This window comes from Pistacia vera, unplaced genomic scaffold (assembly GCF_008641045.1).
Source record: "Pistacia vera cultivar Batoury unplaced genomic scaffold, PisVer_v2 Contig790, whole genome shotgun sequence".
Taxonomy (NCBI): Eukaryota; Viridiplantae; Streptophyta; class Magnoliopsida; order Sapindales; family Anacardiaceae; genus Pistacia; species Pistacia vera.
The window spans coordinates 1-72,089 of NW_022196657.1; the positions used below are offsets into that span (position 1 = coordinate 1).

A 72,089-nucleotide genomic window follows, 5' to 3' on the forward strand; every position below is an offset into this window, starting at 1 on the left:
ATCAAGGATTCGTAGCATTTCCAAAATCAAGGAAAGAAGGCAAACATGCTTTAAATAATTCTCATGCATCCAAACATACAACCCAGCTAATTGTGCAACTCTAATCTTTCTCCAACCCATCATGCCTCACCGAGACTTTATACTTAACCCCTGCTTATTTCTTTAGATTGTCACATCACCTTTTTACGCCAATGCACACATTTGTGATGAATGCCCCCGATTACTCAGCAATGTCACAACACATAAAATGCTTTGCATACTCATAATTCAAACTATGGTTTGACGCAAAAGTAAACATGGGGCTCATGAATACTCCTGGTTACTAAGCAGCTTGAAACAGCGGAGTAGTTTATTCCAAAAAAAAAAAAAAAAAACAAATAAGCATAATTTATTTATTTCAAGACTGTATATATAGTTTTTTTTTTTTTTTCGTAGGGAGTGAAGACAAGGCTCAGCTAGTACACAACAGAGTTAAGTAATAAACCAGAATTTGCACAACCATCTAGAATTGCATACTCTTCAGCATTCCTAAAGATATGAGATGTTTGAATCCTTTCAATGACTTGATACTACCATTACTCCAAATGATTACAAAGTTCATCACAAAAAGCAATTTTTTTGGGGATATCACAAAGTTTCGCTTGGGATTATATCAAAAGCACAAGCATAATAACCACCATGCAACAAATACAAAATACAAACCAAAAACACACAAATAAACTAAACACTTCCTAAAAACAAACACACCAAACAAAAGAAACAGACCATTAACAATGCAACACAAACCAAACAACAATGCAACACAAATCAAATTGCCCACTCCCCCAAACTTAAAGAATGCAATGTCCTCAATGCATGAAAAACAAAAACAAAATAGAAAATATGGAAAATAAAAGATAGAAACTTCCCTGAGAAAGAAGAGATTTTTTTTTTTTTTTTTTTTCACATGGCCACGACTGTGTAAAATGACATGGGGTACCCCATGGTGAAGGCTGGACTCTGCAAGCTTTTTATCCTTTAACATGGCCACAGCTATGTAAAATGACACAAGGTAGCATGTGTTCTATTCTGCTCAAAATTGTCTTCTTCTTCTATCACTTAAGCTTCACCCAAACTTGTTCCTTGTTCCGACAATAACAAAACAAAAATTAAAACAAAATCAAACAACAGTAAAATAATTGTAGAAGAGAGAAAAGAGAAAAAAAAATTAGAGTTCTAATTTAGAGTCGTTAGCTTGACTTTCTCCGCTTTCTTTATTCAAGAAACTGGATGGACGCGGTGTTTGGATTGAACCGTCCTCCAACATAGTGCTTCAAACAGTGTCCATTAACTTTAAATGTTTCACCTGTTTTTCCATGGCGGATCTCAATTGCTCCAAAAAGTGTTACCTAAATTACCTCATATGGACCCGTCCATCTTGATTTCAGCTTTCCTGGGAAAAGACGAAGACGACTATTGTAAAGAAGAACTTGCTGTCCCGGCTTGAACTCATTTTTCACAATGTGCCTATCATGTCATCTCTCTATCTTCTCCTTGTACAAACTAGCACTCTTGTATGCCTAATGATGAAATTCATCTAGGTCACTCACCTGCAAAAGACGTTTAGCACCTGCACTTTGCACATCAAAATTCAAAAAATTAGTAGAACAATAAGCTTTGTGCTCTAATTCTACTAGCAGGTGACATGCTTTTCCAAATACTAACCTATAAGGTGACATACCTATAGGTGTTTTAAAGGCTGTCTTATATGCCCATAAAGCATCGTCTAACTTTGTTGCCCAATCTTTTCTAGAGGCACTGACGGTCTTTTCTAAAATTCGTTTTAGCTCTCTATTAGAGACCTCTACTTGACCACTGGTTTGGGCATGGTAGGGAGTGGCTACCTTGTGTGTGACTCCATATTTCTTTAAAAGTACATTAAATTGGTGATTACAAAAATGCTTCCCACCATCACTAATGATTGCCCTAGGAGTTCCATATCTAGTGAAAATATTCCGCCTAAGGAATTTGAGTATTGTTCTAGAATCATTAGTTTTGGTGGCAATTGCCTCCACCCATTTAGAAACGTAATCTACTGCCACAAGTATAAAAGTGTTTCCATACGATGATGGAAACGGTCCCATGAAATCAATACCCCAAATATCAAAAATTTCACATACCAATATATTATTTAAAGACATCTCATCTTTCTTAGAATTATTACCTGTTCTTTGGCAACGATCACAAGAGGATACATACCTTTGAGCATCTCGAAACACAGTGGGCCAATAAAAACCTGATTGCAACACCTTTGTCGTTTTGCGATTCGCTCTGAAATGCCCTCCGATTTCTCTATCATGGCAATGACTCAATTCTTCGTCATTTAGTCTTAAGATTAATTTTCCTTGTTGCATGTCTATCAGAGCATGAGCTGTCGCCAAAAATGGACGTCCCAAAATTAGAGGCACCTCTGGTCCTCCTCCATATCAAGAACTACGATGTCCACTGGAAAGATAAATTTATCGACCTTTAACAAAATGTCTTCAACAATGCCTTTAGGTCGTTTGATTGATCTATCAGCAAGCTGGAGCTACATGTTCGTCTCTTTCACTTCTCCAAGTCCTAGCTTCCTGAAAATTGATAAAGGCATTAAATTAATACTAGCACCTAAATCACACAATGCTTTATCAAAGAATGAATCTCTTAATGCACAAGGCATAGTAAAACTCCCTGGATCTCTCAGTTTAGGAGGTAATTTATTTTGCAGTATGGCACTGTATTCTTCAGTGAGCATAACTGTTCCATGCTCCTCGATCTTCCACTTGTTAGAAATGATGTCTTTTAAGAACTTTGCATAGCTAGGCATCTGCGCTAAGGCTTCAGCAAATGGAATATTTATTTGTAATTTCTTAAAGACCTCTAAAAATTTTGAAAATTGTTGATCTAGTTTATCCTTTCTAACTCTATCGGGATAAGGAAATTTAGATACATCTTTTTCAACAACAATAGAATCATAATTTGACGTACCTTTTCCTTTACCTCTTGCAATTTCCTTTATCTTAGTCTTTGTCTCTTTTTTCTGAATTCGCTTTCTTTTCTTCAATAGAGATCGGTAACTCAGCTTTACTTTCCACCTTCTTTTGTGATGCTTCTTCACCAATCACCTTTCCATTCCCTCAAGGTTATGGCCTTACATTGCTCTTTTAGGTTCTTTTATGTGTCACTCGGTAAATGCCCTTGCTGTCTACCTGAAATGATATTAGCCAACTGGCCAATTTGAGCTTCTAAATTCTTTATGGAAGCCTCTTGATTCTGAATTCTTGTCTCTGTAGTACTCAAGAACTTCGCCATCATCTCCTCTAAATTTGATTTCTTCTCTTGAGATTGAAAAGCTGGTGGTGGAGTGGAGGCTTCACTTGATTGTTGTTACTCCAAGAGAAATTTGGGTGATTCCTCCACCCTGGATTATATGTTTCACTGTATGGATTATTATTAGGCTTGGGAAAATTTGAAAGATAGTTAGCTTGATCAAGCATAGAATTAACAACAAACATGTTACCTGATTGACGCTCATGGTTAGGGTGATCTTTGCCACAAAATCACATATAGAAGCCACTATTGCAGGTTTTTGCATTTGAAGTCCATTAATCTTCTTATTTAATGCCTGCATTTATGCTGCCAAAGCTGTGATAGCATTTATGTTATGAACACCTGACGTTCTTCTTACAGGCAACCTCTCTATCGGCCATTGATAAGAGTTTGAAGCCATTTCCTCCAACAATTCATAAGCTTGTTCTGGTGTCTTCTTACCTAAATTACCACCCGCAGCAGCATTGATCATATTCTGAACTTCACCATTAAGACCATTATAGAACATCTGGACTTGCAGCCAAACTGGTAATTCATGGTGGGGACATCTGCGGAGCATGTCCTTGAACCTTTCCCATGCTTCGTACGTATAATGATTCTGTATCCACCTGCACAAACATAGTAATATCATTACATAACTGTGCAGTCTTTGCAGGAGGAAAATACCTACTCAGGAATTTTTGTGTCATCTGCTCCCAGGTTGCAATCGAGCCTGCTGGTAAGGAGGTCAACCAACTTTTAGCTTTGTCTCTTAATGAAAAAGGGAACAATCTTAGTCTTATAGCTTCATCAAAAACTCCATTGTGTTTAAAAGTATCACAAATCTCCAGGAAATTTGCAATATGTAAGTTGGGATCTTCATGTGCCAAACCACCAAACTACACTGACTGTTGAATCGTCTGGATGATTGCTGGCTTTATCTCAAAGGTGTTGGCATTGATCACTGGTCGTCAAATACTCGATGTCGCTCCATTATTTGGGTAGAGTACTTGTTTAGTGTACGAGTTGCTGGTGGTGTTCCATTATTTGGGTTATCGTGATCAGCCGTGATCTCCCTTTTGATTGCTCTCTTTCTTGCGTGAAAAGTGCGCTCTATCTTAGGATCAAATGCTAGTAAAATCTTTCCAGAAGCTCTGGTCATACACTGGCAGAAACACCTATTGGTTTCCAATAAAAAAACAAACAAAATAAAAAAAAAAATCTCAAAGTAACAGGTAATCTTAAAATAATCACAAACAATCTGATGATCCCCGGCAACGGCGCCAAAAACTTAATGCGACTAAATCAACCTTAGCAAGTGCACTAATCGTGTTCAAGTCATAAAGTGATGAGTTGAGTATCGTCCCACAAAGATCAAAGTAATTATTCGTAATTACCTAAAACGAAAGTTTAGAGTGTAAAACTAATGGATTAAAAATAACTAAATTGAACAAATAAACTATGTGAAGAACTTTGTAGTATTAATGAAGTTAGGGAACAGATTTCCCCCTAATTATGCTTGACAACTACTTTTAACACCTGTTTGTGCTATGAATTGGTAGGATTCTTCTAAGGCCAATTATCCTTATTTAGGCATAATATTCAACTTAATACAGATCCCTATTCGGTTACTCTGAAATTAAGAAGCATAAATTCATCAATCCCTTACGACTAATTCGCCCTATTAGGTTATGAATTAGATGGACCACAAATTAATCCTAGAATCTCTATTCGATTACTTCTAGTTTTAATACGCTGTGCAATGTTATTCCCATAGAACAATTATGAATATGAATTAAGCAATAAACCCTAACTTCTCTATTCGAAACATCATCAAGGTAATTGAATCAATCCAACATTCATAAAGCATTAAACCTAAACTCTTGCACAAATTCATAAACATAAATCTGGTATTAAGAATAAAAATTGTTCAAAACATAATTAGGGTTCCATCCTCCCCTAACAAAAGAGATTTACTCCATCCCAAGAACAAAGAAAGAAATAGAGAAGAAAGAAAACATAATCAGACTTAAAAATAAATAAAAAAACAAACTCTTAAATCTGATCTTCAGTCTTCAAGCCCCAAGAATGTGTCTTCTCCTCTAAAAAATATGCAAAATTCGTCCCTTGACAACTAATCTCAATTATACTTAAATACCCAAAACAATCTTAAGTGAAAAAGGAAAGAAAAACTGATAAAAAGCCCTAATAGTTTCCGTCACAACCCTGGCCGTGGCCAAATTTAAGTCACCATAGCCTAGGTCGTGGTGCTTTCTGGTCTCTTTGTTTTATCTTTGTTCCACCACCATGGCCATGATGAACTACCAAGGCATGGCCGTGGCCTTCAAGAATGTTAGGTAATCTCAACTTCTTCAAGCTTTAAGTCCCAATTTCATTCCAATACTCTAATCTACTCAATCAAAGCCTGAAAAACACAAAAGTTATCCAAATCAATAGGTAACCATTCATATCTTAAACTTAACAAAAGCAAACATCAAAACAAAGGAAACAAATGAGAAGTTAACTAAACTAACATCAAAACAACCCTAAAAGCACTCAAATTATACAACTTATCAAAACACGCTTTAAAAATGCCATTTGATGTAGATTGCAAAGAATATAGTGTTTCGAGTTTACCCCATAGTGCAAGAGGAGTCTCCAAGCCGTCCACCTTCCTTAGTACATTATCAAAGAGATTTATCACGATCAGATTGTATGCTTCCTCATCTACTTCTGCCTTTTTCTTTAATTTTTCTTCTGGTCACTTCTCTATGTTCTTTTCCAATGCAACAACTACCTTGTTGTGGGAAAGCAGTGCTTTCATCTTCTTTTTCCAGCTATTGAAGTCGATTTTCCCGTCATATTGTGTAATCTCCATCCGTATGGTAGACATTGTGTGAAGTTTGGTAAAGATATCAAGAATAAACCAAATTAACCCTAGAAATCGAAATTGATTTCTAATTTTGGAGAATTGACAACTTGGTTTGATAAGATTAAAGACTCTATAGTACAACAAGGCAATTAGACACAAAACCCCCAAATTTCAATGAACCCGAGATTTCAAGAAACCTACCCAATTGAACAATTAACACCTCAAATTTCAGATTTAAGAACTTAAACTAATCAATCGAGAAACCCCCAATTTTTTATGAACCCCAGATTTCAAGAAACCCACAGATCGAAGAAAAAACGAAGAACCTTAGAAATTCAAGCTCTGATACCACTGTTATGATCCAAGCCTAATAATCAATCTCCCAATACCAATCAATCACACAGCTAAAACAATACACACAAACACAATTAAGAACAAACACAAGGTTTTCATCATGGTTCATCTATCCAAGATTGGATAGACTACATCCACGCTGGGCTCCAGAATAATTTGGGGCTCACTACACCAGTCAATAAGAACACTAGTTTTACAAGAATCAAACAAACAAGATCTCACGGTTGCTCACAACCACAAAACCCAACCGTAACTCCTACTTGGAGAAACTCTATTCTATAATTCTTGAGAGAACAAAACCCCTCACTGAATGATTGACTACCCAGTCACTCAAATACAGAAGTTACACACTAATTTTACCTAGAAAATGAACAGAAACTAGAAATCAATATTTGCTTGATAAAGAAGAACTCTCTCTTGTGTTGAATCTGAATTTTCAACTCCTTATATATCGTTGACTTGATTTGTTAATCTCAACCATTGGATCACTCTTGACATCAAATATCATCATTCTCCCAAGTAGCTTAAAAATGGCAACACATGACTTATCCCATGCGACACCATGTCAAGGCTTCACATTTAACACTTTCTCTATAATGTTCCTAACTAAAGCAATTTGTAGCGTGTCTTTGTCTTTGAAAATGTCCATAACACACAATCCGTTAACTCCCCTAGCCGAACCATCTGTGATGACAATCGACAGATCTTTAATGAAAAGGTAAGCAATGTAATTGATCAAGAGCATTCCGAGGCAAAACTTGTTTTATTGGTTCTGGTGTGGCATTCAAAGTAGTGGGAATGGATATGGTTTGGGGTTCCTGTGTGACATTGTGAGTAGTTGAAATGGATTCATTTATGGGTTTCAGTATGACATTCAAGGGTGTGTTTGTTTTATTATTTTGGGGAGGATTTTTTGAAAAAGTTGAGTTAGGTGGTTATTACGAGATAGGATTTAAAAATTAACAAAAACGCCCCCTAGGTTTGTTAATTTACTAAACACCCGTACAATAAAACATTAAAAATTAACAAGAACACCCCCACCCACCCATTAAAAGCTGGCAGCCGGCCACCACCATCGGAGGGTGGCCGACAGTCGCCGTAATGGTGCACGACTGGCTGGATCTGGTCAGTCGTGCGCCGATATGGCCTATTTTGTTAGCAACTAATCGGATATACGCAACTGAAAAATCAGATTTTAAAACCAAACTGATTATTGGCTTAATCCCAAAATTTGGATATAGATTATAATGTTTACATGTTAATAATCAAATATGTATGAAAATCAATATAACAATAAATCCATACAGGTTCATATTTACTTATGTATGTTTGGAGGCTCCTTCAAACATCTCTGATTTGATTTCACTACTCAATTCAAAGTAGAACTGCACCAACATTGATCCACATGAAGATAATCTGGAGAACCGACAAGTGTTTTGCTAGAACAAGTGAAGGCTTCAAGAATCAAACAAAATCAAAGAATAAAAATTCTTTGATTTACTCTATGGAAACGTGAGAGGGAGAGTGAAGGTAGCTAGGGTTTTTTGTTTAATTCAATCAATGAATTAATATTATGATATGTTTTAATTAAGTTTCACTTATATAGTGTCACTTAATTAAAACCCTAATCCCAATAGGAATAGGAATAGCCATGGATTCTCAAGTTAATCCATCCTTGCAACCAAACACCCCTTTATGGTATTTTAATTTTATATAATAATAATAATTATTAAAATCAATTAATATATTAACATTTTATTAATAATAATTCATTTAAATATATACGCACATATATTTAAGTATAATCTCACTAATTTTAATTTTAATATTAAAATTAAATATAGGCAATAACCTCAGCAAATTTAATTGCAATGTGAGATTACCAAAATATCCTTTCGTCCTAAAAGACAAAAATACCCCTTTCACAAACTAATTCTTAAATTATCTTCTAAGTGTGTGGGCATGTAGGCTCCTTATCATATCGGTAGTGAGTAGTATCGCAAGTAACACCAATTAATCGTCTCACTATACATAGACCAAGATTGGCCCCTAGTGAGACATCATGGCCACTCGATAGATTCAGATTCAGCAAAACAGTTATCTATCAATGATATGGTTACCATACAATCAAATCTTTTCATCATACGTTATCTCATCGAGGCTGAGGTACAGAAATACTGTCAATCTCAGTTATTCTCGATATCTTTGTATTTAGTTACTGGACCAATGACTAGATTAATAAATTGGATTGAGCAACAAGTCAATCTCACTATGGCCACAGATTTGGTATCATTGGCATTTATTTAATTTCACAATGAGATAACTTCTCTCATACTCGAGATTGATAAATCCTTTGTCGATCCACCATAGTCTTGATACACTCCTCGATGTAGCAAATCACTATTGTATTAATAGCTGTAAATAGAACTACGTTAGGCTAGTGTCAAACTACACCAATCGGTGCACAAGACGCTCTAGTAATCTCAAGTCTAAAGATCACATGCACTGCCATTCGTTAGAGGATCTATTTCATAGACACTGGGGTTACCATCCATATGGAATCCTCTAGTGGGTCTGTCTAGTGAACTTGCCTAAAACAAGCACCCATGCGTTGTACCAGGTTGTCGACAAACAACCTTGACAAGTGAGATCAATCATTGTCTTTCGACAGAGTCATTCAACACTATGATAGTCTTACCATATTATTTGTGTCTTTGGTCAGAATAATATTGGGGCTACGGATAATTCTAGAATGGCCACCATATGTAATCACAATGTTCTCACTATCAAGATTTGAAACACTTGATATCCTCGTCACGGTGCTACCATCCTAAGGACATATATCATTACATATAACTATGATTTACACGATATAGAAAAATATGCCTTTTATTGATAAATAAACATTATTACAAGGAGTCAATTTTACAATAATTGATTGGCTCTAAGGCACCTATTCTAACATTTTTCGATCAGATCCACAGTGGATCTGGCCGAAAAAGGCCAGATCTATGGCCAAATCTGGCCACATTTGATGGTCAACGATGGCCAAAGATATGGCTGAATTTTTGTGGGCAAAAAAATCATTAAATGATAAGGCAAAACGACGTTGTTTTGGTGGGGTTTGACTAAAATTAAAGGAAATCTCCTTCTCCTCTTCCTCAGTTCTCTCTTCGATAGTCTTCATCTCTTCTTCAAATCTTCAACAATTCAACTATCAACTATCTTCATCTCTTGACTCTTTGAGTCTTGATCTCTTCTTCTCCTCTTTTTAACTCTCTTCTCCAAGCTTTAAGTCCAATACTTCAACTCTTCAACTCTTCAAGCCTCAAGCTACACACTTCTTCTCTTCTTTTTTTAACTCTCTTTGAATCTCGTATGTTGGTGATTTGCTTGTGTTTGTGTTGGTGTGTGAGTAGTAATAGTAGGGGCGGGTGGATTGATGGATTTGTTATGTTGGTGGATTGATAGATTTGTTTGAAACATCTTTGATGAAATGCTTATGAGAGTTATATTTGGTATCTGTTTTAAGATAATATTCCATTTAGTTTTGTTGTTTTGTATTGTATGGGTCAAAATGAAAAGACTAAAGATCATCTGTGAAAGCAAAAGGTAAAGGCAAAACTGCAAAAGAAAAGCATGAATTCATAAAAATAATAATGTTGGGCTTGGATTTGGAATTGCCAAATACTTAAAGAAGAAGAAAAACACAACAAACCATCAGCTTGCAACCTTTGATTAATTTATCTCTGATGGGTCCAACACCACTTGCAAATTGTAAACTCATGTGCATTCTGTCATGTTTTTAGATTTCATAACACTATTATTATTTGACCTTTGAATGTACTGTCCAATTAAATTCAGAACATAAAATTCAGAAAATAAAACAACTATACTAATTGGAATCCAAATTTTGTATGTATAGCTATAAAATTACGGATAAAAATACTAGTCTTAGTTACTGTTCAAAGTATACTTTAAATGGAAAGGAAAATAAATTGTAGGGTCGACGACAATGGATTATTTAAATCAGGATGTTTTGAAAAGTGCTAAACCAGATTTCTATTGCCGTATTTTTCAAAACGTGTTATTGACAATGTGCCGTATTAAACCCGTATATTCGTACCGTATTTTTCCCGTACCTGAATTTTATGGCCAAATTTTTACAAACGTATTTTTCACCATTTGCGATCATATCCATAAAATCTCGTACCCTTTTTTTGCCGTACCCGTATTTACTAACTAGGGTACTATGGGAGTTAGGCATCAAGTAGGTTTTATTTAATTCATAGTGGGATTTTTTTTTTCTTTTTTCATTAAAGGTTTTTTTTAAAGGATATCAGTTACAAAACTTAAATATTCCTAATTCTTTTCAATTCTATAAGGCCCATTTGTTTAGACCTCTTGACATTTCATTTGTTTTAACTTTCCTATAAATGTCTAATTGTAACAAAGTTTTCATTCCTTTTCCATATTACCAAAAAAAAAAAAAAAAAAAAAAAAATGTAGAAAGAAATAAAAGTTTCCTTTAAGCTTCACCAACTTTCCAGGTAACCTTTTCTTCATTTTTAACATTGCACAATCTTTTGCCTCTCTCTAACACAAGTATGCGTGCTATTAAGCCCTCTCTATTCTCTTTCATAACAAACCAAAGCACATTTTTTCTATTTTGAATGACCCTGCAATCAGTATAATATACATTATAATCTATGTGATTTGCTAAAATAAAAAAGAGTAAAAAATAGTACTAAAAGCAAATTCGTGTGACCTAAATCAAGTTAGTGTGAAATTTTCATACTAATTGGGAAACAAAAGGCAGTTCGTATGAAATTTTCACACTAACTAGTAAACAAGAAATAGTTTGTGTGAAGTTTTTCCAATTTGTATGAAACTTTCGCGCTAACTGGATCATATTTTAACGTATGATCTAGTTTGTGTGATGGTTTACATGAGTTGGAAAATTTTCACACTAACTAACTGCTCTCTCCGTTTTCCTACTTCAATTTACCACATGCACCCCATTTGCATAATTTTAACAATATCAAAATCAAATATACGATAAATGAACATCAATAATAGTTATATGTACAGAAATCCAGCAAAACATTAGTATATATCATCATGACAATCAATGAGGTTTGCTCCCTTCCTTGAGTTTTTAAGTTCAAACTTTGGGACCACCTACCACAGTAACACCAACTAACTTATCACAAAAAAGAAAATTGTGTGAAACTTAAAAAATTTATACAAATCAATGATCTTATCTCAATATAGTGTTTACATGTTTTAAATGATAGATGTTTAACTAATTTTGAGTGATGTTTACGAATTGAAATGTGGATAAATTTGTGAATAGTGGTGTTGAAATGGGTAAGAGGATTTTGACCATTAATTAAATGGTTTGGATTCAAAGGTATAGACATTCAAAAGTTGATTATTTTTGTATAACCCCCAATTTTTTATCATTTAATTAATAACCATGTTTGTATTTCCTCTAATCATTTGGCTTAATAGGAAAACTATTTTCTTGCTTTTGGCCAAGACTTTATGGAAGTCATGTTAAATGTTGAGACAAACAAGTTGTTCAAATGATAATTGAGATATAAACTCGTATTATATAAATAAAAATATAACATTAAATTCAATAAATATTTGACTCTAAAAAGTTTCATTTATCAATTCTTTCACTATTATATCTTTAAGTTTTTCTTTCATTCTCTTAAAACTTATTTTCTCCATATTTTTTTCTTCAAAAACTCTTTCATTCTCTTTATCTTTTTACTTTGACTTTCCTTTCTTTTTATTTTTTCTTTCATTCTCTCTAATTTTTTTTTCTCAAACTCCATTTTTTTCGTGGAAACTTCAACACAAACAATTGTTAACTTCCTCTCTCATCACTGCCTTCCATGCCCAAAAAAAAAAACCCAGTATTTCAGGGGGGCTTTTTATTAAAAGACCATATCAAGTTCAAATTTAATTAAAAGGCTATGAAGTTTTAAAGTGTTAACTAAATAGCCTTATTATTGATTAAGAGTAATTAAACATGATTAGTACTTAATTAGGATTAATGAGGTATTGTGTAATCTTTTATAATATTTCCTCCAAAAACCTGAACATGTTGCAAACAAACCCAAACACCTTCTTCTTACTCCACCATTAACTCTTTCTTCTTACTCCACCATTAACTCCTTCTTCTTCCTCCGCCATTAACACCTTCTTCTTACTCCACCATTAACACCTTCTTCTTACTCCACCATTAACTCTTTCTTCTTCCTCCACCATTAACACCTTCTTCTTCCTCCACCATTAACATCTTCTCCACCAAAGATCCACCTCCTCCTCCTCCTGGCATTTCATCTAGGTATGTGTATATCCTCTTTACATTTTATATTTCAATTTACAAAGATTTAATGATGGATTGGGTTGAAGTTATGATTTTGGTTTTGTTGTTTAGATTGTTGGGTTGTGTTTGATGTAATGCGAGTTGAAAGGAGTGAAATTTGTTAATTATTTCTTGCATTGTGGGTGGTTGAGGGTGGTAGCACCGATTGTAGGTGAACATGATTGAAAATGTGTTCTGGATCATTAAGCGATCCATCAGACCCAGAACACATTTTCAGTCATATTTACCTACTATCAGTGCTACCACCCCAACCACCCACAATTAAGCGATTTAGTATGTCTGTACAATGCAGCAGATCGCTTAAGCGATGAGGTATATGGCATAAGATTGCTTAAATGATCTACTATAAGTCTGGTATATGGCAACATATCACTTAAGTGATAAGATATATTGCAGAAGATTGCTTAAGCGCTCAGGCTTATTTATACCAAATCGCTTAAGCGATATAATGGATCACTTAAGTGATCTAGTAAGTGATATATGATGCGTTGAATCTACAACATGCAATGTTTAGCAAGTGCACTAGTCGCAAAAAGTAATAAAGTGATAAGTAGAGTATCGTTCCCACGAGGATTGCGTGTTAAGCACTAATTTTCCTAGTATTGTATCAAGTTGGAGCAACGAAAAATGGTTGGATTTGCGAGAGACAATTAAGCTAAGATAAAAACAAAACTCACTACGTAATTTAAAATCTAAAAAATGAAAACAATATTAATTCAAGAAAAATATCAATTAAGACAAAGCGGTTAGGGTTTTGACTTCACTAGGATTTTATGAATTAATCTACGAATTCTGTTACTTCTACATTCACATGCACGGATTATAAATTGGACACCCTAACATGTAAAACATACCTTCTCAGGCTATGTTTTCCTACTTATCCCTATTAAGCTTTCGGACCCAAAAAATTGAAGGTTAATAGTTCCAAGTCCGTTAAGCTAAATGGAATCCTAAATTGATTTCATTGATTCTCAAAGCTATCTCTAGCGTTCAATACATCAATGACAATTACCCTAAGAAGCTAATACATGATTCACTTCTCAGTCTCATCATGCTCAACAAAGTAATTTCAATAAAAACAAGAGTAATTACACAATCCATGCAATAGAATGTAAAAAGCAACATCAATTTATTGATTAGACATTAAAATCCCAATTACATCAAAACCCTAACCCAAAAGTGAGTTAGTTCATACTAAAATTAAAGCAAATCAAAATAAAAGTTGTAAACAAAGAATTCAACATGATGGAATAATGAAAAGAGAGTGAATCTTCCTTATTTGATGAACCCAAAACGTCCAATCTTCAGTTTCTCTCCTTTTTTTCCAAAACAAAGTCGAACCCTTTACAAAATAACTAAGTCCCACTTATATAGTCGGTCCCAAAACCCTAAGACTCTCGCATAAAAATTAAAACGCACAGTTTTAATAACTGAAAATTGCAGACTTCGCCACGACATCGAGTTCGCTTCTAATTCACTATCTGACCCGAGAGTTTATCACCACGACGAAGAAAGAACTTCGCCGTGGTGAACTTTTCTAAAATTACGAAAATACCCTCCGCTTGCTTACTTGCTTGAATCTTCAATCTTTAATCATCTCCAATAGGAACAAGCTTCATAGTGCTTCGAATCCGCATCAGAACTTCCCTGAATCCTGAGATTCGCTTGCTTCTGGGTCTAGAAACTCAATTCCGCTCAATCTTTGCTCTAACTGCACGTTTTGGCGTGAAACATAAAATATATGAAATTAAGTTGCAATTCAGGCACAAACAAAAGAAGAAGTATCCAAAATCCGACCAAAAAGCCTATAAAACAGTATAATCCTAGGATTATCAAATACCCTCAAACTTAAGACATGCTCGTCCTCGAGCATCAGGTACAAAATTCGACTAAAAAAGAACAACTAACAAACAGAAAAAGACAACAAAATTGAAAATGAAATGAGAGAATTTAGAATCAAAATCAAACACAAAGAATTGCCTAGAATTTATACAAGTCTAAAAAATTGTTGAAACATTATTACTGGAAAATGCTTAAAACTTCAAGAAGTTATAAGTTGATTGACTATCTTTCTCTATCGGCCTCCTGAGTAGGTAATCCCCACTTCAGTCCACCTTCCGACTTCCCGAATTACTTTATGCAGAAATGCAAAGTTTATCAAATGGTGGTAGACTCCATAAGCCTAAGTATCGAACTGCTCTCCACTAATATGGACTAGACATCACTAAGGATCAAAAGGTCTTTACAAGCTTGTAACGTTAGGCTCAGTTAGTGTGCTCCAAAGAAAAGGATAAGATAAACAAAGTAAGAGAACTTGGTTTTCTTCATGCAAACACTAAGAGCTATATCAATCTTCGCTTTCTTTCTCCACCACCAATCAAAATGTCAACCATTTTATAACCCTCAAACATGTGCAATTCTTATTTTTGATTCTGAATTGAAACTCTCAAATTTCATCATTTTTTTTTAAAAACAACATCAATTTATTGAGGTCAATTACCCCTTATTCTTGCCCTTTTTGCGACCCCCAAACTTATTATTTTGATTCGTCAAAATCTCACACAACTCTCCAAGCTTTTTTTTTTTTTTTTTTTTTTTTTTTGGGTATGTCTGCATTAGGTCCAGAATTCTCTTAAAGGTTGTGAAACGTGTTTAGGGTGAAAGGTTTGGGCATTTTTGGTTGCACAAGAAGAATATGACAGTGATAATCTCATAAGGCTCAAACGGGTGACTAGGGGAAAATTTATTCATGGTCGGCTGGAAAGGCTCAAACGTTCCAAAAATTTGCCTAAATCATTTCCTCAATAATGTCTATTCCTACAATTTTGCCTCAAGCACTTCTCAACTAGGTTCTAGAGTCCACCAACATTATCAAGACTTCACCTAACCACCAAAAATGTTTCTGAGCATGCCGAAATAATGAAAATGGTGGTTGAACCACTCAACAAATCTCTAGAAAGGAAAAGTTAATCAACCAACCTAAACTTGAAGCAATGCTTAACATTTTCCATAAATAAAATCTCAACAATCGTATTCTTATCATAGACTTATGCAATTCATCATTGGCAACAACAATACAAAACATAAAAACAAACTAAACACAAAACAAAATTTTAAATTTTCCTACCCCCAAACTTAAAATGACATTGTCCCCAATGTCACATCATGCACATCTCAGGAATAGAAAAACATAATTAAAGGGTACGGGATATTTCCCTGATTAATCCGTGAAGGTTGATTTTCGTTCAACATCATATACACATTCCTTGGCTTCCTCATCAGCATCATCTGTAAAACAAATGAAAATCTATGGTGCCCACTGTGTTAGAAATCTCCACTAAATAATACGAAAAAATTATAACTTAATCTCACCCTTAACAAACTAAACTAGAAAATTCAAACAACAATTAACAATCTAACAAAGGAAAATTGGTTCCAATGTACAAAACAAAAACAAAAACAAAAACAAAAACAAAAACAAAAAATACAAAAACAAGTGTTTCAGGCTTCATTCGTCGTCTTCATCTTCTCCTGCGACGTCATCATCTTCTTCCTCCTCTTGCCAATCTTGCCATTGGAAGTTTGAAACATCAATGCCCAGATTGGTGCAGCAGTTGTATTGCATCTCGTACAACATTCGGGTCTGCCCTGCCATCCAATCTTGATGTCGTTCCATCATGTTCACCTTGTCCAAAATTTGTTGCAATAGCTCCCTTGTCGTGGATGTTGAACTAGATGTTGTGGTCAATGTTGTGGTCGTTGTTGTGGTTCTTCGTCTTTTAGAGCCAGAGCTGGTTCCTTCATTGGGAGGACGCTCTAGGAGCTTGAAATAATAGCTTTGATCGAGGAGTGGGGCAGGATGAAGAAGTGGTTCATCATCTGCCTTCTTTACTCCCGCTCGAGTGTAAATCTCAGTGTGAGATGTGGGAAGGCAGAACTCCCCCGCCCTGGTTTAGCTGCATGTCGTATACTCTCCATTATTATATTCCCCACATCTATTTTCTTTCTAGTGGCAATGGCATAAAGTAAGACTGCTCGCTCAAACACCACTGTACTGTAGTGCGTTTCTGGGACCATCCGCGTACAGACAAAGTACTACCACAATCTAGCCATGGGAAGCAAATTAGTTCCTTTTATGCTTCTTCTCCCCTTCTTCGAAATTTCCCAAGATGTACCCGGCTTTGCAATTACCTTAAGAATCTCCTCCTAGTTAATCTCCTTCTTTTTGAATTCTACATACTCATCATAGTCAATTGGATCAATCTTGTAGAATTCATTGATAATCGTTGCACTAATTTGCACCTTAATACCCCTCACATACACATGCCCGGGCTCACACTCAGGAAAGTTTGCATAAAACTCTCTTACTATTGGCTCTATGGCTAAGTGCTCCGGTTCACGCAGAAAGATATCCCATCCTCTCCTTTGAATCCAAGCTTCTCTGTTGACTGTGGTCAATCCTCTCTCAGCAATAAAACCTTTGTCTTTTCTTTTAATTGCGCCTTTGTAATGCTGCCTAGATTTCTCATTCACAAATCTATTGTCGACATGTTTTCCTTCACCCCTGGGAACCGTTTTGAGTGGCATTTCGGCTTTCAATAATGATCACCCAAATCTACCCCTAAACTTAGTGATTCAACTCAACAATTCAACACTAAAGCACACTTCAAAACCCACAATCAATTCCTCAATTCACCCTAAGGTTTTGAAACTTACACTTACACCCCAAAACTTCTAATCTTCCAAATGCACTCAAACAACTTCAATATCATAAAACCAACTTCCTCAACACAAAACAAATCAAACTCAACACTTCTTAAATAAAAATCACTCCACAATTCGCATCAAAATCCACAACTCAAGAAATTCATCAATTTCTCAAACTTAAAGCATTAAAAATCGCAATTGATCTAATTTAAGGTTAGAGGACTTGAAATCTTACCACAGCCACAACGAATTCACCTCCAATTTCACAAATTTCTGCCCAACTCGCAAGATCCCCAAATTTTAGAAAACCTAGGGTTTCCAAAATTTGCTTCAATACTTTGCAAAATCCTTGAAAAAGTAAGGTGATTTAGTGTTTATGAGGGTTAAAGAGTGGAGTAGTGGAAAGAAAATTCACTAGAAAACTCTGGGTTGAAGGTGGAAATGTTTGGTTCATGGAAGTTTTTGGAAGTTTTCGCGAAAAATGAAGAGTCATCGCGAGTTTATATAGAAAGCAGACTTCGCCGCGGCGAAGTTCTTGATTCATTTGTGCAATACACTCGATGCCACGGCGAAGAAAATTTCTCGCCGCAGCGAACTTTGGTAGTGAGTACAACGCATGACGAAGAATAAACTTTGCTGTGGCGAAATCTGGAATTCCATTAAGTCCAATTTTGGGCAGTGTGTACAATGCCGCGGCGAAGAATAAACTTCGTCGCGGCAAAATCTGGAGAATTCCAATACTTGCCACATTTTGATCATCCACTTGAAACACCAAAAACAAACGAAATTAAACTATCTCCTAAGTCATAAAACATATAAACAAATTTAAAACAACTAAAAAAAAATGAGAACACTTGGGTTGCCTCCCAAGAAGCGCTTGTTTATAGTCAGAAGCTCGACTTTCTCAAGTCCTTATTCTGGAATGTCGAGTTTGATAGATAGTGACTTGCAACTCAACGCCCCATCAATGTATGGCTTCAATTGCTGCCCATTAACCTTAAATGTCCCCTTTTCTTCATGTGAAATCTCCACAGCCCCATATGGGTAGACTTCTGTAACTATGAAGGGTCCGAACCATCTAGACTTAAGTTTTCCAAGAAAAAGCCTAAGTCTAGAATTGTACAACAAAACCTTCTGACCCACTTCAAAGTTTTTCTTCGTGATATGCTTGTTATGCCACATCTTGCTCTTTTCTTTGTAAATACGGGCATTCTCATAAGCTTCATGATGAAACTCATCAAGTGCATTCAATTTCAGCATCCTTTCCTCCCCAGCAGCTTGTAAATCCATGTTTAGCTGCTTGACTGCCCAATATGCCTTATGCTCAAGTTCCACTGGCAAGTGACATGCCTTCCCATATACCAACCGGAATGGAGACATACCAATTGGAGTCTTGAATGCAGTGCGGTATGCCCATAATGCATCATCTAGCTTCCGTGACCAATCCTTCCTAGACGCGTTAACTGTCTTTTCTAAAATTCTTTTTAGCTCTCTGTTCGACAGTTCCACTTGCCCACTGGTTTGAGGATGGTATGGTGTAGCCACTCTATGTTTCACTCCGTATTTTCCCAAGAGAGCATCAAATTGCCTATTGCAAAAATGAGATCCCCCATCAATAATGATTGCCCGTGGTACTCCAAATCTTGAGAAAATATTCTACCTCAAAAAGTTAACCACCACTTTGGCATCATTGGATGGTAATACTACTGCTTCCACCCATTTCGACACGTAGTCCACAACCACCAAGATGTACACATTTCCATATGAATTCGAGAAAGGGCCCATGAAATTAATCCCCCGCACATCAAACAGTTCAACAACTAGAATGTTATTCAACGACATCTCATCTCTCCTTGAAATATTTCCACTCCGTTGACATTGGTTACACTCCTGAACTACTTGGAAAGCAACCTTGAATAGAGTTGGCCAATAAAATCCAAATTGAAGAACCTTGGCTGTTATCCTAGTCCCTCCAAAATAACCACCAACTTCCTTCTTGTAACGCCCAACATGGAGGTACATGATTTAAATTATGTTTTATAGCCCGTAGTTGATTTTCGTTAGAATTATTTTAAGAGAATATGAAGAAATGCATTAAAACTTGCATTAAGGGTAAAATGGTCTTTTCACTCAAATTAGTTGAAAAAGTGAGGAGTGAAAAGAGAGAGAATTTCATAGAGAATACAATAAAAATGAGGGCATTATGGTAATTGACTAAGGGACAAAGATGGAATTTCTAAGAAAGAGTGAGGGCAAAATGGGAAACTGTGTTTATAAAATAAAATGTTAAGGGTTTGAAACCCTTATTTCTCTCATTCCACTGCCACTCTCCTTCTCCATTTTCTCTCAATTTTTCACTCAATTCTCCAAGGATTTTGAGGGCTTTTGAGTGGATTTTAATAGGGTTTTGATCCTAGGCAACAAGAGGTAAGAATTCTTGCTCTTTCTCTATGATTTATTTGTGTAAAAGTTGAGTTCTTATAAAGTTTATGCTTAGGGTTAAGAGAATGTTTGAATCCAACAAGAGAAGAGAGCTTAGTAGAGACTACTTAAGTATAAGGTAAGTAAATTCTACTCAAAATCCCACTTAAATTAAAGTTTAAGAAATCAAGTGAGTAGAGATTTCTTTTAAGCATGCATATGTTAAGATTATTGAGAAATTGAGATGAGATTGATGATTATTTATGCTTGTTGTTGGATATATTTTAGTATGAGAAGTGTATGTGATGGTATGATGATGGGTTGAAATTGGAAGAATTGGAGAAAACTTTTGGGAGTGTTTTTGCCGTGTAGGTATGATGATGATACAAGAGAGTTTTTCTCCCAATTTGGATGGTTTAAGAAACAAATAGAATGATAATTAAATTAGGGTTTGTATGTGCACCTTTGTTGTTTGATGAAATGCCTAAGAGAAGCATGAGTATGAGTAGAAATCTTAATTTTATGCAACATTGCATATTTGCATTTCATGAGTACATTTAAGTAAGAATTTTAAGCATGAGCCATCCATATGCATATATTTGTATATGTGTAATAATCTAAGAAAGAATGAAGAATTTTTAGAATAAAACACTTTAAGAGTAAAGAGAAAAAAAAAAAAGAATAAGCATTAAAGAATTAAAGAAAGAAAAAATGGTAAAGAAGAGAAAAGAATAGGTTGGTGTGATGGGGAACCGTGAGTGTTAAGAAGAAATTCCCACATACGCGCCACCTTAATTGAGTGGCATAAGAAGAAGAAAAATTGTACGACCCGTAAGCGTGTATGTGGATGAGGGTTGTACCAAGAAGAATTTCCTACATGCACACTACCTTAATTGAGTGGCCTAAGAAGAAAGAAGAATTTGTACGGTCCACAAAAGTGCATGTAGAGAGGACTGTACTCACTCACACGACCAAGGTTCCAAATCCATGCATCAACCGACTCCAATCGGCAAAGAATAAGAAAAGAAAGAATAAGAAAGAAAGAATAAGAAAAAATAAGAATAAGAAAAGAAAGAATAAGCAAGAATAAGAACAAGAAAAGAAAGAATAAGAAAGAATAAGAAAGAATAAGAAAGAATAAGAAAGAATGAGAAGCTTGAACAAGGAAAGAAAAGAAAAGAAAAACAAGAAAGAAAAGAGAAGCTTGAGCAAGCAAGACAATAAAGAAAAGAAAAGAATAGAAAGAAAAGAAAAGAAAAGAAATAGAATAAGAAATAGAAAGAAGAAAGAAAATGCATTGTTATGCATTATTGCACATGCATTTCATTCATGCATATTACCATGTATCCCATCATGGTTAGAAAGAATAGAAAGAATAGAAAGAATAGGAAGAAAGAAAGAACAAAGAGAAGGGAAGAACATCGAGAAAGAAAGAACAGTAAGAATTAGAAACAGAGAAAGAAGGGAGAAAGAACTAAGAACGAAAGAAAGAAAAAGAAGAGAATTAAGTAAGGAAAGAACCAAAGAAGGAGAAGAGGTAAGGGATTTACTTACTGAGCATTTTTTATGCTCACCCCGTTGTTTTTCCATATTTTTGCAGGAAATAGGTGAGCAGCGGTCGGAAGGACATCGATAAGCAGAGAGGATTGGCATTACTGTCTACCGTTGCTAAGTTTTTGTACTTGTTATTTTGATATATGTAAAGAATTATATTTTGTAAGTAAAGAAGAAAAATTGGGCCCAACTATTTTCATATGCTAAGTATGTATAATTTTATTGTATATATTCTCAAATATACTAGTCGAAAGAAGTCATTACACTTCTCATGACAATGCCTTAATATACTCTCTATCTACTTTTTCGAGACACACCTACGTATCATCTGATCTGCACAGTGTTTATACAGAAATGGTTCTTCCCAGAAATAAAACTTCAAGTCAGAGAAAAATTTCCTCTTCTGTTGGAAAGTCATGTCATTTGGGAGCACTCTCGATGATAAGTAATTCGCAATATCTGCATACCAAGTGCTTCTTCAACTCTCATCAGTTTGTCATCCGGGAATGTCTCTTTGATTTGAGTTTCCTCTTCACTTCCCTGATTTGGTCGTTCAATCCTTGATAGATGATCTGCCACCACATTTTCTGACCCCTTTTTGTCTCGAATCTCCAATTCAAACTCTTGTAGTAGTAAGATCCATCTTATTAGCCTTGGTTTTGCCTCTTGCTTTACCAACATATGCTTGAGCGCTGAGTGGTCTGTGTAGACTATCACTATAGCACCTAGGAAATAAGAGCGAAAATTGTCAAATGCAAAAACAATGGCTAACAACTCTTTTTCATTAGTGGTGTAATTCAACTGTGCATCTGTTAGTGTCTTGCTAGCATACTGAATCACATACAAAACTTTGTTCTTTCTTTGTCCTAAAACTACTCCTAATGCAAAATCACTAGCATCACACATCAATTCAAAGGGTAGTTCCCAATTGGGAACTACAATAATGGGTACAGACACTAATAAATTCTTAAGAGTTTGAAAAGCATGCATGCATTCATCATCAAAATCAAAAGAGGCATCTTTAATCAGTAAATTGCAAAGGGGTTTTGAAATTTTGGAGAAATCCTTTATAAATCGTCTATAGAACCCCGCATGCCCCAGAAAACTCTGGACTGCCTTAACGTTTGCAGGTGATGGCAGCTTCTCAATCACTTCCGTTTTGGCTCGATCTACTTTAATGCCATCCTTTGAAATTCGGTGACCGAGTATTAGTCCTTCCTAAATCATGAAGAGACATTTCTCCCAACTGAGCACCAAATTTGTATCCTAACATCGCTACAAAACAAGTGAAAGGTTAGACAGGCAATTATCAAAAGAAGAACTGAAAACAGATTAGTCATCCATGAAGACTTCTATGAACCGCTCCACCATGTCACCAAAAATTGACATCATGCATCGTTGGAATGTGGCTGGTGCATTGCACAACCCAAAAGACATCTTTCTGTAAGTAAAGGTACCATAAGGACAAGTGAATGTCGTCTTCTCTTGATCTTCAGGAGTAATGGCAATTGATTATAACCTAAAAAACCATCCAGGAAACAGTAATAAGCATGCCCCGCTACTCTTTCTAGCATTTGATTGATGAAAGGAAGTGGAAAATGATCCTTGTTGCTTCATTTAGTTTCCTATAATCGATGCACACCCTCCAACCCGTGATTGTCCTAGTTGGTATCAATTCATTGCTATCATTCTTTATTACCGTGATACCTCCTTTCTTTGGAACCACTTGCACTGGGCTCACCCATGGACTTTCTGAAATAGGGTAGATTATGCCTGCATCTAAAAGTTTCACCACTTCCTTTCTCACCACTTCCTTCATAGAAGGATTCAATCTCCGTTACAGCTGCCCCCTAGGCTTGACATCATCTTCCATGAGTATCTTGTGCATATAAAAAGATGGAGAGATGCCTCTAATTTCTGATATGGTCCATCCAATTGCTGATTTATGCTCCCTTAACACCCGAATCAACCGCTCTTCCTCCAATTTACTCAGCCTTGCATTGATGATCATTGGAAAGGTTTCTAATTCACCAAGATATACATATTTGAGGTGAGAAGGTAAAGGCTTCAATTCAAGTTTTGGAGGTTCTTCCGTTCATGCCTTTTCCTTCTATTTTTCAATGTCAAAATCTTCAAATTCTGGATCTTGGCTTGCATTTATCAGTTGAAGTGCTTCCAAAAGCCTAGCACACTCATTCTTCACTAGTTCATCTACCTCTGTTGTTTTTTATTGGGCAATGCAAGCTTCCAAGGTAGTTGAAGGGTGTTCTCTTCGATAACATCTGCTACTAGTCTGTCCACCAAGTCTACACTAAAGCATGAATCTGACTCTAATGGAAATATCAAGGCCTTAAAGACATTGAATGTCACTGTTTCATCTTGGACCTTAAAAGGAATTTCCTTTCTTGCACATCAATTAGGGCTTTTCCGGTGGCAAGAAATGGTCGTCCCAAGATGAGAGGTATTTCTTTGTCCTCTTCCATATCCAACACAACAAAGTCTGCAGGAAAGATGACTTTGTCCACCTTAACTAGTACATCTTCAACTATGCCCCTCGGATGCTTGATGTATCTATCTGTAAGCTGCAAAGATATGGTTGTTGGCTTCACCTCACCAATCCCTAGTCTCTTGAAAATAGAAAAAGGCATTAGATTAATGCTTGCTCCTAGTTCACATAAAACTCTATCAAATGTAATATCTCCTATAACACAAGGGATAGTGAAACTCCCTGGATCCTTGAGTTTTGGAGGCAGCTTCTTCTGTAGAATGGCATTGCACTCCTCTGTAAGCATCATTGTTTCCTCCTCTTCCAACTTCCTTTTGATTGACAGAATTTCCTTGAGGAATTTTGCGTAGCTCGGCATCTACTGCAACACATCTACAAAAGGAATGTTAATATGCAGTTTTTAAATATCTCAATGAATTTCGTGAACTGCTTATCCTGATTTCTCTTTCTAAGCCTCTGAGGAAAAGGCACAGACGGGGTGTGATGGGCCAACTCTGGTGGTATCTTAGGAAATGGTATTTTTTCCTTCTTTTGCCTTGGCCTCTCTTCCTACTTTGGTTTTTCTTCCCTGGGACTTGTTGGTTCTCTTCAATAATGATTTCTTCATCAGAATCTCCCCTTTCTTTTTGTGGGCTCTCTTCTTTCCCTCTTTGTTCAACCTCTTCCAAGACTGTTCCACTCCGTAAAGTTATTGCATTTGCTTGTTAATGTGGATTTTTCACTGTGTTGCTTGGTAAGAACCCTGTGGTCACTCATTCAGCTTTTCGGCTATTTGCCCCACCTGTACCTCCAAGTTTCGAATGGATGCCCCTTGGTTTCTGAAATTTGCCCTCGTCTTACTCATGAAACCTATGGTCTCTTGCATGAATTTCCCGAACATATCTTCCAATTTTGACAATCTTTGATCCTCTGGTTGATTATTCACCCCCAATTGATTGTTTGGCACTATGCTTTGATTCCATTGGTTATTCTGTTGATTCTGATTGCCCCAAAACAAGTTTGGATGATTTCTCCAACCAGGATTGTACATGTTGGAGAAAGGATTGTTCTGTTGTCTCTGATTCCCTGCCAAATAGTTGATTTGTTCTGATGATGATGAAGCTGAAGCAAAAGTGTTCCTCACCTGACATTCATTGCTCGCATGGTTACCTGCACAAAAATCACATGTCATTTGAGGTGTTTGAATAGAATTTACTTGCATACCTCCTAATTGCTTCTGAAGTGCTGTAAGTTGGGCTGAAATAGCCGTGTAAGCATCAACTTCATGAATACCCATAGACTTCTTCAACTGCATTCTCTCATTGGGTCTCTGATAGTTGTTACTTGCCAGGACTTCAAGTAACTCATAAGCTTCTTCAGGTGTCTTGTTTTGCAATGCTCCTCCAGATGCTGTATCCACCATTGTTTGCACATTTATCATCAACCCATTATAGAACATTTGGACTTGCATCCAAACTGACAAACCATGATGTGAACACTTTCTCAGCAGCTCCTTATATCCTTCCCAAGCTTCATAAAGTGATTCATCTCTTCCTGTAGAAATGATGTGATATCATTTCTCATCTTTGCAGATTTCCCTGGAGGGAAGTATTTAGCCAGGAACTTCTGTGCCAATTCATTCCAAGTTGTGATTGTTCCTACTGGTAGCGCCATTAACCATCCATTTGCTTTATCCCTTAATGAAAAAGGAACTAATCTTAATCTGATGGCGTCATCTGACACTCCATTTGACTTGAAGGTATCGCAGATCTCCAAGAAGTTTGCAATGTGTGAATTTGGATCTTCATTCAGATCTCCCTTAAATTGTACCGACTGTTGGATTATTTGGATGATTACCGGCTTTATTTCAAAGTTGTTGGCTTGCACTGGTGGCCTAGTTATACTTGGACCACTACCATCAACCGAGGGCACTGAGAATTCCCTCAATGTTCAATTTTTCGCCATCTCAATGACTATCGCCTCTCATTCTCTTCTCTCTCCATTAAGTTTTCTTGCAGTTCTTTCAATCTCTGGATCAATAGGAACCACTGGATGAGGTCTAGCTCTTCGCATAAACTACACAGAAAGAAAGAGAGCGTGAGATCACAAGCAACCAGAAAAGAAACAACAAAATTAAACTAGAAACAATTAAAACTAAAATTAAACTCCAATCTAGCTAAAACTAGAAAAATTCAATATTAACACAAAATCAATCCCCGACAACGGCGCCAAAAACTTGATGCGTTGAATCTACAACATGCAATGTTTAGCAAGTGCACTAGTCGCAAAAAGTAATAAAGTGATAAGTAGAGTATCGTTCCCACGAGGATCGCGTGTTAAGCACTAATTTTCCTAGTATTGTATCAAGTTGGAGCAACGAAAAATGGTTGGATTTGCGGGAGACAATTAAGCTAAGATAAAACAAAACTCACTACGTAATTTAAAATCTAAAAAATGAAAACAATATTAATTCAAGAAAAATATCAATTAAGACAAAGCGGTTAGGGTTTTGACTTCACTAGGATTTTATGAATTAATCTACGAATTCTGTTACTTCTACATTCACATGCACGGATTATAAATCGGACACCCTAACATGTAAAACATACCTTCTCAGGCTATGTTTTCCTACTAATCCCTATTAAGCTTCCGCACCCGACAAATTGAAGGTTAATAGTTCCAAGTCCGTTAAGCTAAATGGAATCCTAAATTGATTTCATCTCTTGCGTTCAATACATCAATGACAATTACCCTAAGAAGCTAATACATGATTCACTTCTCAATCTCATCATGCTCAACAAGTAATTTCAATAAAAACAAGAGTAATTACAGAATCCATGCAATAGAATGTAAAAGCAACATCAATTTATTGATTAGACATTAAAATCCCAATTACATCAAAACCCTAACCCAAAAGTGAGTTAGTTCATACTAAAATTAAAGCAAATCAAAATAAAAGCTGTAAACAAAGAATTCAATATGATGGAATAATGAAAAGAGAGTGAATCTTCCCTATTTGATGAACCCAAAACGTCCAATCTTCAGTTTCTCTCATCTTTTTCCAAAACAAAGTCGAACCTTTTACAAAATAACTAAGTCCCACTTATATAGTCGGTCCCAAAAACCTAAGACTCTCGCATAAAAATTAAAACGCACAGTTTTAATAACTAAAAATTGCAGACTTCGCCGCGGCATCGAATTGGCTTCTAATTCACTATCTGACTCGAGAGTTTATCACCGCGACGAAGAAAGAACTTCGCCACGATGAACTTTTCTGAACTATTCTGAAATTACAAAATTGCCCTCCGCTTGTTTCCTTGCTTGAATTTTCAATCTTTAATCATCTCCAATAGGAACAAGCTTCATAGTGTTTCAAATCCGCATCAGAATTTCCCTGAATCCTGAGATTCGCTTGCTTCTGGGTCCAGAAACTCAATTCCGCTCAATCTTTGCTCTAACTGCACATTTTGGCCTAAAACATAAAATATATGAAATTAAGTTGCAATTCAGGCACAAACGAAAGAAGAAGTATCCAAAATCCGGCCAAAAAGCCTAGATAAAATAGTATAATCCTAGGATTATCAATATACCAGATCGTTTAAGCAATACACCAAATCGCTTAAGCGACTCTACAGATGCTTTTTAAAATGTCAACCCTTAATATATCGGTTAATAATTTTTTTTTCTTGCATTATAGATACTTGGCGATTATTAGACATGGGACAAGTTATTTGGGTGTTGAATATTTTGGTGAGTGGGTGGAGGAAGAAAGTTACTGGAAGTGGATTGGGAAGAGCAAATAAGTTATACCAATTGTTGTGAGCATAGAGGTTAGTTTTGATGAGTTGACTGATGAAATAATTAGAAGAGGTGATTTGAGTTGCTCATGTAGTGATATAGTTGTGAAGTATGTTTTAAGCAGAGTTTCTAAACATTATAAGGTACCCCCTGCTGTATTAAAGTTGGATGAAAGTGTGAAGTTATATATGCTTGATGTGGGCGATAATGGTTCGAGGCCAATTTTAAGGGTTTCTTTTATGGATAAACCTATGGAATTTAGTTCAAAGGAAGGGGATGATGAGGAAGTTGGTGGAGAGAATGCTGGTTTTAATTTTAACTACGAGGGTATTGATTTCTTAGTTGAAAAATCAAGAGTAGGCGGTGATTTGGATGGTGAGGAGGACACTGTAAAAGAGGTTGGTCATGTGGGACATAATGAAAATGTGGTTGAAGAGGAACCTATACATGTTCCTGCAGATGTAGAGATTTTTATAAATATAGATTATGCAAAAGGTGTAGTTTGTGAGGAAGAGAACACTATGGTCTTTTATGCAAGTTCAAAGGTGGCAATTGCGGGTACTAGTGAATCACCTCATGTTTTTACTGATGGATCAGACTTGCGTGTAGGGTATTTATTTGACAACAAGGAGGAAGTGGTGAGGAAGCTAAAACTTGTTGTCTTGAGAGGTAATTTTGAGTTCATCACCAAAAAGTCTAATTCATCGGTAGTGACGGTTGCATGTCGTGACCAAAAGTGCAAGTGGCGGGTTTATTGTAGAAGGTTGGCGAAGTTTGAAAAATTTACTGTTAGCACATATACCTATGAGCACACATGTGGGTTAGGACATATTTCAGGTGAGCATCGACAAACCTCCGTTGATGTTATTAGACAATTTGTCAAAAGTCTGTTTGTTGAAGGGAAATGTCCATCTCCTAAGGACATTCAGAGACTTGTGCGCACAAAGTTGGGATGCAATGTTAGTTACTAGAAATGCTGGAAAGGGAGACAACATGCACAAGATTTTGTGAGGGCCACGCTAGAGCACGAGTACTTAGTATTAGAAACATACCGTTATATGCTTGAGTTGACAAACCAAGGTAGCAAGATGGCTTTGAAGTGGGACAAGAATATGAGGTTTAAATATTTTTTTTGTTGCTTACGGTGCTACTATAAGGGGTTTTGTAAACATGAGAAAGGTGTTGGCTGTTGGCTGTTGATGGTTGTTTTTTGACGGGAAAATATGAAGGTACATTGTTGGTGGCCACTTCACAAGACTACGAGAATCACACATATCCTGTTGCATGGTGTGTGGTTGACTCTGAGAACGACAAGTCGTGTACTTGGTTTTTTCAGTAATTACTTACGATAGTGCTTGATAGTAATGAGCTATGCATAATATCCGATAGGCAAAACTCTATAAAGAAGTGGATTGCCATTATTTACCTTAAGCATATCACAAATTCTGTATGAGGCACTTACCGAGAACATAAAACAAAAGTTTAAATGTGCTAGCCTACTTCAAACATACTACATGGTAGGAAAAACTTATTGAGTTGATGAGTTCAAGGAGCACTTCTGGCAAATCCAAATCAAGCATGATAGAATTGCTAAGTATCTTGAGCATGATGTTGGTTTCGAGCGATGAAGTAGAGCTTAATTTCCTGGAAGAAGGTTTGATGTTATGACCACAAACATAGTCGAGTCCATAAATTTGAAGTTGATAATAGAAATAGAGTTTCCAATTGTTGCCCTTTTTGATGCAACCTAGACGACATTTCACGATGGTTCCTTGAGTGTCGTATGGAGTTAGATAATTTTACCACAACCCTTGTTCCGTCAGCTAAAATATTATTGTAAGAATGTATAGAACTGTCAAATGCACTGTTTGCCTATCCTCTCAATGCTCAAGAGTTCACTGTGCGTGGCTATGGTCCGGATGCCCTAGTTAACCTTCTTAGTAAAACTTGCAATTGTAAAGTACTTGACATTCAACGTTTACCTTGTCCTCATGCACTACAACACTGATATGCCAACGGAAGCCAAATTTTGGTTCAAGAATTTACATGGAACCTTGCTCCCCTCTCTATATAGCAAACCACTTCATGTTGGCTTATTCAAAAACGATATATCCAGTTTCTCTATAAGAGTAGTGGGTGGTGCCGCCAGAGTTGGTTGACATTATCATTCATCCGCCATTCAAGAAAACAGAAAAGGGGAGAAAAAGAGATAAGCGTATTCCATCAGCCTGTGAGGTTCCTCGGAGGATGACTAAGTGCTCAATTTGCAAGCAACCAAGCCGTAAGAAAAACGGTTGCCAGAATCAATCACATGCAGATCAAGAAAATTAGGTTCGAATCGATCAGAAGCAAGCAACCTACCGTTAGATCTGCAGATAATAACAAATCACTTAAGTGACCGAAGATCGCTTAAGAGACTGGCTGTTATTTGTAGATCTAAACAACAAATTGCTTAAGCGACCGAAGATCGCTCAAGCAATTGAAGATCGCTTAAGCGATCTGCTTTTCAGATCTACAGATAATAGCAGATCACTTAAGTGATATGCTGTTATCTGCATATATGAACAGAAGATCGTTTAAGCGATCTATTGCTTAGATCAGATCCGGTGAACACCAGATCGCTTAAGCGATTTGATGAACTTATTATGTTTCTCTTGGTTGTATGCCATTCTTTTGTGGTGCATTAAACTGATGTTATGTCTTTGTATTTCCAGCTATGCCATCAAGAAAAAGGATGAAATCGAGAGAGTTGCCAAGGCCAACCATTGAAGACTTATTAGTGAATTGATAGAGTTGCCAAGGTCAACCGTTGAAGTCTTATTAATGAATCGAGAGAGTTGCCAAGGCCAACCGAGACTTGTTGTTTTCAATTTAATTTTTACCTCGAATGAATCATCTTTTATATCGTATTAAATAAAATTAATTATTTTTCATTTTCATCCATTTTAAAAAGAGTTTGAGTAAAATTTCTCGTATTACCTTTGTAAGGCACTGACTGTTGCCCAAAAAAGTAAGACAGGCAAAAAAATACTATCAACATAATTGTTGTGTCAAATCAATCAATTTACTGAATTAGTCACGAATGAGCTGTAAAAGGGGTTTTTATAATTTAATAGAGGTTTCATGCTTTTGAGATCGTTAGGGCATTTGTATAAGATCGCTTAAGCGAGAGCTAACATCACTTAAGAGATATTGAGTTTGAGAAGGACCAGTAAAGTACAAAAAATTGGCCTTGGTAGAATATTGCTTAAGCGATCACGGCTTATCTATACATGATCGCTTAAGCAAGCGTTGACTTCGCTTAAGTGATCTTGAATTTGAGAAGGAACAATCAAGTACAAACAAAATAGCCTTGGTCGCTTAAGCGATAACATCGCTTAAGCGATCATGACTTATTTGTACAAGATCGCTTAAGCGAAAGCTGATATCGCTTAAGCGATCTTGAATTTGAGAAGAAATAGTCAAGTACAAAGAAAATGGCCTTGGTCACTTAAGCAGAGTCATCTATCGCTTAAGCAATCACGGCTTATCTATACATATCGCTTAAGCGAGAGATGACATCGCTTAAGCGATCAAGGCTAATTTACTTTAGTACTTAGAATAATCATTCTCAAATACACGATTGCTTAAGCGATTCTAAGCTCACTTAAGCGATCCAGTATATTTAGCCTTGGTTGCTTAAGCGATACCATACATCGCTTAAGCGATGTAGTCATAGAATCAAGATCATCCCAAGTGCACGATCGCTTAAGCAAGACCGCGATTTCAGGTCTCGCTTAAGCGATTCTGCACTTTTAGCCTTTGTCACTTAAGCGATACTGTACATCGCTTAAGCAACCATAGCCGAGGCACTGTCAAAATATCCTGAAGTCCATGATCGCTTAAGCGATGTCATATCTCACTTAAGCGATCCAGTATAGGAAATCCTTGATCACTTAAGCGATATCATCCGTCGCTTAAGCGATCATGCCGAACGCATATTAATTCCATCTTTTCTCCTCAATTTGACAACCTATTTGCGTCAAGACATATTAATTCCATTTAACAAAATCACTAAATAAACTCAAAGTCAAAAAAGGAAAGAAATATTGAATTGACCATTTATAAATCTGAAATGTGGCAATTACATGAAAATACGACATTATACACGAGAAATAAATGTCCTAGAGCAACCCAAAATAACACCAGTGTCGGTAGTCTCCATCCTTCCTCTTCATCATTATCTTCAGTCACTTCCTCATCCTCCAAAATTATCCAGTTACTCCTTCAGTATCAACAGCAGCCTCTCCGTCTTCTTCTACAACACCCCTTCCAACATTATCTAGCCTTGGCCTTGGCAACCAAGCATACATAACATCAATTTAATGCACCACAACCCAATTATCAACAGCCCGACACCTAACAACACCAGCTGATCCAATCAAGACAACCCAATTATCCATATAAGAAATGCAATTCACATAAACTACAAAACTCTAAGTCCAACTTCCATACCTGTTGATGACAGTATCAACAATGACTTGGATTGGGTTCTAGTCATTCAAAAGGTTAATAATTTCCATGGCGTGCTTCATAATCCTAACAGCCATCAACAGAATTTGTATTAATAATGAAAAGAACATTATAATGAAAACAACATTAGACTTGGCCGATAACACCAGCCAATGACTCAATGATCCATGCCTATAACATCACCAACAAACACAAAATAAAAGAAGTGGTACATCAAGAACTGGTACAGATTAGTGATCACAAGCATACCTTTTGTAGTAACTAAGGGATACATATACCCATGGAAGCACTCAATAGTCAAGTGCTCCCAAAAGTTGCTCATTGTATCATCATTCAAGTTGTCCATTGGGGTGTTGATCATGTCGAACTCAATAAATTTTAGCGCATATGCCCCGCAATCAGCACTACAATAGAAGGAAGACATTAGCATTAGAATCAACTTATAGAACAATTGTATTATGTAAGTTTTATACAAAATTTACCTCGCGTCATTTGTCGAGACGGGAATGTGCTTGTGTGGCCACTTTCCTGTCAGTAGTTCATCACACAAGTGCTGAAACATCCTGCTGTCTCGCAACAGTCACAGGAACAATATACATATCGGTTGCATCTCCGTGTCCAACTGCCTCTCCCGACAAATACTCAGGTTGCAATCAAAGACAGTAGGCCTCCCCTAGTAGCCAAATGACGGGTATCCAATACACATCCTTGATGTTCACGATGCAGTATACTCCTTTCATGTTTGCCTAACTATTGCCATATTTGGGCCTTTCCCCCCGTACATACTACATCATCCTCTCATCAAACCAAAAATCAGCAAGGACACTGTCAAAGTCCTCTGCGACCTTTCTTTTCCGCTTGCCTCCCCTTATTGCACCTCCACCATTGGCCTTTTTCATTAACATCTCATGTGTACTTACTAGGCTTTGGCCAAAGGCCACATCGTGTAATGCCCACATCAAGGTACGTAACTTTATTTATGCCCTAATACTCTTAGTTGAATTTTGTTAAAGTTATCTTGAACAAGTGTGAAGAAAATTCCTTAAAACTTCATTAGGGGTAAAATGGTCTTTTCACTCATAATTAGTTGAAAAGTAGGGAGTGAAAAGAAATAGAATAACATGGAGAAGATGATAAAAATGAGGGTGTTATGGTAATTGACTAAGGGACATAGATGGAATTTTTAGAAAGTGCAAGGGTAAAATGGGAAACTAATATATATTATTATGTAGTAATAAGAGTTCAAGAATTGAAACCCTAGCCACTCCACCCATCGTTCACGCCACCTTCATCCCAACTTCTCTCAATTTTTCTTCCACTAATTCCAAGGAAATTCATAGGATTTTGGCTAGATTTTGATAGATTTTCAATTCTAAGCATCCAAAGGTAAGATTCTTGCACCAAGATGTGAGATTTAAATTTTAAAGTTTGAATTCTTATGGTTTTATATGCTTAAGGTTTAAGAGGTAAGGGGAATTATACCAAAGAGAGATTATAGTGTTGGAATTGCTCAAATTCAAAGTAAGTAAATCCAACTTTAGCTTTGATTGGATAAATACTTGTGCAGAGAAATTTCGTATATGTTGTATGTGTGTTTGGATGATAAGAATTATGGATTCAAATTGAGATTGTTTGATATGTGAATCTCATGGCCATGAGAAGTGACGTATTAGTATGTGTTGAGTTGATGAAATTTTGGGTGAAATATGAAAGAATGGATATGGCATGGTGGAGGATAAAATTTGGCTAGGGTGGTTGTTAGGCTTAGGGAGTTTTTGCTCCAATTTTTGGTGGCTTGAGAAATATGTGGAAGTGTAACCAATTTAGGGTTTGTATGTGCATGTAAGGTGTTTGATGAAATTCCAAAGAAAGTGCATATAAGAGTATGTTAGAGTATTACCTTGTATTGGTGTTGTTGTTGGTAGAGAATACTAGTTCCATAATAAAGTCTTTATATGCCCTAATGCATTCTTTAATTTTGAGCATTTGCACTTAGAAAGAATAGCAAGAATATTTTTATTTACATGCATATACACACATATGAGAACATTAAAGAATAAAGAGAAATAAATAAAGGAAATAAATTGTAGAATCATCCTCTAAAGAATATAATTAAAGAATGCTTCAAAACTGAAATTTTACTTAAAGAAATATAAAAGGATAAGAGAAGAGAAGGTTGTTGCGATGGGGAGCTCGTGAGTGACAGAGAAGAAGAATAGCCCCGCATGCACGCCGCCTTTAGTGAGCGGCCTAAGAATAAGAAAGAAGAATTTGTACAGTCTGTAAGAAGTGCATATGGATGAGGACTATACCCAAGAAAGAATTTGAGAATACACTCACATGGCCAGGGTTCCAAATCCATCCTCAACCGAGTTCGATCGGCAAAGAAAGAAAAGAAAAAGAAAGAAAGAATAGAAAAGCAAGAAAGAAAAGAAATAAGAGAAACAAAAAAAGAAAAAAACAGAAAAAGAAAGAAAACAGAAAAACAGAAAAGAAAATGTATTGCATAGAAAAATTTTATGCATTTGTGCATATGCATCAGGCCATTTCTACTATCCCGAGTTAGTTTCCCTATTTGTGCTTACATATCGGTAAGTGAGAAATTAGAATCTTAGAAAGAGCAGAGAAGAATTGAGAAGTTTGGAATAAGGAAAGAAAAATCCAGGATTTGAGCAACGGAGAAAGAATAGAAGTATTGTGGGTTTACTTACTGAGAAATTAGTGCTCACTCCATTGATTTCATTGTTTTTGCAAGTAGTAGATGAGATGTGGTCGGATGGAACGTCAAGTAGTAGAGGAGAAAGGCAACACTGTCTGACTATATTTTTGAGTTATTTTTGTGACTTATTACTTGATGTAGAGATTTGTATATAAAGAAAAATTAGTTATAGGCCCTTTATTTCATACTTATATATATATATTTTCTATAATATGTTTAGTGAGTTTTACTTATATTTTTTTCCAAAGAACTACTAGTTAGAAAGAATATTACACATCGGTGATGGCACAATGCAGATACAAAATATCACCATTACTGCTCTATCGTAACCTCATAAGTACCAATACCTCATCAATGTGCTATATCAAATCAAAACAACATGATAAGTGTCTATTCAAACACCGTAGAACTGTTTTTCCTTAGGCAATTTGTTTTTTTTTTTTTAACAGATCGCTTAAGCAACCTCCTCAAAATAAAAATTAAAAAAAATAATAATAAAACAGACCGCTTAAGTAATTCAGTATACAATACTCGTGAAAAACATAAGCAAAAATAAGGGAAAATATGGAAAAATAACTCACCGAGTCATCGAGCCACCTGCCCATTATCAATATCTTTTCAAACCACTCCTAGGGATAATCCCCAGTCTTGCACTTCACACAACCATCACTTCCTTTCTCATTGTAATAGGCATAAAATAGTTTTTTTCTTTTCCTCATCTATTGGCCTATACAAATCGACCTTTAACTCTTCCGTTTTCACTTCCCCACTTCCTTTGCCTTCCTCCTCATCCTCCTCCATTTTCACTTCCCTACTTCCTCCGCCTTCATCCTTACCCTCCTCCATTTTCACTTCTCTACTTTCACAGACTTCCTCATTTTTTCCTTCGTTCTCCTATTCTTTCCATACGTTACTGCCATGTAAGGAGATTTTACGTGCTTACTCTTTCAGCTCTCTTTTCTATGCTGAGGTTGCACTTTAACCACTTTTAATACCCTATCAACTTTCTCCTCTACCCTTTTCAGCCAGTCTTCCATCTTCTCAAACCTCTCATAAATGGCGATTGTAAAACTGTCAGAGAGACCGTTTATGAGGTCAACCACCTCATTCTCCCGACACCTCGGCAAATCGGTACTTGCTGTACCAGTTTGCTAATTAGGTGGAGGAGTATGAATCTCTTCATCCTCCTCCTCCTTCTCCCTCCCACCAAATAGAGCTTCATCCTCCTCGGCCTCAAACACATGCTCAAGTTATGGCCCTACAACTGCACTCAAATGTGTGACCCCTTCTAGGTCCCGTATTAGGTGGTTTATCCCCTCATCTGTTACATCGTCCATTGCTGTGAACGATGTAACATACTCCACTCCCAATTCACCCCTAGTAAGGGTGAGGAAGGGACGAACGACTCCTTACAATAAGAAAAAATCAATCAAATTTAAGCCGCATTTAAAAGCAAGTGCAAATTCAAAAGATTAATCCTTTATTCTTACCAAAGCCGCTTGAATTTCCATTTCTATTTTGTCATAGTCCCAATGGGCACACTCCTCAGTGTGCCACCTCAACATCTTAGGCAATTACGGTGGCTCATCTGAAGTCTTCTTCTCCTCCCCCCTCCCCCGCCTTAGCCAAGACAAGGACGACCTCATACATCCAAACCTACATTATATAAAAAAACAGTGTATATCATAATTAAAACACATATAATACAAAAAATATAATAAAAAGCTATTAATATTTACCTGCATTGCCCATGGGAAGCCAAACAAATTGTAAGTGCTCGATCTCTCCTTCTCGACATATTGGCGGTGCTTTATTGTAACATCTACTGATAACTGTACAATGCATGCATAATATCAATAGAAAAGTTGGGCCCAAAGTTTTCTTTTCATTACAAAACATGTGTCTTTTATACATAAAGAGTAACCGTTTACAAAAATGTATTTTAAAAGACAAAACAGGGAAACAGTGTAGCTATTCCTCATTGCTTGCCGACGCCCCTCCGACCGCAACATCATCTAGACCTGCATCCACAAGGAAAATAACGGGGTGAGCACAAAATAATGCTCAGTAAGTAAAACTCTCTATCTTTCTGTCCCCGTATGAATAACTCTTAATTCTTTCCTGATGCTATCTCTGATTCTATTTCTGTTTCTAATAACATCTTGGCCTCATCTTACCGGAGGTACGGCCGATGGCGTTCACACAGCACCATCTCACTCTCTATGGCTATCGGGTGGAATTCACACAGTACCAACCCGTTCTTAGTGACTACCGAGTGAGGATCACAAAGCACCACTCGGTTCTTTTCTAACTATCGGGTGGAGATCACCTAGCGCCTACCCGTTCTCATGAATTTTTGGTAACGATCACCAAGCATTTACCCGTCTCTAGTCACTATCGGGTGATGGTCACAAGCATCAACCCGTTTCTACTAAATATCGGATGATGATCACAAAGCATCAACCTACTTATCTATCACTAACCGGGTAGCGGTCACAAAGCATCTACCCATCTCTACTACTCATCGGGTGACGATCACAAAGCGTCGACCCTCACTCTAAGGGCTATTCGGATGATGATCACCAAGCATCAATCCGATTCCCATAACGGTCGGGTGATGATCACAAAGCATCATCCCAACTATACTACTCTTCTAATTCATTCTATTGTAGCATTTTTCAATACTCTCTACCCTTAGAGTACTTTTACCCACTAAGCTCTCTACTCATAGGGTAATGCATAACCCATTTCCTTACACTTCTTAGGTCACTTTTTCATATACAACTAGTGCCTATGGATGGTTCATCTTCACCAACGCACTTATGAGATGCCAACATGCAATGTTGGCAAGAATTAAGGTTCATTCTCATACTCAAACCTCTATTAGGCATTTCATCAAACAACTCATGTGCACTATAAAACTCTATCATAGCCATGATTCTAAAACTTTCTTAGCCATCCAAATGGGGAAAAACCCCTTCAAATAGCCACAAACCTGCCATAGAAAACACTTCCAAAAAGGAATACATAATCCCCTTAAATTCCATCTCAACTACCTTGCCAAACCAACAACCCATTTCTCAAATTTGCAAGTATAGACAATCACAAAGCATAGAAATCTCTATTTAATCCTTCATACATGCTATATTACATGCACATCACATTCATAATCATTTCTATCAAAACCCTAATCAAGAAAATTCATAAATCTCAACTTGGGTTAGGTTTTACTTACTGTTAAGGAGAGATCACAAACTCTTCCTTTCACTTGATAGCTTGACTTTCCTCTAATCTTAACCAAAAGAAAGAAAACCCTCAAACACCAAAATGAACTAATCTCACAAATCACACACTTAAGGAGAAATCCTTACCTTAGGAAGCCCTAGGTTGCTTTTCTACTCCAAATCACTTCAAAAATCCCTTGGAAAACCTTGATCAAAAGAAAAGAGAAGTTGAGAGAGAAGAATGAAGAGTCACGTTTTGAGAAGAAGAAATGAAGGGTTCTTTGATTCTAATTCCTTTAATGAAATATTAACACACTCATTCCCATTTTGCCCTTGTTCTAATTTGGGAATTCCATCCATATCCTTTGATTCATTACAAACTCACCCCTATCTCAACCTATTCTCCATGAAATATCCTTACAATTAACTCCCCACTTTCCTGCTAATTAGGGGTAGAAAGGTCAAATTGTCCTTAAGGAAGAAATATCTAAAACTCAATCAACCTTTTATTCGCCCGTCGCCGCGCGAAGAAACCTCTATCGCCGCGGCGAAACTGTCCAGGGAGTTCCCCTTGATTTCACACATCCTCGCCGCGGCGAAGCTTCTTCTTCGCCCCGGCGAAGCACGGCAGACAGAACTTCTTCTATTTTTCATCCATTTTCAGGGCAAACATTCGACAAACAACAAAAGCCACTAGATTAAGGGCAAAAGAGGAAACAATAACAACGTACCTCAAGCGGGGCGTTACATTTATTGCCATGTCTTTTCCGCGCAAGGACTCGATGGTTAGCTAAAATGATAACCTTCCCCACGAAATAAGCTTAAAGAACTCCTAGTTGTTTGCAAACTGCACCTAATCCATATTATCTTTTGTTGAGTCACAACCATTAGGATGGAATGCAAAAACCATATGCACATCTTAAACTTCTCCGAAGAGGTATATCCATCTTCTCCTAACCTCTCCTCTAAATCATGCGCTGTAATAGACACCTGCCCCCCAAAACCTTTCTAAACAAGTTTTCGGCTACCCTACTCTCTTTATTCTCTCTTGCTCTTCTACTTTTGGAAATGCCCCACATTTAGGCCTATCATCAAGGCAAATTCATCATCCCAAAACGTAGTGGCTTCCATCCACCACGAACCACATTTCATTCTTTTTTTGCTTTTAACTGAGTGCAACAACATATAATATGCTACTTGCCCTCAACGCCTTATTCTAATTGTCTCCTAAGTCCACAAAATGACCGAAACAACTATCTTTGAATCAGTCCATACCCCCTTTTTGTCCACCTAAAATCTCCTTTATTCTCGTAAACACTTGTCAACTTGACCTAATCATCACCCTTACAGGGAAGTATGGTATCCTATCGATTACAACCTCTAACCCATCGCTTTATAATTTCTGCTCGGAAACACTGCACAATCGATATACTAAATATTAGCAAAAAAGAAACCAAAACAACCAATGGCTGCCAATATGGGGAATATGGGCTTCAAGGCATCAAGGAGTGGGTGTTTTTGGTTTGAAAGGACCGAGGAAGCTAATGAAGGCCCTATAGAGGTTGTTGTGGCAGGTTCGATGGTTGGGGATGGCAGAAGGGGTGGAATAGGGGGGCTGGGGGCTGCGTAACTATCCGTGGCTAGCCCTGCAATATGCAAGGCAGCCCCCAGTCCCTCCATTCCGCCCCTTCCTGCCATCCCCAGCCCTCCACCTCCCACAAACAACTTCCTTAGGACCTCTCTTCCTTCCCCATCCTTTGGAACCCAACACAGCACTCCCTCGATGCCCACCAATTGTTCGACAAAATGCCACACACCACCCTACAATCAAACCAACTAAATTTCCCCAATTGCACAAAAAATAAATTTTTTCATCAAATGGTAAAAAATGTACCTTTTCTTCATCGGCGTCCTCCTCCTTGCCTGAATTCTCGTTGGCATCCTTCTCTCAGAACCATTTTTGAATTTTCTTGTCTGTTATTATGTCGTTGTCGTGTCCTCTGCCGCTAGACCACCTTCACTCATCAGAAGATCCACTAGAGCGTCTTCTTCGACAACCTTTAAACATCGCAGCTCCAGACTCTAAATTTGAAGTGGGGTTGGGTTTTCCTCCTCTTTGTTAATATCACATGATTTTGTGTAACTAACAGTGATACGAAGATTAAAGAGCAAATATTTATCGGAAATCAGGAACTTTGATCGCTGAAAATCTCAGAGAGATGGGTGTTTTCGTCGATCGATTTTTCGGGTGGCCTCCTTCGATTAATTGATTTTTAATTGGGGGGGGGGGGGGGGGGGAGTCGGTTTTAATTCCAAAATTAAACAAATTTCCATTAATTAACTATTACCCATATAAGTTTCAATCATTTCACGCTAGCCCCTTTTTGCATGTTTTGTTACACTTAAGTGTGCCACATCAGTTTTTTAAAACAAAAAAAAAAAAACAAAACCTTTTCAAGGTTATATTCTCAATTGGAAACTTGGGAAGACATTTCAGTTAAATTCCTCAAACTTCAAGATTTAGACAAATTCAAGAACAAAACAATGACTTCATCACAATAAAATCAACTTTTTCATAATAGAACAATTTCCTTACTTTTGCTTGAGAAAAGATGAAATGGTGAGGGAGGAGGTGAACGGTTAGGGGTGTAGGGCTAGCACCTCAGTCTTGTAGGGCAGAAGAGATGGGTTTAACCGATGGAGATAGTTAAACTACCGAAGAAAAACCGGAAGAAAATAGATAAGAGAGAGAGGAAGAAATAGATAAGATAGAGAGAAAAGAAAACTAAAAAAACAAAAAACAAAACAAAGAGATAAAACAGAATGGATACAGACAAAAAATAATAATAATAATAAGGGTAAAAGAAAATTAAAGAAAATGTAATTTAGAATATTTAGTTACTTGAAAACCCTTGACCCCTATTTGACTTTTCCTAGAGCTGCTGTAGTTACTAGAATACCCTTTATTCTTTTTCAAATGCCCGTTTTGACAGCACGGGGTTATATAGGCTCTGTTTGGTTGGTTTTTGGGAATACTATTATTAGTATTCCCAAAAAAGTTAAACAGTAAAATGGCCAAAAACTCACAAAATTATCCAATATTATTCAACTTTTTTTAAACCCCCTAAATTTGTTAATTTAATTAAATACCCCTAAATATTTTTTCAAAATTGCAAAAACACCCCTAAACCCACATTATACCAGATTCCAGCCACCACTGCCGGAAGTTGGCCGGAATCTGATATAATGGCGCACTCCTATCTAGCCTTTTCCAGCCATATCCACGGTGGATCTGGCCGGAAAATGCTAGATCTAAGGCCAAAGATCTGGCCGTTGATGGCTAGATCGGCCAGATCTTTGGCTGTAACCAGAAGTCAACGACGGCCAACATATGGTCGTCGTTGACCATCAACGACGGTCGTATCTTTGGCCGTCGTTGACGAGCAAATGCGGTCAGATATGGCCGGCAAAGGCCATATCGGTGCACGACTGGCAAGATCCAGCCGGTCATGCGTCGATACGGCAACTTCGGCCACTCTCCGACGGTGGTGGCTGGCTGTGATTATTCAATGGGTGGGTTGGGGGTATTTTTGTTAACTTTCAAAGTTTTATTATAGGGGTGTTTAGTAAATAAATAAACATAGAGGTATTTTTATTAATTTTCAAATTCTACATCGTAATACCTGTCCAATTCAACTTTTTTTAATTTTTTTCAAAAAAAATTTCTAAAAACTGCAAAAAAGTGAACCAAACAGAGCCATAATCCTTTCCCAAAACCATGGGGGTGCTCGGATTAGCTAATCTATCGGGGGTGGATAAAAGGAGCCCATTATCAATACAATAAAATAATCAATTCTTATCTCTTTTGCACATTTTCTTCATCTTATTTGAATTTGCAAAAGGCCGGGCTCCACCCAATTCTCACCTGGCAAACGAATAAAACCGTTGGGGGTAATCTCGGAAAATAATATAAACAACAAGGGCAAACCCAAGACCCGCCGAAATTTCAGACTCCCCGACAGTCACTCGCGGCCCCAAATTATAACGGCTCAATCCCCAATAACTCTGTCCTTTTCTTCAAAGACACAACCTATCCTCCCAAAATTCCATCCAATTTACCTTATTGCCATCCTTCTATTTAAATTTCAAATTCTCACCCAAGCTCATTAAAGTTGGTAGATAATTAAACTTTTGGACAAACAAATCTTTTTTACTTTGGGATTATCATGTTTGGTTACCAAAATAATATAAAATTTTTATAATATTTTAAAATCAATAGTAATTGTTATTGATTATATATGTGGTAATTTGAATACCACCATTTTTTTTTTAAGTATTTTAAGATTTTTTGTTAATCTTAATTTTGTTACAATTTTACTTTCAATTATTGAAAATTTTGGATAATAATACCCTTGTTTTGAAAATAATTTACAAAAATATTCGTGGACTATTTTATCCTTATATACAAAATTGTTAGGACATAAATGCCCTTGAACTTAAAAAAAAATATCCAAGACTGGTGGTCGGATCTGACCGATCGTGCACTGATCTAGTTGTTTCCGACAAGATCTCTAGCCAAAAATGGTTAAACCGTAGTAGATCTGGCCGGAAACGGCTAGATTTATTAGCTGGCCGGTCATGCGCCGTTCCGGCTACAGCCGTTGACAATGGTGACTGGCGATCAATAGTGGCTAGGGTCGTTTTGTTAATTTTTGAACTTTTATTATGAGGGTATTTTAACTAAATTCTCAAATGTAAGGGGTTAAAATAATAATATATATAATAATATTATTAAAATAGAAGGGTGATTTAGTAATCTATGTAATATGCTCACCAATTTATTCCTCCCAACCAAACATATCAATATAACATTCCTGTCAATTTATTTCAATCCAACCAAACATATTTAACATAACATTCCTATAAATTTTTAAGGTAATTTATCTTTATTTTAATATACCATTAATAGTAATACAATATTCCCTAAACCAAATGTACCCTAAAGGTTATATAATATTATTTTAAAAGTTTACATTTTAGAAGACAAACTTATTTTATTTGTATGAAAAAAAAAAAAAAGATCAATTTTATGTGAAAAAAATTAATTATTAAATTCAGTATTAAAATTTACATTATAATTTTTTTTCTAAAACTATAATAATGAAAATATAGTAACATTTATAAACTAATTAAATTTAATAAAGATTGACTTACAACTCAATTTTATAAACTTTCTCTCACAATTAGTCAACTCATAATTGGACAGACATGACCCGCAATTAGGTAGATATTGTGAGCTGTTATATTGGGATTTTGAAAAAAAAATTATGAGATTGAATTATAAATGAAGTATTACTCAATTAAATTAGTTTAGTCATTTAGGGTTAAATAATTTATAAATGTTTTAAAATTCTTTTTAATGCCGCCATTTTCCCAGTAACCCAAGGGTATTAGTGTCATTACAATCTTTCTAGTATTTCTTGACTCATTTATTAATTCAAATCTTTAGATCGTTACAAAACCTGGCCGCTATAAAACAAAAACAAAAACCCAAGTTCAAAAGCCAGAGACGCTCCAAGGTACTTGTACCCCGCACAGTAAATGTTGTACCTGTGCTTTTCGTCTTGGTTTCCGGAAAGTAATAAGATCACTATTCATTTCCTTTGCTTCTGCTACCAACACTGAATCTCCGACGAAATCTGCGCCGGTCTCTTTCTGTTTCTATATTCGTTGCTTGTTTCTTTAATTTAGGGTTTAACCATTCAAAATCCTCTGATTTCACATATAAATATACACACATTTATGTACATATAGAACTAGAGAGATGGAAGAAGAAATGGAGGTAGAGTTACCTGTATTTGAGGCGCGTGAGATTGATCTCGATTACGAGTTTGATGCGGCTCGGTTCTTCGACTTCACTCGCGAGGAGTCTCTGCCGGAGGCGCGTGAAGCTGAGCTCTGGTTCGAGTCGGCGCCGAGTTATCCACCTTCTCGTCAGTCTCTCTCAAGCTTAAAACCCTAACGCTTTCAAATTTTTTTTTTTTTTTTTGGCGATTTGTGTAGTTAGCGTGCATTATTTTTACATGATAAGTTTGTTTTTTTCCTTTGTATTTGCAGCTTTTGTGGCAAAATTAGTATTAAGAGAGGACATTCTCCTGAAAAATGTGAATACATCTCCAAAATCTATAGTTAATACTTCGCTGGATAACGATTCTGATAATGGCGTGGTACCCGAATTTTCCGCAATAGGTATAACTTATTCACTTGCTAAATTTTTCCTAGGGTTTTCTCGCGTTTACTAGATTGTTTAAGGGGTAGTTTGCTTTGTAGATTAGGCAATTTAGTTGATAGAGTTTGTGAAATGCTTGACTGCTAGATTTTATGTGTTGTGTTTATTCTATGATTTTTAGCTTAAATTACTTAAGAGTTATTTTCTATTGTTAATACAATAGGCATTTCTGCTCGAGCTTCACTTTCCATTTCTCAACTGTGAGTCCTGTTGTCATGAACAAACCCCACATTGCTGTTCTGTCATGGTCATTTATGTTAAGGCATTCGTATTGCTTCCTTAGGTTCAGCATCGCCATGCTTGCAATGCCGAAATCACTCTCCATTACCATTGGCAAAGTCTATTCTTCAAGCCTTGACTTGAGGCTAGTCTTACAGCTGCAAAACCCTTTTTATCACTGAGCTTGNAAGTATAAACACTTTTACTCTTTCTCTAGCATACTTAGGCAAACTCGTTTTCCTTTTTGCCTCTCTTGCCTTTCTCGCTTCTAACAAATTTCATTATTTATAGCTAACAAAGTTATTACTAGACATAATATATCGACAAGTCATAAACATATAATTCTTCTTCCTTGATGATCACCTCATGTTTTTTGGCGCACATGTACCATACATTTGTTTTAGTGGAACCTTGTCATTTAGGTAGTGGTTTCTCTATTTTGGAACTTAGCCTCCACATTCCCCTATGTTTCATTATTGAGAGAGGTAAGAATAATAATTATCATATTTAAATTAAAATATTTAAATTTGTTATGCCTAAAAAATCGAGGCTGACGTAAGCTTACATCAGCGAGCACCAATCAGAGTTCAGGAAGGCTTTGTGCTGTCTAGAATCTGCCACATTGTCCCAAGACAAAGAGAATACGATTGTCACCAACTCAGCAGACTCAAGTTTTATCTGTGAATGAATGAAGTCTGCACACCTGTCCAAGCCCCATATAATTTAGGGATAGTTCCCAAGTTATTAGCCAATGGAACGCAAGGAAAGATTTGCACGACACCTACCCACTTGCAGACTTGTAATCATTACCTTGAGCAGCTATAAATAAAGGACCCCCCTCACAAAATCAGGATCTCAAATTTTCATAAAAATAAATAGCAAAGACAACCAATGGGAAAGAGATTGGCTAAATATTCTCTTTGAATACCAAGCCATTGTAATTCTATTCACAGTTCTCAACCTCTTGTAACTTGGCTAATAACTAAGAACACTTATCTAAAAGAAAATAGTGGATGTAGGAATCGCTTTAAGCATCCGAACCGCTATAAAATTCTCATTGTCTCATTTGCTATTAAGTCTTTGCACGCTATTGTGACTTTAACTTAAATCTCAAATTAATCATATGTAATTTCTAAGACCTGCTTAGCACTTTGTACGTGTGAGGTCGTTAGTGTCAAAATCATGCATCAACAGTTTGGTGCTAGAGGAAGGGCAAGATTTCACATGAGCTCTTCATCTGGTAATTTCAACTGATCAATCAATTCTACCTACAAACTCATGGCTCATGGTCTTGAAACCAAGTGTGTTAGGACCAACAACAAAGAGGTTCCTCTCACTCAAGAGACTACTCCTCCCAAAGTAGCTTTGCTTCCCTAAAGTGCTGCGGTAACATCCCTTCGGCTTCTTAGCCAGATCCTGTTGTGATGGACCATCTAGAAAGGTTCAACAACACCCTCCAAACGATGAGCCAAAGACTAGATCGTTTGGATCAGGTCGTACGGCCAAACTCTAATAAGGTAATACCACCCCCAAAAACGCCTATAAGTTGTGCTAAAGCGTTGAAACGAGTAAAAGCTCATGCCACATGCACTATTACACGTAAGGACAAGGGAAAACAAGTGGCTAAGCATGGGTTGAAAGGCTTTAAAGGGCCAGCGAATACTAGTCGCAAGCTAGGGAGAAAACCTGTGCCCCTGCGACTTGGCAGTATGTTGCATCAAGAGCCATCCCATGCCACATCGTAAGGGCACCCTTACAAGAGTGCTCAGCAGGGAGATTCCCACCATTGTCGGAATGGTGGTCTCGAACATCACTGCAAGGGAAGTACCCACCATTAGCGAGTTGGTTTTAATCACCGCAGAGGTAGGGAGAACTCCCCAAGCCATTCAGTGCCTTCATAAGGCTCCAACTAGCATGTGTCAAGGCATGCTAAAGGCTCTGACCAAGGCAAGGAAGGTTCCGATCTGTGGTCCTTTGATGGGAATGCAAAATGTCATATTTAACCCCCTTAATGTTTAGTCTTTTATACATATTTGTTTCCTAATTGTACTCATTATTACTTTATTTTGGTTTAGGAAGCAAATGGAGGTGTTAATTGAAAAACGGAATTAATTAGGGGAATTCGGACAGTTTCACCACTGCTTGGTATTCTGGGCATAATTCTCTCATCTGAGCTCCGATTGAGATGATTCAAAATGCTGTGGAACGCTAAGAAAGAGATATACAACTTTCATGTTTTTAGTTTTTAGAGATACTGNACAATTATTGTCAATAACATATTATAATTCACAGTAGCTACTGAAATTATGAATGATGAGTTTGAGCCACATTCTATCGATGAATGTTGAAAGAGACATGATTGGTCAAAATGGGAAGAAGCAATGCAAGTAGAATTAACCTTTCTAGCAAATTGTAATGTATTTGGACCCGTAGTCCTATGGGTATTCACAAGGAAACGAAATGAGAAAATGAGATTGTTAGGTATAAGGTTAGAGTAGTGGCTTAAGATTTCCTGTAGAGACTCGGAATTGACTTTGATGAGATGTATTCACCAGTGATGGATGCGATCACATTTTGATACTTGATTAGTTTATCAGTCTCAGAATAACTTGATATGTGTCTCATGGACATTGTCACTGCATATTTAAATGGTTTATTGGATACTGGTATCTATATGAAAATCCCTGAAGGATTTAAAGTGCTTGAAGCAAATAAAGGAAGTCAAAGGAACATGTATTCAATAAAAGTTAAAATATTGTTATATAGGTTGAAACAATCTAGACGAATGTGATATAATCATCTCAATGAATATTTGATTAAGGAAGGATACAACAATAATCCTATATGCTCGTGTGTTTTTATAAAAATGTTAGAATCATGATTTGCCATTGTGGTAGTATCTGTCGATGACATGAACTTAATTGGGAGTCCTAAATAGCTTACGAAAGCTACTGAGTACTTAAAAAAAGAATTTGAAATGAAGGATGTGGGGAAAACGAAACAGTGTCTCTGCTTGCAGATTGAGCATTATTCAAATGGAATACTTATCCATCAATCAAATTATATTGAAAAGATCCTAAAATGATTTAATATGGATAAGTCTCACCCCTTGAGTACCCCATTGGTGGTTCGGTCTCTTGATCCTAAGAAGGACCCGTTTCATCCTAAAGAAAACGATGAAAAGATACCTGTTCTTGAAGTACCGTATCTAAATGCAATAGGTGCATTATTATATTTGACACAATGTACGAGACCAAATATAACCTTTGCAGTAAATCTGTTGGCAAGATTTAGCTCTATACCAACTCGTCGACACTAGCATAGGATCAAACATGTCTTTCATTACATTAATGGAATAAAAGACCTCAGTGGAAAAAAAGACCTAAGATTATTTTGTCTGAAGAAATCTGTTAATGATCCCAAGTTAGTTGGCTATACGGATGTTGGGTACCTTTATGATCCTCGAAAAGCCCACTCACAGACAGGATATGTTTTTACTTTCAATGGCACTTCAGTATCATGACACTCTACAAAACAAACATTGATTGCCACTTCTTCCAATCACTGTGAGATTCTTGTACTTCACAAGGCCAACCGAGAATGCGTACGATTAAGATTTGTCATCCATCATATTGAAAATACATGCAAGTTGCCACGCACCTTAGATGCTTCCACAATTATAAATAAAGACAATGCAACATATATTGCTCAAGTCAGAAAGAGATATATCAAAAGACACAAAACTAAGTATATTTCATTGAAGTTTTTTACTTTTTTACACTCACGAACTCCAGCAAAAATCGAGAGATTGATGTCAAACAAATATGCTCTAGTGACAATCTTGCAGATTTATTCACTAAGACTTTACCAACATCAGCATTTGAAAAGTTAGTATATGACATTGGTATGCAACGGCTTAATAAATTACTAAATTAGTTTTACCATTATGAGGGGGAACATTGATCAAGAAGAGCATCGATAGAGGGAGTTTTTAGAAATGTTTATTATATTGGACACATGTGCACTTTATTTGTTTTTCTTTGACTAGCTTTTGACCCACTGGGTTTTCCTGATAAGGTTTTTGATGAAGCAATATATGAAACACGTCAAACTTCACTTTACAGTTTTATTATAGAGTTGTATTTCTTTATTTAGGTTTTTGTCCCAGCGGGATTTTTCTTGAGTAAGGTTAAATATATAATACTCAGTAATTGGTAGAGGTCCAAAAGGGAGTGTTATAAATAAGTGGACCCCACTCCACTTGCATTTTTGAATTAAATAGAATTAAGTTACTTGATAACTTAATTAAGTGAATGTGTAATATGAAGTTTCAGTTGATATTAATATAATTGTGGTTAATTCCCTTAAATTAAAAACAAAGATAATATAATCCATTTTGTATTATGATACAGCCTTAAAATCTTATAAGAAAAATAATACAGCCACCGACGATAGTGCACCGAATGACGTGACAAAATCCTGATCGTTGATTAATTTTAACTTAATATTAATCAATAGTCAGGATTTTGTCACGTCATTCGATGACAAATCGGTGTACTACCATTGATGGCTGTAGCATAACCCATCTTATAATTTGTAATCCAAGCCAAGCCTAGCCAACAACTGAAACAGTCATGCTACTTTTTAGAAGATGGATCATATTGTTGTCATTGTTGTAGCTTAGAAATTAATTACTTCATCTGTTTTTCAGTAAGTTGGCAAAATTACGTTATATCTACACGTGGAAGGCATCACTTTAATTTAACGCAGACATTTTAGCATTCTACGCTTTGAACCTTTCATACAAAATACCCCCATACGGACACGTCCAAAACAACAAATAAACTAATTACCTTCATCTATCTAGGCATTTGGCAATGCCGACCCAAGCCGGATCAATGCACATACCTTAACCCTATAAATAAGCAGCTAACATTTCAACTTTTTGTCACAAGCACTCTACTTCTAATTCTCAAGAGTCAACACCCAAAGCTTCTATTCTTTGAAATGGCTAATTCTAACTTGTTCATCATTCTTGTCATTTTAGCCATTTCTCTTCCCTCCATTTTGGCTACAGATTACGTGGTTGGGGATGCCACAGGTTGGACCATGAAATTCGATTACCAAAAGTGGGCTGAGGGGAAGGAGTTTCGCGTTGGTGACAAACTTAGTAAGTTACTTTATAAATTATTTAATTAACAGGATTATTTTATGAATATGGCTGATTGATTATGATTTAATTGATTTTGTTGGGTTGGTGCAGTTTTCAATTACCCACAAGGAGCACACAATGTGATGAGAATAACTGATGCAACTTCCTTCCAACAGTGTGTGAAGTCAGCTAGTGCTTCAACTTTGAGTTCAGGAAGTGATGAAATTATATTAAGTTCACCTGGAAAGAAATGGTACATTTGTGGAGTTGGGCAGCATTGCGAAGCTGGAAATCAGAAGCTAGCAATAACAGTGCTGGCTGAAGGTGAAACTTTACCTCCAGTTTCTGCTCCTTCTCCTTCAACTACTCCTCCACCATCCGCCGCAACTGCAAGGACTGCGTCACTTTTCTATGGATTCATGGCTGTTGTGGCTGCTTTTGTTGGAATCTTGATGGTTTAATTATGTTTTTTCGTTAATGATATATAGTATTTTGAGGATTTGTTCTTTTCATTGTTGCAGTTGCTGTTTGTATAATTTAATTGCGAGTATTGTTTTAAGGAGAAGATCAATATTCTTTATTGGTAATTAATTTGTAAGTGATTGGCATGTTCAGAGCTTATGAGTACCTTTATTTTATGATTAGACAAACTGCTCATGAGCCTCAAATTGACGAATATAATCTAATGGATTATTACTCTAAACCCTTTAAGGTACTCCGATACATGTAAACTCGCAAGGGTATCAGGAATAACCCTGAGATTAGGAATATGCCTTAGATGGTAGATGTTTTTCGACGAAAAAACATTGGAATAATGGATAAAAAGGAATTACTCATTATAAATCGTTCAATGTATTAAGTTCTTTATATGAGTTTGAAACTTGTTCGTGACCTTAAAATAAAGTTCCACACTTTTTTAGGGTAAAGTTGTTGTGTTGTTTGCCTCAATGGGCAATGACGAGTCTCAAGTCATTAAAGTTGAGAATTTGGGCATAGACATTTGTGCATTTAAAATACGTTGACTGGACCATGTGAAATCAATGTTTAGTATAACTATTGTAACTAGGCATAAAATTCACACTCTAACAATTAAGGACGTGTCTATCTAAATTCTAAGACCTAAGTAGATAGAGTAGCTTCTTTTTATAGTATATTTTTTTCGATTAAAATAAAAGGTGAGACCACATGTATATGATCAATACCCTAGCTAGTTGAGAGAATGTATTTATAAGCATTGAGAATCCTAGTTCATAAATTTGAAATTCATAACTTTTAAGTGAGATAAGAATATCACCTTGAAGATTTTTCAACGGTTTGGATAATAATCTTGGCCATTTATTTGATGATTAAATACATCAAATTGAGACTATGTTTATATTTATATAAACTGTGACAGTCCTAATTATTTATTAGATGAAAAATTATCTTAACATGTTAAGAAGTAATTGGAGCAATAAAATGGTAATTTTATCGTATATCCAATTGTTGATACTCCATGAGGATACACATGTAATTTGTTAATTGCCATATGGATAGAGTTTTAATTTAAAATTAATTAGATTAAATTTATTAAAGTTTTCTTAACAGAGTATTTAATTAAAGAGTTTAAATGGAATAGCACATTACCAAATTTGGCCCATTGCATTTAAGAGTTAAATTGGTTATGAGCCCAATCATTGAGCTTTAATTAAAATGTCCGTATCGGTAACTTGTGTGGCTTCGTATAATTTTCTGGAGAGTTTTATTTTAAAATAAAATAAAAAAAGTTGTGGCTATAGGGCTTTAAACCCTTTGACCACAAGCTTTGGTCAGTTCCATATCTACCACTAGAACATAAGATTTGAACCATGGTGGAAAACACTTCATTTGACCTTGGGTTTAGAATGCCTATGAAAGTGCACTAAAACCTAGGGAATATTGATTAGTGTATCTCCCAAAAGTCAACATATTGAGAGTCACTGTGAATAACAGGTGGATTCGGGATTCTAGACCTAGAGCGACGCCCACACGTCCTCTTTAGGAATATAGAGATACACGCAAGAAGATCATTTGAAGAAAGTGCAATTGGTAATTCCTAAGCCTCTCATGGTTTCAATTTTTAAACTCGGAATTAAGAAAATTCGCTGCATTTGTATAGGATGTACAAAATCCCAACAATTGCGACATAAAATCTTTTGTAAACAAAATTAAAAAATAAACTAAAGAAAAAAATCTGTCAAAAAAAAATATCAAAACTTTAAACCAAATATAAAAAAAAAAAAAAAAAAAAACCGACAAAATTTGCGAGTGATTGTTAGAGATCTAATAAAAACTATTTGAGCTAATCAACTAAAATTTTTTGTATAACTAAAATCAATTCAAATAATATTAATAAGTAATGTGATTGCACCAGTGTTTTAAAACCCAACCCGGCCTGACCGATTTAACTGGTTCAACCAAGAATCAGTTACTAAGCTGGGCCAGTCAAGGTGAAAAACTGACAATATGAATTCACTCGGTATGACCGACGGTTGGACCAGTGTTACTGTAGCAACCCGCCGGTCCAATCGGTTTTGGGGCAAAACCGAGTTAACTATTCCCCAATAGTAAAATCTAATTCTAATCCTAATCCCTAATCACTGGAGCATGGTTTTTGGCTCTCTAATTTAGAGTTCATTCTTTGTTAAAGTGAAGAAGAAGAAGTAAGAGGAGGGGAAGGAAGAAGTGGCCGGTCCGATTTGGACCTCGTTTGGCCAAATTGCGGCGGTCAAGGCCTTCTTGGCCATCAAGTGAAGTAAAGGGGAGGGGAAGGAAGACGAAAGAGAAGAGGAGACAAGACAAAGAGGAAGGAAAAAGATTAGAAGAAAGAAAAGAGGAGACTGAACGAAATAGAGAGTAATACGAAAACAAAATAACAATAAACAAACAAACACAAACAATAAAAAGAGAAAGTAATACGTGCGATTTATCCTGGTTCACCCAATATAGGCTACATCCAGTAGAGTCAATATTATTTTAATATTGTCTCACCTCTCTCGTTTTACAATGAAGTTTGTTATCACACATAATAAAAGAAAAGTATGTTTATATACCAGGTTTAAAAAACTAAACCTAGTTTTACAAAAATTCATATTCCTAAGCCCAAACCCAATAAGGAATTAATCACTTAAAGAAATTCTACAGCTGTTATAAATGGAAAAGGCCCAAACCACCTACAAACCCCTGAATGCATTTGTGTAACCCATTATTGCTGAAATAGTCAACAACTCCAACAAAGACAAAGAGGAAGGAAGAAGAAAGAGAAAAGGAGAGAAAAAAGTTATAGTAAAGAGAGGGGAAAGGGATAGAAGAAAGAAGAAAGTGATGGGGAGAGAGAAAAAACAAGAAAGAAGAAAGTGACAAAGAGAGAGAAAAAATAATTAATAATAGAAGTTGCAGGGGTGCATTTGCTTTATTTCAAACTTATAGGGACTTATTTATAAATTTTAAGAGCATGTTTGTTGGTTTTCAAACTTATAAAGACTGGTGGTACTTGTTTAGAGATTTGTCGGTTATACACCGATTAGATCGATCAATCCAACCGGTTGAACAGGTCAACCCAGGAACCGACCCCTTGACTAGGTCAAGGAGTGGTTTGGTTTTTAAAACATTGGATTTCACACCAAACACTCTTTGACACAAAGTACAAAAAACGAATAATACACAACGATCTATCTAATTGACATGCGTTATATGATTTGTTAAAGGTTATTAAAATTTAACTTCAATCAACTTTCCATTGATGTTTTCAAATGAAAATAAAATAAGATAATAAATAAGTTCGTGATTTTATTTAAAAGTTAGAAAGTTCTATTAGGTCATACATCATTAAGAACTATATCAATTTTGATAGAATATGAAATGCAAAGGAAATGTTGAGATTATGCCTAACCACGTCAATCACTACAAGTCTACAATTATGGCTAATCCCTGAAATTGCTCTCTAAAATTCATGCATCAATCAAGTTCCCTGATTACATGTAATTACATAATTGTATTTCCTTTCTTGAACGTTATTTTTTGCATAAATTAAGGTTGTACAAACATTCAATATACAACAAAAATATAAACACTTTTACTCTTTCTCTAGCATACTTAGGTAGTCTTGTACTCTTTGTTTTCCTCCTTGCCTTTCTCGCTTCTGACATGATATCAAAGCAACCTCTCTAAATCAGCTTCCGCTATCTTCTTTTTCTTCTTGCAAAATACCCAAACCAATTTAGTTTTCGTTTTCTCGAACACAAATGGATCCCAACCAGAATAAAAACCTAATTGCACCAAACCCAAACACTGCCAAACCAAGTCTGAACGACCCAACTCCAACAGCCCACACCAATTCTAATGAAAACCCACAAACATGGCCACATTTAGATGGAGATGGGCCCAATCCAACAAACTATCCACTTTTCCCAAATCCGAGTTACAACCTGGGTCAAATGGATCCTCATTAACCAAACGAGTCATACTCGTTTATGTTCCAATTCACTCTAGTCATGTGAAAATCTTCCAAGGGATACTACAAGCTGTAAAATTTACCATCATTTCTGGGTGGCTTTGCAGGATGGAACTTTTGATAAAAACTCTGTGCTGGCGAAGCTGAAACTCACTGTTCCAAGAGAGCCTGACCTTGAAACCGCACATAGGGCCCAAAGGACAAGGTTTGCGATTGTTATTCTAACAATAGATATAAACTAGTTTTCTCCAATGGCTGCTGGGCTAATTGCATATCCATATTTCAGGCCAAAGATATTATAGAACAAGAAAATGATATGGCTGCAGCACATAGGTTTAAAGCGAGACCATTGAACAGAAAAGTTGGTACCTAAATATGTTACCTATAAGAATATTGATCGTTTTCTGCTTTGCCTTATTGTTAACAATCTTGCAGATTCTCAAGGCTCCTACCTTGTCGTTCCAAAGAGAGTGCTCCAAAGTTGCCAGAATTTCAAGTGAGTGTTGACACCTGTCTCCTACTTGTTGGTGATTAATAGCACTATGATACTATTTAAAGCGCGTAATGGCAAACTATGGTCTCTTACCAGCCAAAAAAGAAAAAAACAGAAAGATCATTGATGGGTGAAACAAGTCCCTTGTATCGCCATTTCTCACTCAGACATTTGTTATATTTTTATCAGGATTTACTTGAAGACAATTGGAGAGGGCTATGCAGCAGACGTCATCTGTTCGTCTTCCATACATCTATACTGCTTCTGACAAGGTAATCTTTTATATCTGATTATCATCAAGAAAGCTATCTTCAGTCATTGGACCAGACCTTGTGTTCAAGCAGAATAAATTTTACAATAGTCAATGTGTGCCAGGAACATGTAATTAGTATATGTTTCTTATTTCCATTAGTATATGTCGTTAATATGTGTACTTTGGGAAACTAAACTTACAGTCTTTGCAGGAATCCGACAAACCTAGTACTTTTTGGTTGCAGGGAATGGAAATAGAGATTTTGGGAGGTTAGTGTTATGTTTTTTTTTTGGTAGTAACTTCAATATAACTAGAAGGAAATCTCATTCAATGGTAAATACTTATTAATTGATAAAAATGTGGTTACTCTTAGAACTGCTCCTACTTTTACCGGAACAAGTAGCATGAGTGCTCCAAGGAAGGATGTGCATCATATAGGCGACAGTTTTAAAGCTCGCCCTCTTAATAGGAAGGTAAGTGTAAAATACCTGTGAAATTTCATAGCAAATTATTGAAGGCCTTAACCCTCTCTGAGTGCAGATATTTTAAGTAAAGGAGATATTGGTGTTTTTCGGGATAGCAAACGGGAAACCACAGTACCAATGGTAGTTCATAACTACCTATCTAATATTTATCTTGGATATTGAGATGCCTTTGAAGAATATAACTGGGATAGAATAATTTTAAATCTTATGCAGGAATTTAATTTCCAAAGTGGGAAGAGGGTTCAGCCTAAGTACCAATAGATCTTTTCAGCAAGGTAAATTCTGTATAACTATGTTGGCTTGTTTTCCCTTCACGCCTTACTTCAGATTGTAATAAAATTACCTGATATTCTATCTTTATTGTGGCAACAAAATTGAAGCATGTGGTTGTGTTATTGACTGTTTGTTTCAACATATTATCCTAATGGTTCCTTTTGTTAATTGCTAGCCTCCCTGACGTCAGAACTCCAGCCAAATAATGGATCCAGTTGAAATTGCCTCGACCTACCTTCCTGGCTATGAAGGTTCTAGCTGTTTTAAACTTTATAATTACTAAATGAACGGAGTATACCATCAATGATCAATTTGGTTTAACATACTGAGTTGTTTGTTATTTTGTTTTGGTTGGAAGGGCTCAAAAGAAAATAGATTGATTTCATTCCAGCCAGAGTATGAGGTAGGATTGGCATATTTGTGAATAAACAACTTCATTTACGCATTATAGGTTTAGTTTATATTCCTTTTCTTCTTAGCACTCTTATTAATTGTTTTCCCCCATGGATGCAGTGTATTCATGTCTCATCATAGACAGCAATTTGGTGAAAGAAAAAATCTATGTTTGGTGGAAAGCAGAATCAATGCTGCAATGATGAAGTCAGCACCCGCTTGAATGCAAGGAGGTATGCCCACTGAAAGTAGGATAATCAATCTACTTTTTAATAAGTTCCTTATGTTCTACATTCTGATTTCGGTAACTGAATTTGAAATTGCGACAGGAGTTTGGGTATCCGGTGAGAGTAAGATGGTCAAGTTCCTAAACAGGTTTCCTGCATTGGCATCTCAAATACTTGATAATTGCAAAAAATTCAACAGCTTGTTTTTTGCTGTATGAAATCATGGAGGGCACAGTTCTATAATTCAACATTTTACATCTCAAGCCACTGATCTAACAGATTTATGCTAAACCAACTTCCTTAGTCCATACACTCTGTAGGTGGTGTGCATAATCTCAATAATTTGAAGGTCAATGTGTACAGTTGTCAAGGCCTCCTCACTCATACCATGTACCAATTTTTTTTTTTTTTTTTTTTTTTTTTTTTTTTTTTTTTTTTTTTTTTTTTTAGCATTAACACTTTGTAACAGACATTAATTGAGAAATACAAGTTTCTTCTAGTTTTCAATTTCACAGGCTGAGTTGGTGCAGCCCTTTTGTAGTTCTGATTAGCTTAGCATGATTGCTTCTGTATTGTGTTGGATATGGCAGGAAGTAGATGGAAACAAGAATGGGGGAAGATTGAATCCGCTGCACTAATCATTCTAACATTTGGCTATGGATTGAGGAGGACAATCATGAATAACATCAAATCACATACAAATAGTAAAGAGTGGTTAAATTATAGTCTATGAAATGACAAATCTTTATTACTCAATCATAACGTGGGTATTTATGCCATGTGTACAATGCATTTCCAGATTTGTTTCAGAAGTACAATTCCAGGAAGCATGAAATATTCTTATAGGAGAGGTAGTACAATTTTATCCAAGCAGGTAATGAAGTTTTAGTACCCTCCTTCATTCCTCTGTCAAAATCTTTATTGGATGAATTATGCTGGTTAGAGCATTCTTTGTCCAACGCTTAATCATATGCTTTTGAAGGGTTTCTTCTCCTTGACAAGCCTTCTCTTTGTTATGGCAATGGCAAGATCATTAGGGAATAATGTGTGCCAAACAAAGGCGTGAAGAAGAGTGAACGAATAACACAGACACCATTGTGATGACATGAAGGAAAGACTAAGTGCGAGCCCCTTGCTTAGAACACAAGGAACCTGCTTGCATACTTGATTGTTGCCACTGATGCTGTTGTCATAGGGAATGTATAAGACCACCATGCCACTGAGAACCTGTGAAATGGTAAACATATAATTAACATATGAATCAATACAGTGGAAATTTGAATTGCCATAATTGATCAAAAGTTTCTCACCTGAACCCTGTGAAGAAGTTGATACGTACAACCAATGAGATATACAGAAAAAGTGCAATGAAGAAGCAATTCCTCGACAACCCATCGAAATCTCCATAGATAGTTTCCCAAGCGATGCTGGCAGCCGATGGGGCAGCAATGAACATAGAGTAGACAGGGTGAACTCTTTTGGCAATGCTTCACTTGTTGGCAATCTTTGGTATAATGTCACAAAACACACAAGATAATGTGCAAAACCAATGGCCCATAAAAACTTTCAGCCTCCTTCCACCCAACCTTAGCAGCCAAAATTGCCCCAACAAATTTCCAACCACATGATAAATGAGAAGACGGGGTGGTACCTTACAAAGACGCCTTTTACCTCCAGAAGCCATGTCCATAAATCTTGAGGTCAAGAAAGAAATAGGGTGCCATGAAGGCGCACCAAATGGCAGGGTGCAGAGGACCAGGTGCTAGCATCGGTGGTACTCCAATGGCTAAGAACATGCACACAACCATGGAGCAAAGAAGAAATTGACCCTGACTGGATGGAAGTATTCTCTTTTCACAGCTTCAAAGTAGAAAATGCATTTGAGTAAGTAGGTGATAAAACTGATACAAGAAATGCTAGTGCTAATAGCACACAAGGCGAGGTTGATGTAAGGAGGAATGTGGAGAAATTGGTAGCTGGACTTGTTGCAAGAGCACGCCTAGAACAGCTGGCTGCTGAGACCGAGACATATACCAAAGCAACCAATTGGGAACCGAAGAAGAAAGGGCCATTTCTCATCTTTCGGCAGCAGAATGTCCTCGTATTCCTGCACAATTTAGTTACAAGAGTATGAATATGTATATTTGAGACACTTTATTACCATCTCAACTTTTTCATGCATATAGGCTGACGAAAAAGCAGAAAAGGAAAGAAGGATCAATTACCTTGACTTCGTCTAATTCAGGACCTCTAAGAGCTGCGAAATATCTGCCAGCAGGAACGCTTTTATTAAGGAATTCATCAAGTCTGCCAGAGCCATCGGTTCTCTGGGATTCCAATTCTTTCTCCTTTCTGTTGGCAACAAAGAATTCTGCTTACTGAGAGTGGATTTGGTTTTAAACATGCTGAAGTCTCCTTTCCTAGCTTCTCCACTGAACCTATTAGCCGAGTCAAATCCTCCAAAACTACGTCCACTTCTCGGAAGAACCCTTCTCTCATTTACCATTGTTTCTCTATTGAGCACTGAAAAGCCCGTCTCCAGCGACACTTGTCTACTAAAACTCCTATGCCGGTCTTCTCGATTCTCTAACGCTCTAATGCCTTTGTTCAAACCTCTTTTTCTTTGTCTTGCATTCTGGTTATTCTTCTTCTTTTTCTGGCACAACTTCATGAACATCCACAAAATGAGTCCCAAGGGAATTTGGAGAAGTTGCTCGCGTTTCCATATATTTTACTGTATTAAGACTTAACTCAACCTGGTGTTTTTATTTAAGGTTTTAATGATATTTTTACAAGATTTGTCAATCAAACACTTAAGCAATTTAACTTGTAGGAAGGCTTCACGAGAAGTATTGAAAAGGGTATAGGTTCTTATGGTTGTTAGGTTTGGTAATAAGATGAAATAGTAGCCAATACTTTTTAGCAAGGAAAGGTGAGAGTTTGAGGGATTTCTCGGAGAGAAGATCAAAATTTGTGGCTTAGGAAAAGTGTCAGTCAATGAAAAAACTGAGAGGTTTCAAGTTTCTATGACAGTTCACGGGTTTTGCCAGTGAATTAGAATTAAAGAGAAAGTAAGATGATTATAGTTTAAGGCTCAATCAACCATTGTAAAAGGTTTACTACCTCGTTCTGATGTATAAATTCGTCACCTTATGTATACAGGAACAAAGTTTTACATAAGTGCCTAAATGAGTACTGCTTACTGTCAAATACCTCTAAGTAATGGGAAACTTTTCTTAAAACCTCTAGTATTGTCATACCTTTTAATGGGAGGTTTTGTATTAAGGAAAAACAATAAAATTATAACTATAAAAATACAAAATAGCTATCAAATAGCTTTGGCTATGTTCTAGGATTATGGTATCGCAACTTTAAAAATTATAAATCCCATACCACATTAGTAAAAATTTGTTAATGTTATAAATAAGTGGACTCCACCCACTTGCATTTTGAGGCGGCGAAGGACTAAATTTTGATTTGATACTAAAATATGAAGTTTTAAGATTTTGATATTAGAATCCGAAGTTTTGAAGTTATTATTATACTTTCTTGTGAAGCTCCAGTGTGAGGCCTGAGACTAGTGGAAATAACTATGATGAATTGGCCCTAAACACTCTCTCATTTGGAATCAATGAAACTAGGGGAAGTGATCAATAAGGAAACATGGCGTCTTGCGGACATATCAAAAGCTATTATTTTCCTTCGGCATCATATCCAAGACGAACTGCAAGCTGAGTATAAGGATATAAAAGATCCACTTCAATTGGAGATTAATTTGAAGGAGAGATTTGAGTATAACAAATCTGTAATACTCCCAATGGCTTAATATGACTTCATTTGTCTACAAGATTATAAATTTGATAGTGAGTATAATTCTACTTATTTTGCATTGTCTCTAATTAAGATTATGTGGAAGAAAATATCTAAAGAAAACATGTTTAAAAAAAATAATTCTCCACTTTCCGCCCTTCTAATATGCTCATAGTAGCAATACCAGGAACACAACTTTAAAAAGTATTCTGAATTGATTTCTGTTTGCTTATTGTTGAGCAAACAAAACAATGAACTATTACAAAGAAACCATCAGAATGGTCCCACTGGCTCTCAACTGTCCTTGAAGTGAATGTGTATTAGCAGTAATAATTGTGGGGATGGGTGTGGTCGAGATCGTGGGCAAAACAATTTTGACCAGAGGTGGTAATACTAAGAAGTTTCAATCAAACCACACAAGTGGAACAAGTTTGAATCAATGCATGAGAAAAGAAACCACTCACATAACAGATCCCGAAAGATAATGAAAACAAGTGCTATGATGTGGAGGAAATAGCCATTGGTCGGTACCTGTCGTAGCAAAGCACTTGGTAGAACTATACAAGCATCGATAAAGAACAAGAAGATAGAGACAAACCATACTAATACTCCTAAGACAAAGCATATTGATAATTCTTATCCAATTCTTAATGTCTCAGACTTAGTTGGAGATGCCGATGTGAATATTAAAGCAGTGATGAGAATGTTCTTGATTTCCGGGATTTATGTAACATTGTGTATGTTCTCAAACTATGCATTGTTTACAATGAATTTGTTTGTTTTGTTTCAAGTTTGTAAACATCCTCAATGATGTAATTTTTTTTTAAAGGATGCATTTCAAAACTGAAACATGATATCAATAATGGTAAAGACATTTGTATAGTAACAGTACAACAATGCACACCATCATTCGGAATAGAAAACATTTCTTAGACTTGACATTTCTAAAGCTAAGAAAATACCATATTAGGGCCTGTAAACATAATTGAGGGCTTGGAAGAGCAACACTTGTTAACAAGCGAAACTAAATTAAATATCCGTATTACTATATTCTATAGAAAATCCAGAAGAAATTTGCTTAGTTTCAAAGATATACGATTCAAGGATACCATTGAAACTTAAGTGAAAATGATGGAGAGTTTCTATGCATCACCACTAATATTTCACGCTAGAAGCATATACTAGAGAAAATCATGTTTTTCAATAGGGTTATATTACACATTTCTAAAGAATATTGAAATTACGTAGTTATGAACCAGAAGTTCACTGATCCTAAACTTTTTAAATTTGGCACGATCGTCTGGTCACCAGGATCTACTATGATACGTAGGATCATAGAAAACTCACATGGCACTCGTTAAAGAAACTGAAGATTCTTTCCCTAGTGAGAGTGCTGTATTGTTAGCTCACAAGACAAATTGACACTTAAGCCATCCCTAACTAAAATTGGTGAGAATCCCCATCATTTTTACAAGAATTCAAGGGGACATATGTGGACATATTCATCCACTAAGTGGACCTTTCGTTACTTTATGGTATGATTGACGCATCGACATGATAATCACGTTGTTTACTATAACCCATGACATTGCTTTGCTAGATTACTAGCACAAATTATCAGATTACGAGTACACTTTCTAGATTACCCAATTAAAGCAATTTGTTTGGACAATGTTGGTGAGTTTACCTCAAAGACATTGATGACTATGCACATCAATGGGAATTGTGTGAGCACCCAGTACCACTTGTACATACCTAGAATTGTTGCGGCAGAATCATTTATAAAGTTTACAATTAATTGCAAGAACGTTGCTATTACATACACAATTACCGACTTCAGCTTAGGCTCATGTTTTTATATGTTGCAGCGTTAATTCGCTACTGACCTTACTACATATCATCAATATTCTCATACAGCTTGTATTTGGACATCAACATAATATATCCCATTTAAGAAATTTTGATTGTGTTGTGCAAGTTCCAATTGCACCTTTCAAAGCACCAAAATGGGACTCAACATCGTTTGACAATATATGTTGGCTATGACTCACCATCCATTATCAGAATATCTTGAGCCCTTGATAGACGATCTATTTACCACCACATTTGCATATTGCCACTTGATGAGACAATATGTAAAGGAAACATAGCATCCTTGCAGGACATATCATGAAACTTGGAGACATGATCAATGAAAGAAATATTTCCATCATCAGATGGAATATTGATGAGACAATATGTCCATCTTTAGAGAAAAAGGTAACATCTCTTGAAGTAAGGCTGAACTTTCTGGAAGGTAAATTCTATATCCCTTTAGTCCTCACACATCCCAATCTGAAATTGAAAATGCAAAGAATAACTCATTCCAAAAATATGTCAATCATATGCCTGATGCATTTACAAATGCAACGAAAATAACGAGATCATACATTCCTGCAATCAATGCTCCAACAAGGATTGATGTTACCAATGAACAGTCCATGTGGGCAAGATCAATTCATCTGTTACATGCCAAAAGTGTGGTAGAACTATTGGAGCCAATGATATTGTTCTTAGGAAACAAAAGAACAAAATTAAATAGGTGCCAATATTGACAATACTAAAATAATAGACAATTCCACATCTTCTAAACTAACTCTAGAAGAGTTAATAATCCTTGAAATGACATATGCCTCTGAAGAGGAACAAATTCCTGAAGAAGTATAAGAACATAGAAATGAAGAATTTCTATAAACTATACTCATATAGAGAAATGTGGAATTGTGAGACAATTTGTCAATAACATATTAATTCACAGTAGCTACTGAAATATGAATGATGAGTTGAGCCACATTCTATCGATGAAGGTGAAAGAGACATGATTGGTCAAAATGGGAAGAAGCAATGCAGTAGAATTAACTTTCTAGCAAATTGTAATGTATTTGGACCCTAGTCCTATGGGTTCACAAGGAAAGAAATGAGAAATGAGATGTGTAGGTATAAGGTTAGAGTAGTGGCTTAAGATTTCCGTAGAGACTCGGATTGACTTTGATGAGATGTTCACAGTGATGGATGCGATCACATTTTGATACTTGATTAGTTTATCAGTCTCAGAAAAACTTGATATGTGTCTCATGGACATTGTCACTGATATTAAATGTATTGGATACTGGTATCTATATGAAAATCCCTGAAGGATTAAAGTGCTTGAAGCAAATAAAGGAAGTCAAAGGAACATGTATCAATAAAAGTTAAAATATTGTTATATAGGTTGAAACAATCTAGACGAAGTGATATAATCATCTCAATGAATATTTGATTAAGGAAGGATACAACAATAATCCTATATGCTCGTGTGTTTTTATAAAAATGTTAGAATCATGATTTGCCATTGTGGTAGATGTCGAGACATGAACTTAATTGGGAGTCCTAAATGCTTACAAGTTACTGAGTACTTAAAAAAAAGATTTGAAATGAAGGATGTGGGGAAAACGAAACAGTGTTCTGCTTGCAGATTGAGCATTATTCAAATGGAATACTTATCCATCAATCAAATATATTGAAAAGATCCTAAAATGATTTAATATGGATAAGTCTCATCCCTTGAGTACCCATGGTGGGGTCGGTCTTGATCCTAAGAAGGACCGTTTCATCCTAAAGAAAACGATGAAAGATACTGTTCTTGAAGTACCTATCTAAATGCAATAGGTGCATTATTATATTTGACCCAATGTACGAGACCAAATATAACCTTTGCAGAAATCTGCTGGCAAGATTTAGCTCTATACCAACTCGTCGCACTAGCCTAGGATCCAACATGTTTTCATACATTAATGGAATAAAAGACCTCAGTGGAAAAAAAGACCTAAGATTATTTTGTCTGAAGAAATCTGTAATGATCCCAAGTTAGTTGGCTATACGGATGTTGGGTACCTTTATGATCCTCGAAAAGCCCACTCACAAGACAGGATATGTTTTTACTTTCAATGGCACTTCAGTATCATGACCATCTACAAAACAAACATTGATTGCCACTTCTTCCAATCACTGGAGATTCTTGTACTTCACAAGGCCAACCGAGAATGGTACGATTAAGATTGTCATCCATCATATTGAAAATACATGCAAGTTGCCACGCACCTTAGATGCTTCCAAAATTATAAATAAAGACAATGCAACAATATTTCTCAAGTAGAAAGGATGATATCAAAAAGAACAAAACTAAGTATTTTCATTGAAGTTTTATTTTACAATCACGAACTCCAGCAAAAATCGAGAGATTGATGTCAAACAAAATATGCTCTAGTGACAATCTTGCAGATTTATTCACTAAGACTTTAAAACATCAGCATTTGAAAAGTTAGTATATGACATGGTATGCAACGGCTTAATAAATTACTAAATAGTTTTACCATTATGAGGGGGAACATTGATCAAGGAGAGCATCGATAGAGGGAGTTTTAGAAATGTTTATTATATTGGACACATGTGCACTTTATTGTTTTTCTTTGACTAGCTTTTGACCCACTGGGTTTTCCTGATAAGGTTTTTGATGAAGCAATATATGAAACACGTCAAACTTCACTTTACAGTTTTTATAGAGTTGTATTTCTTATTTAGGTTTTTGTCCAGCGGGATTTTTCTTGAGTAAGGTTAAATATAATATCAGTAATTGGTAGAGGTCCAAAAGGGAGTGATAAATAGTGGACCCCACCACTTGCATTTTGATAAAAGAATTAAGTTACTTGATAACTTAATTAGTGAATGTGTAATATTGAGTTTCAGTGATATTAATAATTGGGTAATCATTAAATTAAAAACAGATAATATTAATCCATTGTATTATATATACAGCCTTAAAATCTTATAATTGTAATCCAAGCCAAGCCTAGCCAACAACTGAAACAGTCATGCTACTTTTTAGAAGATGGATCATATTGTTGTCATTGTTGTAGCTTAGAAATTAATTACTTCCTGTTTTTCAGTAAGGTGGCAAAATTACGTTATATCTACGTGGAAGGCATCACTTTAATTTAACGCAGACATTTTAGCATTCTACGCTTTGAACCTTTCATACAAAATACCCCCATACGGACACGTCCAAAACAACAAATAAACTAATTACCTTCATCTATCTAGGCATTTGCAATGCCGACCCAAGCCGGATCAATGCACATACCTTAACCCTATAAATAAGCAGCTAACATTTCAACTTTTTGTCACAAGCACTCTACTTCTAATTCTCAAGAGTCAACACCCAAAGCTTCTATTCTTTGAAATGGCTAATTCTAACTTGTTCTCATTCTTGTCATTTTAGCCATTTCTCTTCCTCCTTTTGGCTACAGATTACGTGGTTGGGGATGCCACAGGTTGGACCATAAATTCGATTACCAAAAGTGGGCTGAGGGGAAGGAGTTTCGCTGTGGTGACAAACTTAGTAAGTACTTTATAAATTTTTAATTAACAGGATTATTTATGAATATGGCTGATTGATTATGATTTAATTGATTTGTTGGGTTGGTGCAGTTTTCAATTACCACAAGGAGCACACAATGTGATGAGAATAACTGATGCAACTTCTTCCAACAGTGTGTGAAGTCGCTAGTGGCTTCAACTTTGAGTTCGGAAGTGATGAAATTATATAAGTTCACCTGGAAAGAAATGGTAAATTGTGGAGTTGGGCAGCATTGCGAATGGAAATCAGAAGCTAGCAATAACAGTGCTGGCTGAAGGTGAAACCTTACCTCCAGTGTCTCTTCTTTCAACTACTCCTCCACCATCCGCCGCAACTGCAAGGACTGGTCACTTTCTATGGATTCATGGCCGTTGTGGTGCGTTTTGTTGGAATCTTGATGGTTTAATTATTTTTTTCGTTAATGATATATAGTATTTTGAGGATTTGTTTTTCATTGTTGCAGTTGCTGTTTGTATAATTTAATTGCGAGTATGTTTAAGGAGAAGATCAATATTCTTTATTGGTAATTAATTTGTAAGTGATTGGCATGTTCAGAGCTTATGAGTACTTTATTTTATGATTAGACAAACTGCTCATGAGCCTCAAATTGACGAATATAATCTAATGATTATTACTCTAAACCCTTAAGGTACTCCATATGTAAACTCGCAAGGAGCAGGAATAACCTGAGATTAGGAATATGCCTAGATGGTAGATGTTTTTCGACGAAAAACATGGAATAATGGAAAAAGGAATTACTCATTTAAATCGTCAATGTATTAAGTTCTTTATATGAGTTTGAAACTTGTTCGTGACCTTAAAATAAGTTCCACACTTTTTTAGGTAAAGTTGTTTGTGTTTGCCTCAATGGGCAATGAGGAGTCTCAAGTCATTAAAGTGGAGAATTGGGCATAGACATTTGTACATTTAAAAATACGTGACTGGACCATGTGAAATCAATGTTTAGTATAAATATGTAACTAGGCATAAAATTCACCTCTAACAATTAAGGGCGTGTCTATCTAAATCTCTAAGTAGATAGAGTAGCTTCTTTTTATAGTATATTTTTTTCGATTAAAATAAAAGGTGAGACCACTGTATATGATCAATACCTAGCTAGTTGAGAGAATGTATTTATAGCATTGAGAACTCTAGTTCATAAATTTGAAATTCATAACTTTTAGTGAGATAAGAATATCACTTGAAGATTTTCAACGGGTTTGGATAATAATCTTGCCATTATTGATGATTAAATACATCAAATTGAGACTTGTTATATTTATATAAACTGGACAGTCCTAATTATTTATTAGATGAAAAATATCTCTAACATGTTAAGAAGTAATTGGGAATAAAATGGTAATTTTATCGTATATCCAATTATTGATACCCATGAGGATACACATGTAATTTGTAATTGCCATATGGATAGAGTTTTAATTTAAAATTAATTAGATTAATTATTAAAGTTTTCTAACAGAGTATTTAATTAAAGAGTTTAATGGAATAGCACATACCAAATGTGGCCCATTGTATTTAAGAGTTAAACTGGTTATGAGCCCAATCATTGAGCTTTAATTAAAATGTCCGTATCGGTAACTTGTGTGGCTTTGTATAATTTTCTGGAGAGTTTTTATTTAAAATAAAATAAAAAGTTGTGCTATAGGGGACCACCAAGCTTTGGTCAGTTCCATATCTACCACTAGAACATAAGATTTGAACCATGGTGGAAACACATTCGTGACCTTGGGTTTAGAATGCCTATGAAAGTGCACTAAAACTAGGGAATTTGATTAGTCAACATATTGAGATCAGCTGTGAATAACAGGTGGATTCGGGATTCTAGACCTAGAGCGAAGCCACACTCGCTTTAGGAAGATCTCGAATGGACGCCCGTCCATAGTTTAAATTATACAATTATAAAACAATAAGAATGGACGCCCGCCCGTCCATATTATATGGACGGGCGTCTATATTCAACGGACAAGAATCACCTTGTTGAAGTCAAGAGCCTTAAAAGTCACCTCGGCCTTCTCCAGCCTCTCTTTCTCTTTACTCAGATTTTCTTTAACAAGTCTATTGAACAATCCCACAAGTGGGTTGCCACTACTCTCCCTATCAAGTTCTTTTTGCTTCTTATCAACCCTTTTCTTCTCCAGCTTTATGGCTGCTTCAATGGAAGGGTTCCCCGTGAACTTCTTGAACTTCCTCATCTGTTTTCCTGTCCATTTCTTGCTACTGCTCAAGTTCTTCACTTTCTTTACTAGCCTGCACTTCAGTTCCATTTTTATCTCCACTTGGCTTTTACTTGCCACTGAAACTGGAGATGATCAAGAAGTGGAAGTTTGTTCACTTTCTTGCTCTTCTCTAAGTGCACACTAAACAAGTTTCCTTCTACTCCATATTTAATGGACGCTCATCCCTTGTTTGGCTGTTTGGATTACTAAAAAACCAAACTGAAAGCATGGATGTTGTGTGTAGTAGTTGGTTGAAACAGTTGAAGTGGTGTTGTTACTTCCAAGGTAGGATGCTTTTATTCGAGGAGCAGTAGACTTTAAAAATGGTGCTTTTAAAGCAAATTCTTTTATTCTAGCTTCAGCTTCTTTTCCTGGCCTTGAGGGTACAAGTGGTTTCTTCAACTTAGTTTTTTTATTTGTGTCAATTTTAGATGGACGGCGTCCATTTTAGATGAACGGCCATCCATTTCAGATGGACGCCCGTCCATGTACTTATACGGACAGGCGTCCATTATTTTATTTTTAAAAATTTATGGATAGAGGAAATGGACTTCTGTCCATATAATATGGATGGGAGTCCATTGTTATTGAACGACTGTCCATCATATATAGACGCTCGTCCATATTTGATGGACAACCGTTCATTCACGGAATACTTATTAGTGTGCTACGTGGCTACTTCTGACTCAGATGATACGTCGGTCGGTACAAAAATTCGGTGTAAACCTTCGGTGTCCGTAGCATTATTGTTTTTTTTTTTTTCTTTCTTTTAAATCCATTTGAACAGTTTGACACTTTGATAACTGATGCTTTTGAATTATATCTCTTGCTTTCCCCACAGGATTGAAATTTTATGATCACATGTCCACTGATAAAGTAAAAACAAAAGCTAAACCAGCAAAGACATTTACCCCTAGGATCTCAACTTTGATGAAACCAACAGCAAGTCAGTTGGCCAAGCAAAATAAGGCTGCTCAAGTTGGTAATTCTAGGTAAATATGTGAATTTCTCTGTTCTTTAATTTTCTTCTTCGTAGTTTCTCTCTCTCTCTCTCTCATACAATTGTAGTTTAAAAGCTCTTATATTGTTAGTTGAGGCCCTTCTGTTTGGAGCACATTCTTCCAAGTTTGGTTATTGCTCATAGATGAATCGTTACTCCATGATAATGAGTAATAGTGACTCGTTTAACCATCTTAATCTCTAAACTTGTATGTAAGTTTTTTTATGCCGTTGCCCTTGATTGTTAGATATCAGATGCTACCGGTTCAAAATGGTGAAAGGAGCTTGTGTAATTCTTCTCTGGTTGAAAGTCAAGCTCCCAAGAGGCAGAAACTAGAGGGAGGTCACTTGCGTAAGGTATAAAACTGTGCTACATGCTGAGTTAACCATCCAGCGCAACCTTTTGATAGGCTCAGTCGTGAATTGTTGCCTGAGGGGCTAGAATTAGCTAGAAATTTAGGGCAAGGTCATAATTTTATGCTTGTTAGTTTAACCTCATTTTACAGACCTCTAAGCTTATCATGTTTTCTGCATAACAGGTTGCTGATGACAAGCTGCAAACTAACTTTGTTCACAAGACACCTAAAAAGGCATGTTACCTCAAATTATATTCAATTTTTCCAGTGCCTCATACTGTCATACATGATTGATTAATTTACTGGTCTGACATTTCACTTATGTTAGGAAATTAGTTTTCTCATTAGTTTCTTTTGCTAAATAATTTTGTTGTTCGAATGTGAATAATTTAAAAATTATGTCTAGAATGTGGAGGTTAGACTTCCTTTATAGCACTTTTTGGACAAATATAATTCCATTCTATTCTTGAAACTCTTATAACTAATAGGCAGAAGTTCAATTTGCTTTTTGGGTTCTAGTGGGTCAAAAGTTGGAAATTTCGGTAGAACTAAACTTTTGGTCATTGTATGTTTAACTTGTTATATGGTTTAGTTGATATATAAAATGATAGCCAATAGTTGTTGGAATTTGAACTATAAAAATTAGATGAAGGCTAGAAGAGAGTGGTAAATATCTATTGGTGGACTGCTCTGTCTTCTCTCAAAGGTCATGTTTGGGCCTATGTTTAGGGCTCGGGGAGATCATGTTCCGAAAATCAACAAAGGGACATATTGAGGGATTATGTTGTGAAAATCTTCCAAGGGATACATACAAGCTGTAAAATTTACGAATCATTTCTGGGTGGCTTTGCAGGATGGAACTTTTGATAAAAACTCTGTGCTGGCGAAGCTGAAACTCACTGTTCCAAGAGAGCCTGACCTTGAAACAGCACATAGGGCCCAAAGGACAAGGTTTGCGATTGTTATTCTAACAATAGATATAAACTACGTTTTCTCCAATGGCTGCTGGGCTAATTGCATATCCATATTTCAGGCCGAAGAATATTATAGAACAAGAAAATGATATGGCTGCAGCACATAGGTTTAAAGCGAGACCATTGAACAGAAAAGTTGGTACCTAAATATGTTACCTATAAGAATATTTGATTGTTTTCTGCTTTGCCTTTATTGTTAACAATCTTGCAGATTCTCAAGGCTCCTACCTTGTCGATTCCAAAGAAGAGTGCTCCAAAGTTGCCAGAATTTCAAGTGAGTGCTTGACACCTGTCTCCTACTTGTTGGTTGATTAATAGCACTATGATACTATTTAAAGCAGCGTAATGGCAAACTATGGTCTCTTACCAGCCAAAAAAGAAAAAAACAGAAAGATCATTGACTGGGTGAAACAAGTCCCTTGTATCGCCATTTCTCACTCAGACATTTGTTATATTTTTATCAGGAATTTCACTTGAAGACATTGGAGAGGGCTATGCAGCAGACGTCATCTGTTCCGTCTTCCATACATCATTATACTGCTTCTGACAAGGTAATCTTTTGTATTCTGATTATCATCAAGAAAGCTATCTTTAGTCATTGGACAAGACCTTGTGTTCAAGCAGAATAAATATTTGCAATAGTCAATGTGTGCCAGAAACATGTAATTAGTATATGTTTTCTTACTTTCCATTAGTATATGTCGTTAATATGTGTACTTTTGGGAAACTAAACTTACAGTCTTTGCAGGAATCCGACAAACCTAGTACTTTTTTTGTTGCAGGGAATGGAAATAGAGATTTTGGGAGGTTAGTGTTATGTTTTTTTTTTGGTAGTAACTTCAATATAACTAGAAGGAAATTCTCATTCACTGGTAAATACTTATTAATTGATAAAAATGTGCTTACTCTTAGAACTGCTCCTACTTTTACCGGAACAAGTAGCATGAGTGCTCCAAGGAAGGATGTGCATCATATAGTGCACAGTTTTAAAGCTCGCCCTCTTAATAGGAAGGTAAGTGTAAAATACCTGTGAAATTTCATAGCAAATTATTGAAGGCCTTAACCCTCTCTGAGTGCAGATATTTTCAAGTAAAGGAGATATTGGTGTTTTTCGGAATAGCAAACGGGAAACCACAGTACCAATGGTAGTTCATAACTACCTATCTAATATTTATTTCTTGGATATTGAGATGCCTTTTGATAGAATATAACTGGGATAGATATCATTTTAAATCTTATGCAGGAATTTAATTTCCAAAGTGGGAAGAGGGTTCAGCCTAATGTACCAATAGATCTTTTCAGCAAGGTAAATTCTGTATAACTATGTTGGCTTGTTTTCCCTTTCACGCCTTACTTTCAGATTGTAATAAAATTTACCTGATATTCTATCTTTATTGTGGCAAAAAATTGAAGCATGTGGTTGTGTTATTGACTGTTTGTTTCAACATATTATCCTAATGGTTCCTTTTGTTAATTGCTAGCTCTCCCTGACGTCAGAACTCCAGCCAAATAATGGATCTCAGTTGAAATTGCCTCGACCTACCTTCATGGCTATGAAGGTTCTAGCTTTTTTAAACTTTATAATTACTAAATGAACGGAGTATACCATCAATGATCAATTTGGTTAATACCATACTGAGTTGTTTGT

The 72,089-nt window shown here is 36.1% G+C and overlaps 2 protein-coding genes, 2 non-coding genes and 1 pseudogene across 4 annotated transcripts in view; 4 read left to right on the forward strand and 1 right to left on the reverse strand.

Moving 5' to 3' along the window:
- The first annotated feature begins 3,878 nt into the window (after positions 1–3,878).
- On the forward strand, positions 3,879–3,988 carry LOC116116961. Its single transcript, XR_004125908.1, has one exon. It is a non-coding gene; the product is annotated as a small nucleolar RNA R71 (small nucleolar RNA).
- Positions 3,989–25,604: 21,616 nt separating this feature from the next.
- Positions 25,605–25,710, forward strand: LOC116116959. The gene has a single exon (XR_004125906.1). It is a non-coding gene; the product is annotated as a small nucleolar RNA R71 (small nucleolar RNA).
- A 24,143-nt stretch (positions 25,711–49,853) lies between these two features.
- LOC116116956 (mavicyanin-like) lies at positions 49,854–50,593 on the forward strand. The gene is made up of 2 exons (XM_031402990.1): positions 49,854–50,054; positions 50,148–50,593. Exons 1-2 carry the CDS (start codon positions 49,892–49,894, stop codon positions 50,495–50,497), a joined length of 513 nt encoding a protein of 170 aa, XP_031258850.1. The 5' UTR covers positions 49,854–49,891; the 3' UTR covers positions 50,498–50,593.
- Positions 50,594–57,529: 6,936 nt separating this feature from the next.
- On the reverse strand, positions 57,530–59,357 carry LOC116116949 (annotated as a pseudogene).
- Positions 59,358–68,339: 8,982 nt separating this feature from the next.
- LOC116116950 (protein TPX2) overlaps positions 68,340–72,089 on the forward strand; it is a 5,320-nt gene continuing 1,570 nt past the window's right edge. Inside the window, exons 1-13 of the mRNA XM_031402985.1 lie at positions 68,340–68,397; positions 68,954–69,104; positions 69,360–69,468; positions 69,651–69,701; positions 70,321–70,418; positions 70,501–70,576; positions 70,653–70,715; positions 70,906–70,992; positions 71,190–71,248; positions 71,354–71,453; positions 71,521–71,586; positions 71,685–71,747; positions 71,923–72,000. Of these exons, the coding sequence (XP_031258845.1) occupies positions 68,340–68,397; positions 68,954–69,104; positions 69,360–69,468; positions 69,651–69,701; positions 70,321–70,418; positions 70,501–70,576; positions 70,653–70,715; positions 70,906–70,992; positions 71,190–71,248; positions 71,354–71,453; positions 71,521–71,586; positions 71,685–71,747; positions 71,923–72,000 (1,059 nt within the window). The remainder of the gene's footprint in view (positions 68,398–68,953; positions 69,105–69,359; positions 69,469–69,650; positions 69,702–70,320; positions 70,419–70,500; positions 70,577–70,652; positions 70,716–70,905; positions 70,993–71,189; positions 71,249–71,353; positions 71,454–71,520; positions 71,587–71,684; positions 71,748–71,922; positions 72,001–72,089) is intronic.

What these genes read in the sequence shown, in the direction of transcription:
- LOC116116956 (XM_031402990.1), top strand. Translation starts at nt 49,892, where the DNA reads ATGGCTAATTCTAACTTGTTCATCATTCTTGTCATTTTAGCCATTTCT. An exon ending in TCGCGTTGGTGACAAACTTA is followed by an intron (nt 50,055 to 50,147) that starts GTAAGTTACTTT and finishes GGGTTGGTGCAG; the next exon opens with TTTTCAATTACCCACAAGGA.